Genomic DNA, 72,089 nt, shown 5'->3' with positions numbered 1-72,089 from the left:
CTGTTCTACGTTTCATGTTTGTTGTTGTGTGTTCACTGTTACCGAGGTACTCATATTTTATGTTCGTGGTTGCATATTTTAAGTAAGATGTTTCGTGTTTGTTGTTTAATGTTCCATGTACGTATTTTCGAAATGTACTCATTTTTTTTCATCTACTCTATAGTATATTTATTGTTGCATTTATAACTCACTCACTATTGAACCAATTAATGTCATTGTTCCTTCCTTCATAAATATACCTATATATATATATATATTTCGATTTTAAATGCCACTTACCTACCATAACTCACTCACCTTGGATCAACATTTTCTTTCGCCTGCATAGCTCTTGCAGGTGCAAATTTCAACCATTGCAAAATCTCAGTGTTGTTCCTCAAGTAAGTGTTTATGACTTAAATATTTGTTTTATCTTAATTTTGTTTTTATTTTTTTAATATATGAATGACATTAAAATGATGTTGGATGAATGTGGATTGATTTTTAAAAATATACCCAGTGTCATTGTATTTTGATCACTGTATTTTAATTTTTTTGTCAAATTTCGTGCTATTACCTTTCAAGATTTCCAGATGAGTAAATCCTCTGATAATCTTAAGTTACCTTGGACCAATGTACTTGGAGCTCAGTTTGATTCAGTAGAAGATGCAAATGCACGGTACATGAACTATTCAAGATTGGTTGGTTTTAGTGTTAGAAAAATGTGCTTCGTCGTTCCAAGTCTGGACGAACTACGATCCATCGGTGGGTTTGTAATTTGGAAGGATATAAAGCTGGAAAATATTTGGCAAATGATAATAGAGTGCGGGAACCACGACCAATAACGTGTAAGAGTTGTAAAGCATCGTTTCGAGTGAATTACGACAATTCCAGTGGCAAGTATACTGTGACAGAATTTAGAACTGAGGACAATCATCCGTTGACTTCTCCGAATGAAGTACATCTCCTTCATTCACATCGGCATGTTAGTGAAGGAGATCTTGCTCAAGCTAAGGCATTGAGGCATGTTGGCGTGAAGACATGCCAAGTTGTGGATTACATGGGTGATCAAGTTGGGGGTTCACATAATCTCAGGTTCAAGCGTAAAGATTTGTAAAATAGATTAGATGCAGATAGACGTGCTAAAATTGGTGATACTGATTCATCTTGAATTAACCGAAATGCATCTTGTATCAAACGAATGCATACGCCAAACTATCACACAAAGCTACCACACTCGAATGGCCAAGTCTAATTTTTTTTCATCATCGAATTATTATAAAAAAAATTAAAAACACGGCTACATCATTTTGTAAAAAAAAAAAAAAATTAACCTATTATCTTAAAAGATGACAAATAGTTCTATAGTTCTTTGTGGCATTTTGTCAAATATTATGTAAGCATTATATTTCTACACTATATCATTAATAAATCGTTTTCCCAAAATATAACAAATTACAGATCTAAATCACTTTAACAAATACAAGGCTAAGTTTAAAGTTGAGTAACCTTGACGAGAAGAGTAAAAGTCGGAGCCAGGAGCTAGAGCGAAAGTGAGAGCAAGTTTGGGCGTGAGTGTGAGTTGGAAGAAAGGCCAAGACCAACAGCAATAACAACGACGAGAATGGGAGCCTAAGTGTGAACAAGAGCGGGAGCAAGAGTGTGAGCCAGAGTGGGAGAGTGACCAAGAACGAGACCGTGACAGTGCGGGGAACGACAAAGATTTGCTCAATGTTCGGGGGGGGGGGGAGAAAGGAGAAAGAGAGGGAGAAAAAGAGGGAGGGAGGAGAAAATGCTTTTGATTCAACCGGTTGCCTTATTTTTTTCCTGTTTTTATTCATTTTTTCTCTTTTTTTTTTTTAAATTAAAACCACAACCGTTGGATTCAAACTGAATCCAACGGCTCAAGTTTAGCCCCTGCACCATACAAGGATTTTATGCCCTGCATGGTAGCCGTGTCCTTAAGTGGGATAACACGTTTGGCTAACAAACAAGAGGGATTCGTGTTAGCAGTGGGGGCATGGCCACAAAAGGTAGATGAAATAGGTGGTTTATTGATTAAATGAGAAGGCTGCAAATATGTTTTACATGAGGGGCAGTGGGTTGACTACATGTAGTGGGTTGATGAGGGGTGTGGTCAATATTGACATATAGAGGTTATTTGGTTCTCACAATATTTTATAAAACCATTAACACCTCCAACACAAATGTCGAAACTGAGACATTTTTAAAGAAAATAATGGAGAAACAACTCTTTTCCAAATGAATAAAGATTAAATAGAAAGATGTTACTATTCTAGAAGTTTGGAAATTACCAAACAACAAACCGATAGAGATTCTTCCATCTATTCATCCATCAATAATTACCAAATGAGAAGTTGGTACTATTAAAATCCAATTCAAATCAAGATCTATACGGATACAAGATACTACTTCTGCTAGAGTATTTGTAGCTTCCAGAACATTCCTGGATTATTGTCAGTCTTTCAATATTCCCCTCACTAACATAGATGTAATTGAAGGTATTTGAGGTTGTGCTAGTTCATCGTAGGTAATAAACATGTATACGAGGTGGAAGTTCCACCAAAATCATGCCTTATAAATGACCAACTAGTCAACACTTCCTAATATAGGCACTCCAATATAATGATGATCTAAGCTAAACCTAATAGCTTTAAGATCAATAGGAATATGTTTAAAAGGCATTTCAATTTAAAAAGGAATTTAGAAGCCAAATAATGGTTCCTAAGCTCTCATTTTGAAAAAGAAAAAGAGTAATGTCACGACCTATACATAACATTTATGTATAGAATGAAAGGGCACTACAACTTCTCTTAATTTTTACAGCGGATGTATTTATGCTGTTCAAGATTTGAGACCAGTTCGGTAAATGCTATTGAAGAAAAAACTAAGTATTGTATGACTAAAGGAAAGGTGATATTTGCCAATCATCGGCCACTAGTCTCTTTAAAGGTCTCGATAAAAGCAAAAAGCAATTCCATTCAAGACAATTACAAATAAAGGCACTCAAGCTACCATATGTGAAACAATTAACCATGTGATTGGACAAAACAACTATACAAATCTATAATCTCAATCTATTGGCAAATAAACTTCTAAGATAGAAGGAATGTTAAGCTCTAATAGTCTTTTATTGAAGACATAAGAATCAAAAGTAGTAATACTACCAACGAAGCATCAACATCACAGATGGTAAAGCAAGCTTTACTACAATCACCACCAAGACTGGTGGATGATCAGTTACTTGAGGGACTCCAAACAAAGCTAAAAAACTTAAATATGATAGTGATAAATCATCTTATGATAATAAGCCAGCTTAAATTATTTGATAAATACGTGCTTATAGCATATTTAAAGTAGAGATTCATGTAGTTAACAAGTTGAATAGGTAAATCTGAAACAACCATATTATCCTTGACCATCTTCAATCAATATGCAATTTGAAGATAAAGTCGATCTATATAAGGGTGCATTGTTTGGTGGCACCTGATGAGATTGAGGATAAAACTATCACAAGTACATAGGATGAGACATATTTAAATCCTATTCAAGTTCCTGTCGGATCTATTACAAGAGCTCGAGCAAAGAAACTCAAATAAGTGCTTAATGAATTAATTCAAGCAACTTGGGCTCAATCAAATTCGTGGAGGTCCGTTGAAGGAATCGCACATGTTAAATGCATGATTCAGGCTCTTGAAGTTTTCAAATAATCACTTACATGAAATAGGAAGTTGGCTTGCACATTATGGCGGGAAAATATATTATTTTCCTTTTTTGGATACTTTCCCGTTTCTTGAGGAGGCTATTAGAGAAACAAATCAATTATTTCTATTTTAATTGTCTAGTTTCCATTTTAATTGATGTAAGGCATTTAAGCCAATTAGGATTCTGATTTAATTTAGATTCTTTCTTATTTACTTAGTTAGGATTTTGATTTGATTTAGATTATTTCCTATTCGCTTAGAATCCTCAATATAGGGTTTTATGAACAACATTTTAGGGTTTCTTTTTTTTTTTTAAAATAAATTTTGCATCCTTGTTGTTTTAATTCTCCTTAAATCCACAAATTTTACATATTCTTTTTTCCTAAAAAAAGAGAGAGAGAAAGAGAGAGATTCCTCGACCTCCTCTTAAAATATTTCATTTTTCCACTATTAGTGTCTTGGAAGTCCAAAACTAGTTTTACCCCATAGGTGAAAATTTTTGCCCAAAATCAAAACCGGACTTTACATATACATTGCCTTCTTGCTCTTGAAATTTGAGTCTCTTTAGTGTAATCTTTGTGAATTGCTGCTGGAATCCTAATATTGATTAGATTAGTTTAATAAGAACCGAGTAAGAATTACTATGAGTGGAAAAAGGCAAGAGAGTGTGAGCGTATTAGAGGGTAAAAGCCAATTAATTTGAGTGGAACACAAGTGGAATTGAGTGAATTTTTTTTTTCAGAGTGAAACACGTAAGGGAGTGAGGTGAGGTCCTTTCAATATTATTTCTAACTTTCTTTTGTAGATGTTAGTCATGTCTCACAATTTAAAACAAAACACAAATGAAGAGGATCAGTCCGCAACTACTCAGAATTTGTAAATTCAAGCATAGATGGGAAGGATGATGGGGTTGAATTAGAGCTCATATACGAGCGTTTGGATCAAGTGGAGAACACACATGCAGGGCAACCACAAGATGGGTAGCTATAGGAAAGATGAACGAGGTAAGAGAGCTAGGAATATAGATGATGGATTAAGTGGCATAAAAATGAAGATTCCATCTTTTCAAGGACAATCCAACCCAGACATGGGATGAAATGAGAGTTCATATTTGACTGCCACCATTATTCAGAGGCAAGAAAGGTAAAGTTGGCTGTGATTGAGTTTTTTTACTATGCTATTACTTGGTGGGATCAGCTTGTTATAAGTAGAAGGCGAAATAGGGAATGTCCAGTTGAGACATTGGATTAAATGAAATCATTGATGAGAAGGCATTTTGTACCTAACCACTATTATCAAGACTTGTACCAAAAATTACAAAGTCTTACACAGTGTAGCCGAAGCGTGGAGGATTATTATAAAGAAATGGATATTGCCATGATTAGAGCAAATATGGAGGAAGATAGAGAAGCTACCATGGCACGATTCTTGAATGGTCTTAATCGGGAGATTGCAAATAAGGTTAAGTTGCAACATTATGTGGAGATTGAGGAGATAGTCCACAAAGCCATCAAGATTGAGCAGCAACAAGCTCGAGTTCCACTCCTTGGAAGCCGAGCATCTACTGCACCTAAGCCAAGATCCAAGCCCTCCAAGCACAAACTATTTATTTGTATTTAATAAATGCAATATCACTCTTGTTCCATTGACACCAAAGCAGGTTCATGGAGACCAAATGAGCCTAAAGAGAGAGAGTGAGCAAAATAAAAAGAGAGAAAAAGAGAGTGAAATTCAAAAAGAGGCTAAGAAAAAGTGAGAGAAAAACCAAAGAAAAATGTGGCTATTGGGAGAAAATCATAAGGAAAATAAAAGAATTTCTACGCGAGAGCAAGTGAGATAAAAAAAAAACGTTGTTTTCACATCAGCCGATGAATGTACTTTTGTACAATGAGGCATTTTTAAACACTAACGAATTTGACCCTACTATGCCTAGTTTTATTACTTCTCCTTTGTAGGAATATGAGGATGTCTTTCCCGAGGAAGCACCACATGGTTTACCTCCAATCTAAGGGATTGAGCATCAGATTGATTTTGTGCTCGGTGCAACCATTTTAAATGGACCATCCTATAGGAGTAACCTAAAGGAAACCAAAGAAATTTAAAGACATGTTAATAAATTGATGAAAAAAGGGTACATGAGAGAAAGCATGAGTCCATATGCAGTTCCAGTTTTATTAGTGCTTAAGAAGGATGGTACGTGGAGGATGTGTGTTGACTGTCGAGCTATCAACAACATAACGGTTGATGAGAAAAAGGTACGTGCAAACCAAGAGTGGCCGAGTCCCACAAGTGTAAGTAATGTGAGAAGCTTTCATTGGTTCGCTAGTTTCTACCGATGATTTGTGAAAGACTTTAACACATTAGCCGCACCACTTACTGAAGTAATAAAAAAATATGTTGGATTCAAGTAGGGAGAAGCGCAAGAGAAGACATTTCAAATGATCAAGCAAAAGCTAACCGATGCTCCCTTATTGTTTTTGCCTAACTTTAATAAAACGTTTGAAATTGAATGCAATGCCTCAGGTATTGGTATTGACGCAATTCTAATGCAGGAGAGACGACCAATTGCTTACTTTAGTGAGAAACTGAGTGGGGCAATGATGTGTGCAATTTCTACTGCTATTTGTGTCAATATGCAAGTGTACAAAATAAGTAATATACTGATGAGTATTCAGATCGTCTCCACATGGATTGATGTTATCAGATTTGCTACAACTATCTTAACAATGTAGTTTTGTTCTAAATTAAAATAAAACAATTTTATGAAACTAATAACTAATTAAAATAAAAATGCGATGAATAAAAATGCAATAAAGAAAATTCTCACATCAAACGCAAGGATGTAACCAAAAGGAATGGAGTAATTGAGTAAATAAACTCACTTAATGGCATTGATTATTATTTTTATTACAGTACCTTTGCTACAACATCTACTACAGTACTGAGCAGAAATTCACAAGGTAACACTGTGACTCCCACTATTAGGAATCGTGACATTAAGTGTTTTAAATGTCAAGGCAGGGGGCATATCGCAAGTGAATGTGTGAATAAAAGAGTTATGGTGTTGTGGGACAATAGTGAGATTGTAACTGAAGATGAAACATAAAAAAATAAGATGCCACCGTGGAGGATGTTGAAGATGAAGAGTATACAGCCCCTGGAGAATTGACTTTAGTAGTTAGGAGAGATTTGAGTGTGATGAGAACCATCAAGGGAATACCATTAAAACTTCAAGTGATCCTTTGCACATTCATAGAGGCCCAATCACAAGAGGTAGAGCCAAAAAGATGCAATCTATTTTAAATGGATTAATTGAAAAAATATGGATTGAAAATACAATTCAAGATGCAAGACATCATGAATTGGGCTTGAAGAAAAGACAAGGCATTGTGGGCATTATTCAAGTTATTGGGCAGCCAAATACACAATTTGTTTCAAATGCAAAAAGGTCAAATTCAGAATAACAACTGTATTGATTGAGCTAGAAGTAATGTGCAAGCTATATACCGTTGGAAAGATAATTAAGTTAGCTTTCCAATAAATTTTACAGAGCTGGATTTGGAGTTCTCTAAAAGGAGTTGTGACCAATTAATTACAGCTTATTCAGACTTGAGATTTTCAACGACTCCTTTGTTTTTCAACTTCATTTGTTGTTTTGTTTCAAGTTTGTCAATGTGTAAGGTAAGTCTACCATCAATGATGGTGGACTAAAATTAAGTTTATCAATGATAACATTAATTATAGTAGACTAGCATTAAGTTTGTCAATGATAGCATTAATTATAGTAGACTAGCATTAAGTTTGTCAAAGATAGCATTAATTATGGTGGGTTGGTGAAGACTTTTGAAGCATCCTTTGACAAACCTACTTGGAGGGTTGTTCCAATATTTCCATTTGTATTTTTAGGATCTTGAGTTTCTTTTAGCGTATTTAAACTCAGCAATCTTACTATGTAAGAAAATTAGAGATTAATGTTATTTGAATTTAAAAGATTATTCTTTCTTTGGTTCTTTAGAGAACTAGTGAACTTATCAAGAATTTGCATTCTTGTAGCGTTCCAAATTTAGACTTATCACTCACGTTCTCATCTATTTCGTGAGTGTGGTGTCAATATCATTCTCTATACCTTTGGTTCATGTTTTCTTAAGCATTGGGTCAAGGTTTTGTTTGTCTTAAATCTGTTTAGAACTTTCTTGGGAAGTTGAAACTTCAAATTAAGAGTGGGTTTCAAAGTTTCATAGTGGGATTCGCATCATTTGGTATCAGAACTAGTTTCTAATCAGGTTTGAATGTCTTATTTATTTTGATTATATAAAAAAAGAAAAAACGTAAAAAAAAGTACCCAAAAAAAAATCAGATTGCAAAATGAATCAAGTATTCCTACTTTCATCAAATTGAAATTTAGTTATTCATTTTCCTTGACATTGTTTACACAATATCAATTGTGTTCCTTTGCTTTCTTGCTTTCTTTTCATCAATTTCCTTTGTCGTTCTTTGTGTCCTCTTAATTCCTTTGTCATATTTGGTGTGCCACTTGGATTTTTCTTGATTTTGTTTATTTAGTTCAATAAAGAACTGAAAGAGAGAATTAAGTGTGGTAAATAAAAAAAAAAGGTTTGTGAGATCATTAGAGGGTAAAAGCCAATTTGTGTGTTAAACACGAGAGGTAAGTGACATCAAATTGAGTGAAACACGTGAGGGAGTGTTGTGAGGTAACATTCTTTTCAGATCACAAATATGTCAAAAGATCAAGAAGCTATAGACCAATCAATCATGCTCAAAGCCATGCAACAACAATTTGAGCACATGAATATGATGTAGGGGTGTTCGCGGATCGGATTTTACGGATTGGATATCAATCCATATCCGATCCATGATTTTGCGGATTATAATTTTTCAATCCAATCCAATCCACAGATTGATAAAATTCAATCCAAATCCAATCCATACATCTGCGGATCGGATCCAGATTTGACTCAATCCATATCCAATCCATACGTCTGCGGATCGGATGCGGATTTAACTCAATCCATATGCAATCCACCATTTTGCGCATTAGTTTTCGAATTAAAAATTTTTAGTTCTCTCCAACTAATGAAATAAAAAAATCTAATATAAAAATAATTTTGCTACCAATTAAATTTAAAATTGAATAAAATTTAAATAAATTAATTGTTTAAATAAAGCTAACATAATACATTTAAAGTTTTAAAATATAACACATCGAGACTAATTATTCAAATAAAGCTACAATAATACGTTCAAAGTTTCAAAATATAACATACCATGCTTAATTGTTCAAATAAAGTTACAATAATACGTTAATATAACACCGAAATTAATTGTTCAAATAAAGCCACAATTAATTGAAATGGCAAAGTTTCGGAAACCAAACACAATCTGATCCTTCACTAGGGCTATTGCGCCCGTCGAAAAGTGGTGATTACGGAGCCATCCACGATGGGAACCAGGAGAAGCCGTACGTGTGGCGATCTTGAAGGTTGTGATAGTGAAATTGTTCAGCTGGAACCAATGAATGTGAAGTGGCTCGATGGACTTGGGAAAGAAGATGGCTTGCTCTTGCCCGAATCGAGCAGCTGATGTCCTTTAAATCCGTGTCGAGAGTGTATCCAACCAGTATTGAATGTTGCTAGTGTGTGTGACGGCGAGGAAACTTAGAGTTTTTTGTTTGCAAATTGTTGGTGACTTGGCGTTATGTTACTTTGCTTTTGCTAGTGCATGTGACTTTGCTTTTATTTTGTTTTACAATTTTTACAAGTTATATTTGTATATTTGATTATTTAATCATTTTTCATTTTATATTATTATTGGGTAATGGTTAAGATATGTTATAGTGCTTGGTAACTATGCAATGTCACATTTATAATTTTTTTAATTAAATTTATAATAATTTTTTAATTATATATATATATATATATATATATTTTTTTTTTTGCGGATTCACGGATTTCTGTGGATTTACAGAAGTAAATCCATATCCAATCCATTGACTGCGGATTTTTAAATTTTCAATCCATATCCAATCCACCAATCCACGGATCAGATTTATACGGATCTGATTGAGCGGATCGGACGGATTGAGCGGATCGGATTGGATTCTGAACACCCCTAATATGATGTTTGGAGAGATCCAGGACAAATTGGAGAGGCAAGACACTGCCATAGCCAATCTACAAAGGGGACAACAACCAATAGCTCCTAATGTAAGAGGTAATCAAGGGCGTGCTGTCATGGGAGAGGAAGATGGCGATGACATAGATTATTTTGATGACCAAGCCACCGTTGACATGCGTGGAAGAGATAATAGAAGGGCAAGACGTATAGATCGTGATTTGGGGAGTATCAAACTGAAAATTTTTTCTTTTCAAGGTAAAAATGATCCGGAAGCTTATTTGGAGTTGGAAATAATCATGATTCGAGCCAACATTGAAGAACAACGAGAGGCCACTATGGCAAGATTTTTACATGGTTGAAATCAAGATATTGCTAATGTGGTTGACTTGCAGCACTATGTTGAGTTGGAAGACATGGTTCACATGGCCATGAAAGTGGAAGGACAACTGAAAAAGAAAGGTTCCACTAGAACCAATTTGGGTTCATCTTCCCCATGGAAGTCAAAATGGAGCAAAGATGAAAAGGTTGTTTCAAAGCCTAAGATTGAGCCAATCAAGGATCATAAAGAGGGAGGCAACCAAAGCAAACGTAAATCTGATTCCCAACACTCTAGAAATAAAGATATTAAGTGTTTTCAATGTTTAGGGACAGGTCATATTGCATCTCAATGCCCAAATAAGAGAGCAATGATCTTGAGAGTGAATCAGATGATGATCCTATGCCACCCTTGGAGGATGCTAATGATGGTGTAGAATATCCTGTTGATAGTAAATTGATGGTTGCTAGGCGTGCTCTCAAAATGTAAGTAAAAGAGGATGCGGAGGTACAACGTGATAACATCTTTCATACTAGATGCCACATCAAAGATAAGGTATGTAGTATGATAATTGATGGTGGAAGTTGTACTAATATAGCTAGCACTAGTTTAGTTGAAAAATTAAATTTGAAAACTTTGAAACATCCGAGGCCATATAAGCTACAATGGCTGAATGATTGTGGGGAAGTTAAAATAAATAAACAAGTGCTGGTTTCATTCTCTATTGGGAGATACAAGGATGAGGTTCTATGTGATATAGTACCCATGCATGCTGGACACATTCTTTTGGGTCGACCTTGGCAATATGATAGGCGTGTGACACATGATAGTTACTTAAATAGATATTTTTTTGTAATAAATAAAAGGCAAATCACTCTTGTACCATTAACACCTAGGCAAGTGTATGAGGATCAAATGTCAATACAAAAAGAGAGTGATACAAAAAAAAAAAGAGAGTTTAAAAGAAAGAGAGATTGAGAGAAAAGCAAGTGGAAAGATAGAAAAAAATATTGTTGAGAGAAAAGAGAGGCAGCAAGTGAACTTGTTTGCAAAAGAGAGCGAGGTTAAGAGGGCTTTCTTTTCAAAATAGCCTAACGTTGTACTTTTGTGCAAAGAGGCTTGTTTACATACTAATGAGCTTAATTTTTCTTTGCCTAGTGCTATTGTGACTCTTTTGTAGGACTATGATGATGTGTTTCCAAATGAAGTTCTTAATGGTTTGCCACCTATTGAGGGAATTGAGCATCAAATAGACTTTGTCCCTGGAGCTACCATTCTTAATAGACCTGCATATAGAAGTAACCCCGAGGAGACAAAGGAGCTTCAAAGGCAAGTTGAAGAACTCTTGGCAAGGGATATGTGAGGGAGAGCATGAGTCCATGTGCGGTACCAGTTTTATTAGTGCCCAAAAAGGATGGAACATGGAGAGTGTGCATTGACTGTCGTGCAATCAATAAAATCACTATAAAGTATAGACATCATATTCCTAGACTTGATGACATGCTTGATGAATTGCATAGTTCTTGTGTGTTTAGTAAAATTGATCTTAAAAGTGGATATCATCAAATTAGGTTTAGAGAGGGAGATGAGTGGAAAACTGCCTTTAAAACAAAATATCATTTATAAGAGTGGTTAGTGATGCCATTTGGGTTATCTAATGCACCCAGCACTTTTATGAGGTTAATGAACCATGTTTTGCATGCTTTTATTGGTAAATTGAACACATTGAACATTTGCAAAGTGTATTGACTATTTTAAGGAAGTAATAATTGTATGGTAATTTGAAGAAGTGTTCATTTTTTACAAATCAGATTGTTTTTCTTGGTTATGTTGTAAGTGCTAAAGGAATTGAGGTTGATGAAGAGAAGGTAAAGGCTATTAAAGAGTGGCCTATGCCTAAAAGTGTAAGTGAGGTAAGAGGTTTTCATGGTTTGGCTAGTTTTTATAGAAGATTTGTGAAAGATTTTAGCACCCTTGCTGCACCATTAACTGAAATTGTGAAGAAACATGTGAGATTTAATTGGGGTAGTGAACAAGAAAGGGCATTTAATCTAATTAAGGAGAAATTGGTTTCTACACCATTACTTGCTTTATCTGATTTTGTTAAAACTTTTGAAATTGAGTGTGATGCTTCAGGTATAGGTATTGGAGCTGTTTTGATGCAAGAAGGGCGTCCAATTACTTATTTTAGTGAGAAATTGAGTGGAGTAGCCCTAAACTATCCTATTTATGACAAGGAGATGTATGCATTGGTGAGAGCATTGGAAACTTGGCAACATTATCTTCTACCTAAAGAGTTTGTTATACACACTGATCATGAGTCCTTGAAGCATTTGAAAGGGCAAGGTAAGTTACATAAGAGACATGCCAAATGGGTTGAGTTTATTGAGCCATTTCCTTATGTGATCAAATATAAACAAGGTAAGGAAAATGTGGTGGTTGATGCATTATCTAGAAGGTTTTCAAAGATGGCACATTTCATTCCATGTCACAAAACTGATGATGCAACAAACATAGCTAATTTGTTTTTCAAGGAAATAGTCAGGTTGCATGGAGTACCAAGGAGCATAGTTGCAGATCGAGATGCTAAGTTCTTGAGCCATTTTTGGAAAACTTTGTGGGATAAGTTGGGTACTAAACTTTTGTTTTCTACTACTTGTCATCCACAAACTGATGGACAAACTGAGGTTATAAATAGAACTATATCTACTTTGTTGCGTGCCATTATTCAAAAGAACTTGAAAACTTAGGAAGAATGTTTGCCACATGTTGAATTTGCTTACAATAGAACTGTCCATTCAGCTACTAAATTTTCACCATTTGAGACTGTATATGGTTTTAATCCATTAACTCCTTTGGATTTATTACCTTTACCTATTGATGAGCGTGCTAGTATGGATGGTAAAATGAAAGCTGAATTTGTCAAGCCATGGCATGAGAGAACACAACAACACATAGAAAAGAGAACTAAACAATATGCTACTCAAGCCAACAAAGGACGTAAGCAAGTGGTTTTTCAGCCTGGAGATAATATGAGAAAGGAGAGGTTCCCAGTACAAAGGCGTTCCAAGTTTCTTCCAAGGGGAGATGGTCAATTTCAAGTGGTTGAACGAATCAATGACAATGTCTACAAATTGGATCTTCCTGGTGAGTATAATGTGAGTGCTACTTTTAATGTTTCTGATCTTTCTCCTTTCGATGTAGGTGAAGATTCGAGGATGAATCCTTTTAAGGAGAGGGAGAATGATGAGAACCATCAAGGGAATACCATTAAAACTTCAAGTGATCCTTTGTACATTCATAGAGGCCCAATTAAAAGAGCAAGAGCCAAAACGATGCAAGCTTCTTTAAATGGATTAATTGAGAAAATATGGATTGAAAATGCAATTTAAGATGCAAGACATCATGAATTGGGCTTGAAGAGAAGACAAGGCATTGTGGGCATTATTCAAGTTATTGGGCATCCAAATACACAATTTTTGTTAAATGCAGAAAGGTCAAATTCGAAATAATAATTGTATTGATTGAGCCAAAAGTAATGTGCAAACTATATACCGTTGGAAAGATAATTAAGTTAGCTTTCCAATAAATTTTACAGAGCTGGATTTGGAGTTCTCTAAAAGGAGTTGTGACCAATTAATTACAGCTTATTCAGACTTGGGATTTTCAACGACTCCTTTATTTTTCAACTTCATTTGTTGTTTTGTTTCAAGTTTGTCAATGTGCAAGGTAAGTCTACCATCAATGATGGTGGACTAACATTAAGTTTTTCAATGATAGCATTAATTATAGTAGACTAGCATTAAGTTTGTCAAAGATAGCATTAATTATGGTGGGTTGGTGAAGACTTTTGAAGCATCCTTTGACAAACCTACTTGGAGGGTTGTTCCAATATTTCCATTTGTATTTTTAGGATCTTGGGTTTCTTTTAGCCTATTTAAACTCAGTAACCTTGCTATGGAAGAAAATTAGAGATTAATTTTATTTGAATTTGAAAGATTATTCTTTCTTTGGTTCTTTAGAGAACTAGTGAACTTATCAAGAATTTGCATTCTTGTGGCGTTCCAAATTTAGACTTATCACTCACGTTCTCATCTATTCCTTGAGTGTGGCGTCAATATCATTCTCTATACCTTTGGTTCATGTTTTCTTAAGCATTAGGTCAAGGTTTTGTTTGTCTTAAATCTGTTTAAAACTTTCTTGGGAAGTTGAAACTTCAAATTAAGAGTGGGTTTCAAAGTTTCATTGTGGGATTCGCATCAGAGTGTGCAAATAAAAGAAGACGAAGCAGTGCAACGATAACACATACTGCGAAAAATGTTTTCCTGTTGCACTGCTTCGTCTTCTTTTACTTGCACACTCAAAGCTCTCCTAACTACTAAAGTCAATTCTCCAGGGGCTGTATACTCTTCATCCTCGACGTCCTCCATGGTGGCATCTCATTTTCTTACGTTTCATCTTCAGTTACAATCTCACTATTGTCCCGCTGCACCATAACTTTTTTTATTTACATATCCAGTCGCTATGTGTCCCTTACCTTGACATTTAAAATACTTAATGTCACGATTACTAGTAGTGGGAGTCATGGTGTTAACTTGTGAATTATGCTTCGAGGGCTCGGATCTTGGCTTAGGTGCAGTAGATGCGTATGGCCTCTCGTCTCGCTTTACATGGCTTAGCTTCCAAGGAGTAGAACTCGAGCTTGGGGCTGCACGGGTGTTAACCCTCTTCTTGAGTTGCTGTTCAATCTTGATGGCTTTATAGACCATCTCTTCAATCTCCACATAATGTTGCAACTCAACTATATTTGCAATCTCACGATTAAGGACATTCAAGAATCGTGCCATGGTAGCTTCTCTATCTTCCTCCACATTTGCTCTAATCATGGCAATCTCCATTTCTTTGGAATAATCCTCCATGCTTCAGCTACGCTCCGTAAGACTTTCCAATTTTTGGTTCAAGTCTCAATAATAGTGGTTAGGTACAAAACGCCTTCTCATCAACATTTTCATTTCATTCCATGTCTCAACTAAATATTCCCTATTCTGTCTCTTATTTATAACAAGTTGATCGCACCAAGTAATGGCATAGTTAGAAAACTCAATCACAACGAATTTTATTTTTTTGCCTTTGAATAATTGTGGCAATCGAACACGAACTCCATTTTTTTTCTCCCATTCAAGGTACGCTTTTAGGTCAGATTTACCTTAAGAAGAGAGGATCTTCATCTTTATGACATTCAAACCATCATCTCTATTCTTAGCTCTCTTCGTTCATCTTTTTTATAACTACCCACTGAGTCTTCCCCTTCATCATACTCATCCCTTTAATAGGCTTCAATCTCTCCTCTGGCCAGAGCTCTCTCCCTTCTACGTCTTTGGGGAACGGGTTGTGGCTTCCCCGCACGTTTGTTCTCTATTTAATCTAAACGCTCATGTGTGTGCATTAATTCAGCCCTCATCATCCTTCTCATCCCTCCTATCAAATATTTGAATTTGCAAATTTTGAGTAGTTGGTAATTGATCCTTTTCATTTGTGTTTCGTTATTGGTTGTGAGACGTGACTTACATTGGCAAAAAAAAAAAAAATAGTTAGACATGACTGACGCCACGCTCCCTTACATGTTTCACTGAAGAAAATGATTCTCTCAATTCCACTCGTGTTTTACTCAAATTTTGTTGGCTTTTACTCTCTAATACGCTCACACTCTTTTGCAATTTTCCACTTGTAGTAGTTCTCACTCAATTCTTATCAAACTAATCAAACCAATATCAAGATTGTAGCAACAATTCACAAAGATTACACTAAGGACACTCAAATTTCAAACGCAAGAATACAATGCGTATGTAGATAAGGTTTTGGAAGCACAAATTACGAAAATTTCGGACAAAAACTTTCACCTTTGGGGTAAAACTAATTTTGGACTCTCCAAGACATTAATAATGGAACGAACAAAAATTTTTAAGTGGAGGTTGGGGACTTTTTTTTCACCATCCTCTTATTTTTTCTATTGTTTCTTTGTTTCCCTCTTTTTTTTTAGTACACATCGGTATAACAGACTAATAAAACAAAAATTAAAGCAAGACTTACAACTGAATGAATTAAAACAAAGAGACGCAACAATTCTAGAAAGAGTGAAAATTTGGCCAAAAAGGTTTTAGGAATGTCAAAACTGAATTTGGGAGAATGGGAATTAAGACGTATGATTAATAGGAATAAAATACTATAGAAAGGATAAACAAAACTAATTGCGTCGTTGAAGTTAAAAAAAGGCAGCAAAATATCAAAGAGTAAAAAACTTAGATTTAAATCCAAATGTTAGTCAAAGACAGTCAATTCAACCCTGTTAAAAAGGATAGTTGCTGAGTCTCATAGTAAGGGAGCCGGGGATGACTTTGCAAGAAGCAAATCGATTAGTCAAAAAAAATCTGCATATAAAAATTGATAGAAAAGGGGCTCCAGATTGGGCATCATCGAACCATAAAGGAAAAAATTTTGCACTAGTGATTTCCAAGGGGAACGGAGAAGTGGCTAATGGAGATGGTGAAACAAATAAACTAAAGAAGGGTAGGAGCAAGAAGCGGCAAAAGGAGAAGGTGGAGCTAGATGAAGCTTCACGATTGCAGAGGAGAACAAGGTACCTGTTGATTAAAATGAAGTTGGAGCAGAACCTTATTGATGCTTATTCTGGTGAAGGTTGGAAATGTAATAGGTATGTGACGTTTTTCTAATCTGTAAATAAGAACATTATTGATTCTTGATTTTCTCATTGATCTTAGTGCAGGGGATTTGAACCTGTTGTTAGTTTTATGACATAGTTAAGCTTTAAATGACGAAGAGCTTCTTTGATGTTCTTAACATCTGAATTTCAATTGCAGCCGAGAAAGATAAGGCCAGAGAAGGAATTGCAGCGGGCAAAGAAGTAGATACTAAAGTGTAAAATTGGAATACGTGATGCAATCTGGCAGCTTGATTCCCTTAGCTCAGTTGGATGTATTAAAGGCTCTGTTATTGCTACAGATGGGTCTGTGCACCATGAACATGTAATACCATGTAACCTGTAACAATTAAGCTAAATTGTAGCGACTTAGCTAGAATTAAACTATATATAGGTTGGTTTTACAAATTTCTGGTTGCTGTTGAATGGGTTGGTTATTCTCTAACTTTCCCATGGAATAAACATTGGTCCATATGGTTGATTCATAGACTAAAGGGAAGAAGGCTTTTCTGTTGTCAGTTGGTCAAATTCTTGGTTTATTGAGTGTCCACAGATATCAGGTTATCGATATAAGTTGATAACTTATAACACTGCTAGGAAGACACTTAACTGTTTGATCATATCTTCCACTTGGATTACATAATTATACTTGTATTGTTTGCTTTTTCTGCATCTAAACATGATGGCTTCACCAACAAATACTCATTTGTATTTAATCAACGCAACATCACTCTTGTTCCATTGACACCAAAGCAGGTTTATGGAGACCAAGTGAGCCTACAGAGAGAGAGTGAGGAAAAGAAAAGGAGAGAAAACGAGAGTGAAATTCAAAAAGAGGCCGAGGAAAATGTGAGAGAAAAACCAAAGAAAAATACGGCCATTGAATGAAAATTTGAGGGAAAACAAAAGAATTTCTACGCAAGAGCGAGTGAGATAAAAAAAAATGTTGTTTTTACATCAACCGATGATTATACTTTAGTACTAAGAGGCATTTTAAACACTAACGAATTTGACCCTACTTTGCCTAGTTCTATTACTTCTCTTTTGCAGGAGTATGGGGATGTCTTTCCTAAGGAAACACCACATGGTTTACCTCCAATCCGAGGGATTGAGAATCAGATTGATTTTGTGCCTGGTGCAACCATTCCAAATAGACCAGCTTATAGGAGCAATTCGGAGGAGACCAAGGAACTTCAAAGGCAGGTTAATGAATTAATGGAAAAAGGGTACATGAGAGAAAGCATGAGTCCATGTGCAATTCTTGTTTTATTAGTTCCTAAGAAGGATGGGATGTAGAGGATGTGTGTTGACTGTCGAGCCATCAACAACATAATGGTAAAGTATCGACATCCCATTCCTAGGCTAGATGACATGCTTGATGAATTACATGGGTCTTGTGTATTTTCCAAAATTGATTTGAAAAGTGGATATCATCATATTTGAATGAAAGAATGAGATGAATAGAAAACTGCTTTTAAAACAAAATATGGTTTGTATGAATGGTTAGTCATGCCTTTTGGTCTAACTAATGCCTCGAGCACTTTTATGAGACTTATGAATCATGTCTTGCGAGCTTTTATTGGCAAGTTTGTTGTTGTTTATTTTGATGATATCCTCATTTATAGCAAAAATATAAACGATCATGTAGTACATTTGAAATATGTTTTAGATGTGCTTAGAAAAGAAAAGTTGTTTGCTAACCTAAAGAAGTGTAATTTTTGCACCGACAAACTTGTGTTCCTAGGATTTATTGTGATTGCACAGGGTATACAGGTTGATGAGGAAAAGGTACGTGCAATCCAAGAGTGGCCAAGTCCCACAAGTGTAAGTAATGTGAGAAGCTTTCATGGGCTTGCTAGTTTCTATCGATGATTTGTGAAAGACTTTAGCACATTAGCCGCACCGCTTATTGAAGTAATAAAAAAAGATGTTGGATTCAAGTGGGGAGAAGCGTAAGAGAAGGCATTTCAAATAATCAAGCAAAAGCTGATCAATGATCCTTTATTGTCTTTGCCTAACTTTAATAAAACATTTGAAATTGAATGCGATGCCTCAGGTATTGGTATTGGCGCAGTCCTAATGCAGGAAAGACGACCAATTGCTTACTTTAGTGAAAAGTTGAGTGGGGCAGCCTTAAACTACCCTACTTATGATAAGGAGTTGTATGCATTGGTTCGAGTGTTAGAAACGTGGCAACACTACTTGTGGCCTAAAGAGTTCGTGATTCACACCGATCATGAGTCATTGAAACACCTTAAAGGCCAACACAAGCTGAACAAGAGGCATGCTCGATGGGTAGAATTCATTTAGACATTTCCATATGTCATTCATTACAAGCAAGGTAAGGAAAACATTGTTGCAGATGCGCTTTCCCGCAGGTATGTCTTAATCTCAACACTTAATGCTAAACTACTTGGTTTTGAACATATTAAGGAATTGTATGCTGATGACCATGATTTTAGTGTTGAATACCAATCTTGTGAAAAGACTGTAGTCGGTAAATACTTTAGGCATGATGACTATTTATTTTGGGAGAAAAAACTGTGTTTGCCTAACTGTTCTTTGAGAGATTTGTTAGTGAGAGAATCCCATGGAGGAGGGTTAATGGGGCATTTTGGAGTTGTAAAGACTCTAGCAGTTTTATAGGAACACTTCTATTGGCCATATATGAAACAAGATGTTGAAAAACTTTGTGGTATATGTGTCACTTGTAGGCAAGCCAAATCGAAAGTGCAACCTTATGGCTTATACACCCCTTTGCCAATACCTAGTGTACCTTGGACTGATATTTCGATGGATTTTGTATTAGGTTTACCGAGGTCTAGATAAGGGAAAGACTCAATTTTCGTGGTTGTAGATAGATTTTCAAAGATGGCACATTTTATTCCATGTCACAAAACAGATGATGCTTCTAATGTTGCTGACCTATTCTTTAAGGAGATTGTGAGGTTGCATGGTATGCCCAGGACAATTGTTTCTGATAGGGATGCTAAGTTTTAAGTTACTTTTGGAAAATCTGGGCTAAGTTAGGAACTAAGTTGTTGTTTTCATCTACTTGTCACCCTCAAACTGATGGTCAAACAGAAGTTGTGAATAGAACTTTTTCTACTCTGTTGCGAGCTATCATTAAAAAGAACATCAAAACTTGGGAAGATTGTTTACCACTTGTTGAGTTTGCTTATAATCGTTCTGTTCATTCTGCTACTAAGTATTCACCTTTTGAAATTGTTTATGGTTTTAATCCTTTAACCCCATTGGATTTAACTCTAGGGAAATTATCAGCCATATACCCTTAAATGACACATGTATCAAACGTGTGTGAACACTTTTCAAGTGTATCACACGTATACCTTAAGTTGACAAAACACTTCTACCGTCCATTAATCCGTTAACTTCCGTTAGAAAGTTAACAGAATTGTGACAAATTGATTATTTTGCCATTGAAACTAAAAATGAGGTAAAAAAATAAATTTACCCCAAAAATTAACGTAATTTTCAATACGCAATTTTTTTTGTTTTGTTATTAACAATACATTTTTTTGATTAAAAAAATAAATTATTAATGGTACATATTATTAATAATTATCCATAAAAATATTCATATTATACCATAAAAAATTATTAACAACATATTATTTACAATTATACATATTATACCATAAAAATTTCTAGTTGGAGCTTGGAGAAGTAGATCTTTAAAAATTTAGGTTAAATTTTGGAGGAGTAAATTCAGTTGTAAAGTAGTTTTTTTTTAGCAATTATTAACAATTATCCAATAAATGGGATGACATGTCATTTTTATCAATATATATCTTAGGACGTGTTATTTTTACTAGGTAAATAGGATGAAATGTCTTTTTTTTAATCAAAGTTTAGTCAATCTTAAAAAACTAAATTACCCTTATGATGTCAGCGCTTGCAAACGGAAGTTAACGGATTAGTGGACGGTAGAAGTGTTTTGTCAACTTAGGGTATACGAGTGATACACTTGCAAAGTGTTCACACACGTTTGATATGGGTGTCATTTAAGGGTATATGGCTAATAATTTCCCTTAACTCTATTACCTATTTCTGAGCATGTTAACTTAGATGGCAAGAAAAAGGATGAAATTGTTAAACAAATACGTGAGAAGGCGAAGTTCAACATTGAGCGAAGAACTGAGCAATATGCTAAACAAGCCAACCAATGGCGACATAAGCTAGTCTTTGAACCCGGTGATTGGGTGTGGTTACACATGCGCAAGGAACGATTTCTGGAACGAAGGAAATCTAAGTTATTACCTTGAGGGGATGGCCCATTCCAAGTTTTGGAACGGATCAATGACAATGCATACAAACTGGATTTGCCTGGTGAGTACAATGTAAGTGTTACTTTTAATGTTTCTGATTTGAGTCCTTTTGACGTAGGTGATGATTTGAGGACAAATCCTCTTCAAGAGGAGGGGAATGATGAGATTAAGGATAAAACTATCACAAGCACATGGGATGAGGCATATTCAGATCCTATTCAAGTTCCCGTCGGACCCATTACAAGTGCTCGAGCAAAGAAATTCAAAGAAGCGCTTAATGTATTGATTTAAGCAACTTGGGCTCAATCAAATTCGTGGAGGCCCATTGAAGGAATCGCACATGATAAATGCATGATTCAGGCTCTTGAAGTTTATAAATAGTCACTTCCATTAAATAGGGAGTTGGCTTAAACATTATGGCGGGAAAATATATTATTTTCCTTTTTCAGATACTTTCCCATTTCTTGAGGAGGCTATTAGGGAATCAAATCAATTATTTCTATTTTAATTGCCCAGTTTCCATTTAATTGATGTAAGGCATTTAAGACAATTAGGATCCTGATTTAGTTTAAATTCTTTCCTATTTACTTAGATTAGGATTCTGATTTGATTTAGATTCTTTCCTATTAGGGAAGATTTAGATTTAGATTTGATTTTTGGGTTAGGATTTATTTCCAAAATTTCTTGTAACCAACCCTATATAAATCAATAAACAGAGAAGAAGTTTTTGACGCAATTGGTGAAAGAGTTAATTGTCTTTGTTTCTTTATGAACTCTTTGAACTTATCGGATTTCCGTGGCATTCAAATTCCTGACTTATCAATCAGACCATCCATAGCTGATTGTGGCGTCTTCATATACCAAGGTTCGTGCTTTCAATAAGCATTGGGTCGAGGTTCTATTCCATTCCTGATTTAGATTCGATCTTGGGAACTAAATTGATTAGGGTCGCGTTAGTTCTTGACGGGGTTCGTATGCATTAGTATCAAACTAAGTGGGGTAGTCTTAAACTACTCTACTTACAATAAGGAATTGTATGCATTAGTTCGGGCAATAGAAACATGGCAGCACCACCTATGGCCTAAGGAGTTTGTTATTCATACTGATCATAAGTCTTTTAAACACATTAAAAGCCAACACAAGCTGAACAAGAGGCATGTTTGATGAGTAGATTTCATAGACAAGTTTCTATACGTCATTCATTATAAGCAAGGTAAAAAAAAGGTTGTTGCAGATTCGCTTTCTTATAGGTATGACTTAATCTCGACACTTAATGCTAAACTGCTTGGTTCTTAACATATTAAAAATTGTATGTTGATGAGCATGATTTTAGTGTTGAATACCAAACTTGTGAAAGGACCGCAGTTAGTAAGTACTTTAGGCACGATGGCTACTTATTGCAGGAGAATAAATTGTGTGTGCCTAATTGTTCTTTGAGAGATTTTTTAGTGAGAGAATCCTATAGAGGAGGGTTAATGGGGGATTTTGGAGCTGTAAAGACCTTAACAGTTTTACAACAGCACTTCTATTGGCCACATATAAAATGAGATATTGAGAGACTTTGTGGTAGATGTGTCACGTGCAAGTAAGCAAAATCGAAAGTGCAGCCCTATGGCTTATACACCCCATTGCCAATACCTAGTGCGCCTTGGACTGATGTTTCGATGGATTTTGTACTAGGGTTACCTAGGCCTAAATAGGAGAGACTCAATTTTTGTGGTTGTGGATAGATTTTCTAAGATGGCACATTTTATTGCCACATGACAGATGATGCTTCTAACGTCGCTGACCTATTCTTTAGGCAGGTTGTGAGGTTGCGTGGTATGCTCAAGACAATTGTTTCTAACAGGGATGCTAAATTTTTAAGTTACTTATGGAAAACATTGTTGGCTAAGTTAGGAACTAAGTTGTTATTTTCAACTACTTATCACCCTCAAACTTATGGTCAAACAGAAGTTGTGAATAGAGCTTTATCTACTCTGTTTCGGGCTATCATTAAAAAGAACATCAAAACTTGGGAAGATTGTTTACCGCAAACTCAAGTCGTTCTATTTATTCTACTACTAAGTATTCACTGTTTGAAATTGTTAATGGTTTTAATCCTTGAACCCCATCTAATTTAACTCTAATACCTGTTGTCGATTGTGTTAACATAAATGGTAAGAATAAGGCTGAAACTATTAAACAGATACATGAGATGGCGAAGTTCAACATCGAGCGAAGAACAAAGCAATATGCTAAACAAGCCAACAAAGGGCGATATAAACTGGTCTTTGAACTTGGCGATTGGGTGTAGTTACACATGTGCAAGAAACGATTTCCAGAACAAAGGAAATCTAAGTTATTACCACGAGGGGATGGTCCTTTTCAAGTCTTGGAATAGATCAATGACAATGCATACGAGCTAGATTTTCCCAGTGAGCACAACGTAAGTGCTACTTTTATTGTGTCTGATTTGAGTCCCTTTAATGCAAGTGATGATTTAAGGAGTAGAATGATGAAATTGATGACAAAACTATAACAAGCACGTGGGATGAGGCATATTCAGATCCTATTAAGGTTTTCACAAGACTCGTGCAAAGAAATCCAAAGAAGCAGTTAATGGGCTGATTCAAGCAACTTGGGCTCAATCAAATTCGTGGAGGCCCGTTGAAGGAATGTGAACCATTAAATGCGTGATTCGACCTCTTGAAGTTTCAAAATAATCACTTCCGTGAAATCAGGATGTTGGCCTGCACATTATGGCAGGAAAATATATTACTTTCCTTTTCATATACTTTCTTGTTTGGAGAATACACTACTTTCCTTTTTAGATACTTTCCTATTTCTTGAGGAGGCTAGTGGCAAAACAAATCAGTTATTTTTCTTTTAGTTGCCTTATTTCCATCTTAATTGATGTAAGGCATTTAAACCGATTCCATCTGATTTGATTTAGATTCTTTCTTTTTTTTTTAAACTAGGATTCTGATTTTATTTATATTCTTTCCTATTTGCTTTAGGTTAAAATTCTAATTTGATTTAGATTCTTTCCTTATTTGCTTTAGATTAAGATTCCGATTTGATTTTTGTTTAGGAATTATGTTCGAAAATTCTTGTAACCAACCCTATATAATGTACTTGCTTCCAATAGACAGAGACAAATGAATTTTGATGAAATTGGTGAGAGAGTTAATTCTCTTTGCTTCTTAAACAAACTCTTTAGCATTCTCATCTTTTTCACTTTCATCTTTCCTATTCCTAGGTTTTAGAGCAAGGAAGAGAAGATAATTCAGTTTTTAGTTCGACCAACTGCTTTGTTACCTAGTTAATCTCGAACTTGAGCTCATAAATATTAGGCTCACGAAATGAATCCATTTGAACCTTATCAATAACAGACTGAAGAGAGGAGGATGATATTGTTGAGGTAGTTTACCTTGGTAATAGGGATGTAATCAACTTGCTTTCTTTACAGGATTCAATATATCATTTAAGGTATTGCCTTTTGACCTCAAGATCCATTATTTGGTCTATAATGTCATGGTGATGAGAGCTATGTTGATAAAGCTTCACAAGATCCATTGAGTATCTATGGAGGTCTAATGAGAAGGGCAAGAACCAATGAAAAGAAAATGAAGGAAGCATTTAATGGATCAATTGTCCAAGATACTAATCCATTGAATATAAGTACTCACGATAGTCAATGCTTTGTCAATATTATTCAAGCTTCTAAATTTGATTGAAAGTGACTTGCATGAAGAACAAACAAGGCCTTATCAAATTAGGAAGAAAAATCAGGCAAAATTTTTGTTTCCTAATCTGTTTTAGAAACCAAACCTTATTCCATTAGTAAAATTCAACCATATAACCTATGTAACCCTATCAAAAATTTCAGATCATAGTTTATAATAATAGTGAGAGCTTTTCGCTTTGATTTTTCAAAGAACTTTCATAACTTATCAATATTTTATCTTGTGACATTCTATCTTGACTTATCACTCACAATCTTCTCTTCTTTTTTGAGTGTGGCGTCAACCCAAATTGTTATACCATTGGTTCTTATCTTTGTAGATAAAGGGTCAAGGTCCTTATTTCATGGTTGTTTGAATCTGAGTCAGAATGATCCTTGGCAAAAGAACCTCAGTGATTGTAGGGTCTCACTTATCTTTGTGAGGTTCACATCAATTAATATAAGAGTTTATGTTCTAAATCATGTTTGATCTATTTTAAATTTATTTGGTATCTCTAATCCCGCAAACTCTTATTTCTTAATTTTTTTTATTATATCATATATTTATCTTCTTTAATTCTTATTTTTTCCAACTTTGCCATAATCCTTCAAGTTTTGTTCCTTCTCATTTGAAACTTAAAAATGAAAAAATTTCTACAAATTAATTGAATTTAAAGAATAGCTTGCTATTCAAGTCTATCCTATACCTATTTTTTGCAATTCAACTTAAAAAAAAATGGGGCAATTCTTATTGCATCAGTATTCATATTCTTCCTTCTTTCTTTATTTAAAATTATAATATGTTGAGTTTGGATTGTTGCAAGTGAATTTTGATTGAGTTCATTTAAGTTCAATAAAAGAATTAAAATAGAAAATTAAAGAGTGGAAAAAGTCAAGAGAGTGTGAATTGAGTAGACACGAGTGTGAGTGATACCAACTTGAGTAGACACACGTGAGGGAGTGTTCACAAGGATTTCTAACTTTGTTTTTTAAGGATATTAAATATATCTCATGACAAAAATCTGTCTACTTCAAACGATGCTCGGTTTGTCTTTTCGACTCCTTTGTAAGTCTTTAGAACAAAAATTTGAATGCTTGGAATTAAGGTTTAATGAGGTGAATGAGAGAATAGATAAAATTGAATCTAGTTCACAAAATGGGCGGCTACTTAAACCTTCTAATGTGAAATAAAGAGAGAGGAATCCATATAAATATGTTGATGAAGATGACTATGGGAAGACCTAAATGAAGAAGATCATGCTCCATATATTAATTTAAGTAGATTTGGGTGAAGGAATAAAAATAGAGAGGTTACATATGGAGATAGAGTTTTGCTAACAATTTAGGAAATATTAAGTTAAAGATTCCATCGTTTCAAGGCAAAAACAATCCTAAAGGTTATTTAGAATGGGAAAGAAAAAGTGAAATTGATATTTGATTGTCACAACTACTCTGAACTAAAAAAGGTAAAGTTGGCTACCATTGAATTTACTATTATGCTATTGTTTGGTGAGATTAACTTGTTTTGAATAGAAGACAAAATTGTGAATGGCCCATTGAGATATAGGAAGAGATGGAGGCTAATATGAGATAGAGATTTACTCTAAGTCACTACTAAGGGGACTTATTCCAGAAGCTATAAAACCTCACTCAAGGGTCTAAAACTGTTGAAGACTACTAAAAAGAGATGGAAATAGCCATGATTTGAGCCAACATGGAAGAGGATCGAGGAGCTACTTTGAGCAGGTTCTTAGTTGGCTTGAACCTTGAAATTACAAATGTGGTGGAATTACAACATTATGTTGAGTTGGATGACATGGTACATATGGCTATAAAAGTGAAGCAACAATCAAAGAGGAAGGGTATTGTACAAGTTGGGTAGAATTATGGGTCTTCTTCAGCAAGGAAATCGAATTAGATGAAAAAAGATCAAAAGTCTAATTTCAAGCCTCAGCTCAAAACCTCCAAAGACAACAAGAATGAAGGTGTTTCAAACCAAGGTAAATCAGATTCCCAAACTACTAAAAATAGAGATATTAAATGTTTTAATTGTTTGGGAACAAGCTATATTGCATCTTAATGCCCAAACAAAAGGGTGATGATTCTGAAAAATGTAGGAAAATTGAGACTGAAGATGAATCCGACGATGAGTCCATCCCACCTTTGGAGGATGCAAGTGATGTTGAACATTAGGTTGATGGAGAGCTTTTGGTTCCAAGAAGAGCTCTCTGTGCGCATATCAATGAAGATGAGAAGGTATAACATGAAAACGTCTTTCATACTAGATGCCATGTCAATAACAAGGTATGTAGCATGATTATTGATGGAATTATGCTAATATGGCTAGCACTAGTTTAGTTGAAAAATTGAATTTGACAACTTGGAAACATCCGAGGCAGTATAAGCTACAATAGATGAATGATTGTGGAAACGTTAAAGTAAACAAAGAAGTGCTTGTTTCATCTTAATTGGGAAGTACAAAGATGAGGTTATGTGTGATGTGGTGCCAAATGCATGCAGGGCATATTCTTTTGGACGACCATGGCAGTTTGATAGATATGTTATTCATGATGGTTATTCCAATAAATACTATTTTGTGCTTAATAGAAAACCCATTACTCTTGTACCCTTATCCCCAAGACAAGTATAAGATGATCAAGTGAGGTTGAAAAACGAGAGTGACTTGAAAAAGGAGAGGGAGAGTTCAAAATCAAGAGGGGTTGAAACTAAAAAGAGAGAAAAAAAGAGTGAAAAAGGAAAAAAAAGTTTCAATTAGTGAGGAAAAAAGGAAAGGAAAACAAGTAAATTTATTTGTGAAGAAGAGTGATATTAGAAGAGCTTTACTAGTACTTATGTACAAAGAGGCTTGTTTAAGTGCTAATGAACTTAATCCTTCTTTGCCTAGTGTTATTATTTCTCTTTTATAGGAATTTGAAGATGTACTTCCAGAAGAGATACTTAATAGTTACCACCAATAAGGATTGACTTTATATGTTGCAAATAGATTCCAAGAGTTCTCAGCCTGGATTGATGTTCAAATGATTAGACCCGGTGCAAACACTCAATCAGTCCTCCGAGAGTTCATGTCCAAAACTATCGAATCTTTGCGTGACTGGTTTGAAAGCATCAATTCCAATTAGGCTGGCCCATTGAAGCAATTTGGAGGAGACAAAAAACCTCAAAGTGAATGACTCATGGAGAAGGGGTATGTGCATGAAAGCATGAGTCCTTGTGCGGTTCTAGTGTTGCTTGTGCCTAAAAAGGATAAGATGTGTGTTGATGGCCGTAATGTCATTGTAAAGTATAAACATCCCATTCCTAGATTAGATGACATGCTTGGTGAATTATATGGTTCTTGTGTTTTTTTAAAAAATTGATTTTAATAGTAGATATTATCAAATTAGGATAAGAGAAGGTGATGAATGGAAAACTGCATTTAAAACAAAATATTACCTATATGAGTGGTTAGTCATATTGTTTGGATTAACCAATGCACCTAGTGATTTCATGATATTAATGAATCATGTTTTGCGTGCTTTTATTAGTAAATTAGCGGTTATATACTTTGATGATATTCTTATTAATAGCAAAAGTTTAGATGAATATGTTGAACGTTTTAATCTTGTTTTAGGTGTTTTAAGCAAAGAAAAGTTGTTTGCTAACCTTAGAAAGGCTCCTTTTACACAGAGAAGCTTGTATTTCTTGGTTTTGTCATTAGTGCTAAAGGAATTAAGGTAGATGAAGAAAAGGTAAAGGCAATTCAAGATTGGCCAAAGCCTACAAGTGTCGTAATGTTAGAATTTTTCATGGATTGGCTAATGTTGGTTAATTTTATAATCAAATGCTACTGATGCCAATGTGCAAGTATACACAACAAGTAATAAAGTGATGAATATTCAAGATCGTCTCCATAGGAATTGATATCACTTGAAATACTACAGCAATCACAATAGTGCAATATAACTTAAGTCCGAAGTTAACAAACGTAAAGTAGGTTCTATCGAAATTGATGATTGTAAGAGAATAAAGTAAAACAATACCGTAATGAAATAAACTAAATTAAATGTGTCTAAGATTCAATTGAGACTATGGTAGTTGAATGATCAAACTCTCCTTATGGGCTTATTGCTTTTCATCAAGTTAACACCAGTTGTTACGGCAATTGCTGCAGCACTAGGCAGAATTAATCTGCATCCTCAGCTGTCGCGTATTGGAACTCTCATACCCTTAAATATATTAGCAATGACCAGTTGCTAATCTACTTATGATATGGCCTTATGATCCCTTAGTCTCTCCACCCTACAAGGTGAGCACTTATATCTAGTGTGTCACAAATCTTAACTTCAAGTATAGCCCTTATGGGAATCAAGATAACTTAATCCAGAAAACTTAAATTAAGATTAAGTAATACTCTAATAATATCCGCTAAGACATGCCCTTTTACGGCTCTATCTTAACTTGAACCATTAAATGGGTAGTCAACCAAAATAATAGTTATATTAATAATAACTACTAGAGTAAAATGTTACAACATTGACATAACAACACATAAGAACAGTCAAGAACCCATTAGATTATTTGTCACTCAACTACAAGCAAATCTAGTTCATATTCTGAATGAGAAAAACAAACATTAATTTATTGTTCACGGGATACATCAGAACAGTCAAAGAAAGAAGAAAGGTATAAGTTGAGAACAACAAAAAGCAAATCCAAATAACTCTGTAGGATTTCTCAATGTTGCTGAAGCCGTCCTCTTCAATTCTGATCTTCTTCTTATTTTTTCTCTAATGTCTTGATGATAATTCCCCCCTACCGTCGTTTTATGTGGTGCGCACCCTCCTTTTATACTACAAACTAGGGTAAAATAAAAGTTTGTGGGCGTGCATGAGTTAAATTAGGAAACATGCAGATCGCAATTCTACAGCTGACCCGCGCTTAAGTTTTCTCCCTCAGTGCTCCCCGATTGCTACAGCAATGGTTACTCTAACAATAGCTACAACACTGTATTGTTCCCGATTGTGCTTTACTTCTTTTGCAGCCATCTTCTTTCCACCTCTTGTTAGTCTAATGTCTCGGCATCCCTTCATGAATTAAGAATTTCTGAAAACCTACAATTATGCACATGTTTTGAGCATAAATTACTTTAGTTCAAGCAAAACTTATTAAGACTCAACTAAAATGAACGTTTATGCAAAATATAACTCAAATGTAATAAAAACATCTCATTTGCTCTCTAACTGATCTTGATTTAAGTTTAGAATTGATGTAATAACTCTCATTTCATATAGTTATCAGCTAACTTTTATAAAAGATTTGTGAAAGATTTAGTGGCTTAGCAGCACCTTTGATTGAAGTAATTAAAAAGAATGTGGGTTTTAATTAAGGGAAGGACAATAAAAGGCATTTAATTTGAATAAAGAGAAATTAACTAATGCACCTCTACTTGCTTTACCTAACTTTTCCAAAACTTTTGAAATTGAATGTGATGCTTGAGGAATAGGTATTGGAACTGTTATAATGCAAAAAGGATGTCATGTTACACATTTAGTGAAAAGCTAAATGGGACAGCCTTAAATTATCATTCATATGACAAAGAAATGTATCTACTAATTAGGGCTTTAGAAACTTGGCAGCATTATCTTTAGCAAAACAAGTTTGTGATTTATATTGATCATGAGTCTTTGAAGCAATTAAAAGGTCAACACAAGCTAGACAAATGGCATGCCAAGTGGGTGGAATTCGTTGAAACTTTTCTTTATGTGATGAAGTGCAAGCAATGTAAGGATTATTGTTGATGCATTATCTCGAAGGGATGCCTTACTTTCTACCTTAGATGCAAAAGTATTAGGTTAGACTTGTATGTTGGTGATTTTGATTTTGGTAATGTATTTGATGCATGTAAAAAGGTGGCATTTGGTAAATTTTTTAGGCATAATGGTTTTTTTGTTTAGGGAAAATAAGTTATGGGTGCCTAAATGTTCATTGTGAGATTTGTTTGTCAGAGAAGCTCATGGGGCTAGTTTGATGGGGCATTTTGGTATGTCTAAGATTTTAGGTGTTTGTATGAACACTGTCTTTAATGGGATTTGTTTTGCTTTACTCGAGACTTCTAAAGAGATTGGTGGCAAATATATGGCGAATATCACCTTTCCTTTGATCATACAATACTTAATTTTTTCTTCAATAGCATTTACTAAATTGGTCTCAAATTTTGGATAACCTATATACATCCAGTGCAAGAACCAAAAGAAGTCATTGTGCTCTTTCAGTCTATCCATAAATTTTATGTATAGGTTGTGTTGATGTGAACCCCACAATGAAACTTTGAAACCCACACTTAATTTGAAGTTTTTTTTTTAAAGGACTTAATTTGAAGTTTTAACTTCCCAAGAAAGTTCTAAATAAATTTAAGTGAAACAAAAACCTTGACTCAATGTTTAAGAAAACAAGAACCAGAGGTATAGAGAAGGATATTGACACCACACTCAAGATTTAGATGAGAAGGTGACTGATAAGTCTATTTTGGAACGCCACAAGAATGCAAATTCTTTATAAGTTCACTACATCTCAAAAGAACCAAAGAAAGAATGATCTTTCAATTTAAAAAATAACATTAATCTCTCATTCATACATAGCAAGGTTGCTGAGTTTAAATAGGCTAATGAACACCCAAGATCCTAAAAATACAAATGAAAACATTGGAACAACCCTCCAAGTATAGGTTTGTCAAAGGATGCTTCAAAATTGTTCACCAACCCACCATTATTAATGCTAGTCATTGACAAACTTAATGCTAGCCCGCCACTAGTAATGCTAGTCATTGATAAACTTAATGCTAGCCTACCATAATTAATGCTAGTCATTGACAAAGTTAATGCTAGCCTATCATAATTAATGCTATAATTGACAAACTTAATGTTAGCCCACCATCATTGATGGTAGACTTACCTAACACATTGACAAGTTTTAAACAAAACAAACAAAAAAAGTTGAATAAACAAAGGAGTCGTTGAAATTCCCAAATCTGAACAAGCTGTAATAAATTGGTCATAACGCCTTCTAGAGAACTCCAAATCTAGCTCTGTAAATTGCATTGGAAAGTTAACTTAATTATCTTTCCAACAGTATATAGCTTGTACATTACTTCTAGCCCAATCAATACCAATTGTATTCTGAATTTTCCCTTTATGCATTTGATCCAAATTGTGTATTTGGTTGTCCAATAGCTTGAATAATGCCCACAATGCCTTGTCTTCTCTCCAAGCCCAATTCATGGTGTCTTGCATCTTGAATTGCATTTTTATTCCATATTTTCTGAATTAATCCATTTAAAGCGGCTTGCATCTTTTTTTCTCTAACTCTTGTAATTGAGCCTCCATGAATATGCAAAGGATCAGTTAAAGCTTTAACGACATTCTCTTGATACCCTTGATGGTTCTCATCATGTGCTGATACTCATTTTCTTCTTCAGAGTGAGAGCTTAGAAATCATTCTTCGGCTTTTTAATTATTTTCTAAATTGAAATGGCTTTTTGAAAGATCTTTGTTGATCACAAACCTATTAGGTTTAGCGTGGATTACCTTTACATTAGAGTAGCCTATATTAGAAAGAGTTGAACTAGTTGGTTATTCATACAGTACAGTTGTTAATGGAACTTCCACCTAGTATACAAGTTTATCTACCTACGATGAACTAGTACTACCTCAAATACTTCATTAAATCTCTATTTGACAGGGAAATGCTAAAAATCCAACAAAAATCCACGAATATTTTGGAGTCTGCTGATACTCTGGTGGAAATAGTATATGTATCCGTGTAGATCTTGATCCAAACTGGATTTCAATAGTATCATCTTTTCATTTGGTAACTATTGATGGATGAATAGATCGAGGAATCTTTGTTGATTTTTCGTTTGGCAATTTCCAAACTTCAGGAATGTAACATCTTTCTAGCTAATCTTCAATGGTACTAAAAGATCTGACTTCTCAACATTCGTTTGGAAAAGAGTTGTTTATCCTTTTTTTTCTTTTACAAATGTCTCAGTTTGGACATCTGGGTTAGACGCGTTCATGGTTTTATAGAATGTTCTGTAAATTACCTGCATATTGGTAGACCTTAGGTTCATATCATATATGTTTGATAGGATGTTAACAGTCAGGGCCTTCATTATCACTAGTCTTTTATGTACAATGAGAAGTTGCGGATAATAGTTGAAGTATACAACTCCATCACATAAAGAGCATGTAATGCACCTAAGTAGAGAATCTTCAGACCTGTTCATGCGCTTATCTTGAAGAGTAATGAAGATTGAAGTGTTTAATTATTCCATGTGAAGTAGTTTTATAGCTACTTGAACTAAACCCAGATCTATTAGGTGATATTTAGCCTTAGTTTTTTCAATAAACCTTTTAGGTAGTAGTTGGATCATTGCTATACCTTCGGTTAATAGCAAGGCTCCTTCAACGGTTTTCATGTAATATGACTTGGACTAAAATGATCCTTTGCAATATATTGTATAAAGGGGTGTCTCAAGGATGGTCCAAATTTCTAGATGAGTTTCTACATCAGAGATATACATTATCTCTTTTCTTTTCTTGGACATTGGGTGAGGAGTGAAGTATGAGGAGGAGGAAGAGATAAAGGCTTTTTTTTTTTGCAAGAGAATGATTTGTAAAGGTGAGTCATTTCTAATAGGATTAGAATCAGATGATATCAAATAGATTTGTCAAAGGTTCGTACTTTTATTGCCTTCCTTAGGACTTATAACTACTTCTAGTTACCTTAAAGTTCTAATTCCTGCTTCTTGACTTAGCTTACAAATGTCCTCTCAATTGTTGATCTTTCTAAATATCTTTTTTTTTTCTTTTTCTAAAAGCTTGATACGAGCCTCATATCCATATATTAACTCCTGCACATCTAGAGTTCTTTCGAAGAGAAGACAAACCCTTACAATGGACTTTATGAAATTCTTAATTTTGTAAAGTTTTGAATAAGTTGGTATCTAGATCTCCTAAGTGATTAATGTATAGTCAAGTTCATTCATTTAGTTTCTAATTTGCAAGATCCACTGTTAGTGGCATGCAAAATGCATACTAACTGATAAATACTGAACTAACTTGGCTCTGATACAGATTGAACCTAGGAAGATGGAAATGGCAAGTGAAATAATATATGAAAAGTACAAATGGCAAGTATAATAATAAATGAACTATAATAAGAGAATATTTAACTTGCTTAATAAAAGAGAAAATGAGAGAAGTATTACATGAGAGAATAAGTCTTCGTTTATTGATGGTACTTAAAGAGGAAGAAGATAAGAAGATATTACAACCGTAATTGCTAGATGCCCAACACACCAAAGGCACCCCTATTTATAGATACGAGCACGGATTTCAAATCCATATTTCAAATGCAATACACCAAGAGATGACATAGCATCTCTAAATTCATCAAGAAATGAGACACTTACTGTAGAGCATAGACTCACTAGAGCATACATTATCTCCCACATAAAAGGATAAGTGCTGAGTGATACGAACCCCATCAAGAACTGACGCGGCCCTAATCAATTTAGTCCCCAAGGTCAAATTTAAACCTGGAATTTAATGTAACCGGGAACCAATGCTTATTGAAAGCACAAACTTTGGTATGTGAACACGCCACAATCAGCTATGGATGATCTGATTGATAAGTCAAGAGTTTGAACGCCACAAAAATTTGATAAGTTCAAAGAGTTCGTATAAGAACCAAAGAGAACTAACTCTCTCACCAACTGCATCAAAACTAATGTATCTCTACTTATTAGCTGCGAGTACATTATATAGGATTGGTTAAAAGAATTTTTGGAAATAAATCCTAAACCAAAATCAAATTGGAATATGAATCTAAACAAATAGGAAAGAATTTAAATCAAATAAGAATCCCAAACTAAGCGAATAGCAAATGATCTAAATCAAATCAGAATCCTGATCTAAGTAAACATGAAAGAATCTAAATCAAATCATAATCCTGATCGGCTTAAATGCCTTACATCAATTCCACTTGTATTTCACTCAAATTTATTGGCTTATACCCCCTAATACGCTCACACTCTCTCACATTTTTTCACTCGTAGTAATTTTCACTCGGTTCTTATCAAACTAATCAAACCAATATCCAAATTCCAGCAGTAATTCACAAATATTACACTTTAGAGACTCGAATTTCAAGAGCAAGAAGGCAATGCATATGTAAGGTCGGGTTTCCATTTTGTGCAAAAATTTTCGCCTATGGGGTAAAACCAATTTTGGACTTCCAAGACACTAATAATGGAAAAATGAACAAAAGATTTTAAGCGGAGGTCGGGGACTTTTTTTTTGTTTTTAGCAAAAAAGAATAGGTAAAATTTGTGGTTTTGACGAGAATTAAACAACAAGGATGCAAATTTGATAAAAAAAAAACACCTAAAGTATTTGTTCCCGCAATACTATTCACCTGGCAGTGTTCACGCAGTACTGTTCACGACTTTTTTTTTTAATACTATAACAAGAATGAAAAATTCAAACAAGAATGAAAAACAATAAAGATAGATGAATTTGACCTTGGTGCCTAGGCTCTGATACCAAATGATACGAACCCTGTCAAGAACTGACGCGGTCCTAATCAATTTAGTCCCAAAGATCAAATCTAAACGGGGAATTTAATGGAACCGCGACCCAATACTTATTAAAATAATAGAAAAGAATCTAAATCAAATCAAAATCCTAATCGGCTTAAATGTCTTACATTAATTAAAATGGAAACTAGGTGACTAAAATAGAAATAAATTTTTTTCTCTAGTAGCCTCCTCAAGAAACGTGAAAGTATCTGAAAAAGAAAAATAATCTATTTTTCCGACGTAATGTGCAAGCTAATTTCCTATTTCAATGGGCTTCCACGAATTTGATTGAGCCCAAGTTGCTTGATTCAATCCATTAAGCACTTCTTTGAATTTATTTGCTTGAGCTCTTGTGACTGAATAGGATCTGAATATGCCTCATCCCACGTACTCGTGACAGTTTTGTCCTTAATCTCATCATTCCCCTCCTCTTGAAGATGATTTGTCGTCAAATCATCACCTGCATCAAAAGGACTCAAATAAAAAACATTAAAAGTAGCAGTTACATTGTACTTACCAGGCAAATCCAGCTTGTATGCATTGTCATTGATCCGTTCCAAGACTTGGAAAGGACCATCCCGTCGAGGTAATAACTTAGATTTCCTTCGTTCTAGAAATCGTTCCCTGCGCATATGTAACCACACCCAATTGCCGGGTTAAAAAACTAGCTTATGTCACCCTTATTGGCTTGTTTAGCATATTGCTCAGTTTTCTGCTCAATATTTAACTTCGCCATCTCGTGTATCCGTTAAACAATTTCAGTGTTTTTCTTACCATCTAAGTTAACATGCTCAGAAACAGGTAATGGAGTTAAATCTAATGGGATTAAAGGATTAAAAGGATAACAATTTCAAATGGTGAATACTTAGTAGCAGAATGAACAGGATGATTATAAGCAAACTCAACATGTGGAAAATAATCTTTCCAAGTTTTGATATTCTATTTAATGATAGTCCATAACAGAGTAGATAAAGTTCTATTAACAACTTATGTTTGACCATCAGTTTGAGGGTGACCAGTAGTTGAAAACAACAGCTTACTTCCTAACTTAGCCCATAATGTTTTCCAAAAGTAATTTAAAAACTTAGCATCCCCATCAAAAAAAATTGTCTTGGGCATATCATGCAACCTCACAATCTCCTTAAAGAATAGGTCAGCGACATTAGAAGCATCATTTATTTTGTGGCATGGAATAAAATGTGTCATCTATAAAAATCTACCCACAACCATAAAAATTGAGTCTTTTCCTTATTTAGACCTAGGTAATCCTAGTACAAAATCCATTGAAACATTAGTCTAAGGTGCACTAGGTATTGGTAACGGGGTGTATAAGCCATAGGGTTGCACTTTGGATTTGGCTTGTTTGCAGATGACGCATCTACCACAAAGTCTCTCGACATCTCGTTTCATATGTGGCCAATAAAAGTGTTCCCACAAAACTGATAGAGTCTTTACAACTCCAAAATGCCCCATCAACTCTCCTCCATGAGATTCTCTCACTAACATAGTTTATTTTCTCGAAATAAGTAGCCATCATACTTAAAGTACTTACCAACTGTTGTCTTTTCACAAGCTTGGTATTCAACACTAAAATCATGGTCATCAGCATACAATTCCTTAATATGTTCAAAACCAAGTAGTTTAGAATTAAGTGTTAAGATTAAGACATAAGTGCGGGCAAGCGCATCTGCAATAATGTTTTCCTTACCTTGCTTGTAACGAATGACATATGGAAACATCTCTATGAATTCTACCGATCGAGCATGCCTCTTGTTAAGCTTGTGTTGGCCTTTAAGGTGTTTCAAATCAGAATCCTAATATAAGTAAATAGGAAAGAATCTAAATCAAATTAGAATCCTAATCGACTTAAATGTCTTACATCAATTAAATGAAAACTAGGTCATTAAAATAGAAATAACTGATTTGTTTCTCTAATAGCCTCCTCAAGAAACGGGAAATATCCGAAAAAGGAAAATAATATATTTTTCCACCATAATGTGCAAGCCAACTTCCTATTTCATGGAAGTGATTATTTGGAAACTTCAAGAACCTGAATAATGTATTTATCATGTGCGATACTTTCAACGGACCTCCACAAATTTGATTGAGCTCAATTTGCTTGAATCAATCTATTAAGCACTTCTTTGAATTTTTTTGCTCGAGCTCTTGTGACGGGTCCGACATGAACTTGAATAGAATCTGAATATGCCTCATCCCACGTGCTTGTGACAGTTTTGTCCTTAATCTCATCACTCAGACACATAGACAAATATGGATCTATCTCCCACAATTAGGGGTGTTCACGGATTAGATTTTGCAAATTGGATATCAATCCATATCCGATCCATGATTTTGCGGATTATAAATTTTTAATCTAATCCAATCCATGAATTAGTGAAATTAAATTCAAATCCAATCCATACGTCTGCAGATCAGATGCGGATTTGACCCAATCCATATCCAATCCACCATTTTGCGGATTAATTTGCAGACTAAAAATTTTTAATCATGTCCTATCCATGAACTAAATAAAAAAATTAATATGAAAATTATTTTACTACCGATCAAATTCAAAATTAAATAAGATTTAAATAAGTTAATTGTTAAAAAAAAGTTAGAAAACATTCAAATTTTCAAAATATAACAAACCAAAATGAAAAAAAAATGTCATTTATTTAGATTAGTACATGAAAATTAACTGTTTAGGAAGCTATATTTTTTATTTAATTATTTTTATTTTATATTATTATCGATAAGACAATATGGTGTTAATGTAACTATATTTTACTTATTTATTTATTAGTAAGTATAATGTCATATTTACAAGTTTAATTTTTTTATTAAATAAATATTCTTTATTTTTTTGCAGATTCGCGGATTCACAGAAGTAAATTCATATTCAATCTACCGACTGCGGATTTTTATATTTTCAATCTAATCCAATCCACCAATCTACGAATCGAATTTTTACGGATCGAATTTGTGGATTAGACAGATTGAGCGGATCGGATTAGATTGTGAACACCCCTACCCACAATAGACAAGTTGATGAATACTAACATATATTCTTTTCCACACAGAAGCACCAAGTCTCGTCATTAATTACGGGCCTTTGAATAAAGTCTTTAGATGGATACACTATCCAATTCTAAACAAGAGAGGCTTAGACATGTTCTTATTCCATATCTGTTCAAATTATACATTTCATCTATTGTCTGACTCTTGATAGCATTCAAATCCATTAAGTGTACTGTGTTTATTTTCAAGTTTCTTTTTAGTACAAGGCTTTATATAGTGTTTTTGATTCTGTTCAAATAATCCATTAAAATCTCATATCAATACTAGTTAATTTTTTAGGTTTCTTTTTAGCACAAGGCTTCATAAATAGTGTACTTTTATTTCTTAATATAAGCTTTGCTTCAAGCTAAACTCCCACTTGTAGCTTACCACGCCTTTTGTCTTTTTCCGACAAAATCGTAGGATGCTTTCAAATTTAATCTAATAGCTGAAATTAATTATTGGATAATTTAAGCAACCGCTGGCAACCTTTACAACCGGTTATATTCTCTCATTACATTTCTCAGCTGCTAAACAATCCCCAAGAAAATGACGAAATGAGTAACCAACACACGCACCGCAGAGACAGATGACGGCAGGCCCCGCTGGCACAAAGGTTCTTCGATTGCTCTATTTCTTCGGCGTCGGATTTGTCTGTAGAACTGCAGTCGACAAGTGGCGGGAACTCATAAGAAGTCATTGTAGAAGAAATAGCAAGAGAGCGATCCATGGGCTGATGATAACTCGGCAACTGCAGTAGAGAAAACCGTCAAATGACCTTTTTATTTGACTTTTGATGGATTTTCAAAAATTTTGGTAATAAAATATCTCTTAATTTTTCATTTCAACGGCCTATTATTTGAGTTATTATTATGCATAATTGTTGGCAGAGTTAGGGTTTTAGCATTGGATTTTGGAATTTGTATTTTGGCTTTGATATGTTATTGTTGTGATGTCGATCAAGAAATTTATGACAACACTCTCCTCGAGTTTGATACTATAGCTATTGAATTTTAATGGCAGATACAGATTTTTCTTTGAAAAAAATACTTTACAACCGGTTATGCATTCATTTAGGAGCTGTAAGCTGAGCGTGAGTTTCATAATTTTCCAACCAGTCATTAGGCTTTCATGGAAAAATCTTGACATTGACCTTTAGGCAGCACTAAAGACTGAAATTGGTTGTAAAGGATCGAATTTGGGGAATTAAAATTTCCGATCATTAGTACATGAAAATGGCCTCACTTGTAGGCAATCGTTAGATGTAATGTATCCAGTTTCTGAAATCGAAAGTAGAGTGAGTTCTTTGGTTAGATGTACCCACATGCATTAAGGTTCGAAGATGTAGGATAAGCTAATCGTTTGCTGTCCGCTTTGCTGCACATGTTCTGAAATTGATCATTCAAGATGCCTTGGAACCATTCCGTGATGTGGCTGAGAAGATTTGAGGAAGTATTAAATATGTTGAAAGTTCACAATTAACACAAGGAAAGTTCAATGAGATCACCCAACAAGTTGAAATCAACAGTCAAAAGAGCCTAAAGTGTGATGTTTTTCTCTTAGATTATTTTTTTATTTTTCGTTTCAAAGCTGATAGTGTAAATGTTTTGTTTGCAAAAATTTCTAAACAGTACTTGAGTCAAGATGGTTAGGTATTTTATAACTTCCTTTTTACTCTTAACTGGATTCATAGAGAGTTATAACATTAACATAAATTTTTCTTTCAAAAGTGATCAACTAGACACTGATGAGATCTCACTTTTGAATCGTTCAACTCTTTGTAATTTCATTACTATTATATGCCACGAGGAATTGTTGAATTATATATATCTTGACATTTCTTCATTGATTGAATTATCTTTCATAATATTCCAGCTTCAAATGGGTACACTGCAGAGCCAATTGGATGCAGAATTCCTTCTGGCTCATATGTGGTCTGTAAGCTTCAAAGAGTGAAGAATGGTTCTAGCAACTCTTTTGACACTATCTAAGGTATAATGCCCCATTATTGCTTTTGCTTTATCTGTTTTACCTTACAGCATTTTGGAATTTATGAGAAGCCCAAAATTATTGAGTCAGAATTGAGGATCTGAACTTCTGTAAAGATATTTATATTTTTAAATCATAAAGTATTGCATCTGATGCTTAAGGTGGAACTTAGTTCACTGTAGAAAGGAAAATTATGTAGGGCAAAACTAGATGCTTTTCAAGAGAAAATTTCATTGATATTTTTCTGAGGATTTTTGCTTGGCCATCTAATTTCAAGCTGCTTGAATTTTTTCTTTATATCATCTTGGTTGTATAACTATAACTCGTTGAATTTGCTAGCACTTTTGCTGGTTGTTTATTTTATATGAGACTATGGTGGTAAAGTTTGAAAGCTCTAAAAGTAATGGAACCTAGGAAGAGTATGATATAGAATACTGTATCATTCTTCAGGCATCCAAAGATGATGTATTCAAAATAGCTAGTTTTGACTTTTGAGGTAGTATAAATAACTATTATCTCATATGGTTGCATCATGATAGGTAGGCATTAGTTTAATCACTCCAATTCCCCTGAAGTTGTTACCTGATTTATTATGACAATGTGCATCACGGTAAGTATCCTTGCATATTAAGATTTTCCTTCCGGCTCTTTGCAGGTACTTTTTGATCTTTTCCGGCATGATATGCGATTATGGGAAGCATATGCCATCACCTTACGGGCATTCTCTCAATGTTTTAGATAGTGCTCAAGATGAAATTCAAATTGGCTATTATTGGGTGCACAATTTACCATGCTCTTATTTTGCTTTTTCAGTCTTACCGGACATTTGCTGAATACCATGATATGCTTCAAGCCTTGGATGAAAAACTTTCATTTTTTTGTGGATTCTGCAATGATATGAGGGTGGTTTTTCTGACGATATTTGGCAACAAATCGGGACCAACAAAAGTAATTTTCTTAATGGCATGTCTACTTCTCAGATGAATGACTGTCTTGACTGTCTCTTCAGACTCCCAATTGATGAATTAACACTTGCCTCCCTTTTGTTACAATAATATTGCGTCCATCAGACGCACACAGTTAATTAGTGCAGATAAACGAAGTCTATGCATCATATACTGTTTTAAGAGTTCTCTCTCTTTTTTTTTTCTTTCCATTGTCCGATCTTTTGAAATTCTGTACAATGGTTATATTGTCTGATTATTACAGATTTATTATGGAAGTATCCTAAGTTTATCGAATATTTATAAATAAGAACTTTAAAGTTTTAGTTGAAAGAAGTCAGGTGAAGAGGGAGAGAACAGAAGCTAGAGGGAGAGAACAGAAGCTAGAGTAGTAAGCATTTGTTATACTTCATTCGATTATATCTAAATTACAAAGGTTGGTGGCCTTCTTTATGGTGAAGTTCCCACAGGCCATTTGCCCTCAAAACATTCGAAATATGCAAACATATTGACATATAAACATGCAGAATTAATATTTTGGATCTTTGTAAGTAATGCAAATAAAAGTGAGGTTGGGGGCAGACTATATTTACGTCATGTATTAATAGAAATGAAAACAATTATTCCCAAATAAAGTCACTTAGTTCAATGGATAGGCGTAAGTTGAACAAGCCATTTTTTGTTGTTACTTAATGATTGTAGTAAGCTGATGGCAGTAGATCATGCTCCCTGTAAAAGACAAACAGAAGCATAAGTTTCTCTTAATTAAGGCACCTGAAATGTATTTCCATGTCTACTAACCTGATTATTCCTCCATGAACTAAACCTTTCTGAGGATCTTGAATAGATTTATAGAGATCTCAGATAATTTCCTCATGGTGCGCCTGAGCAGAGACAACTCCTCTGTACTTGATTACTTCTAGCCAATACATCGAGGCCACCACCTGTTTTAATCAATTCAATCTTTTAACAGAGTGAATTACTAGAATAAAATTTATTAAAGTTGATCCAAAATCTAAATTAAAAAACCATATAAGCGAATGATTCAAAATCCAAAATCCAAAAACTCATATGCTTAAGGTGTGGACTTGTGACCCTCTACAGAATCCATGGAGGAGTAACTAAGGTAAAAACATTAGAGGTACTTTTGTCCATACTACTAGTATTCCTATGCTAAACATAATCTTGGGGGTAGATGTAGACTAATTAGCTATTCATTGAACATCTCATTTCTTTGCAATTAAATGCAAAAATGCACTTCACAACTGCAGCCTAGACCATAGAAGTATAGAATTCCAATTATCAACACGTAAAGCTACTGCAATGACTTGCAATCATAAGAAGATATATACATATGCTGAAATTCAAATATTTGAAGAGCTTAAACATCCTGGTAAAAAATAGACTAGTTCGTGGCTACTTTGGGGAAGTTAATTCCTAATAGCAGCAGAAAATTTAAACATACCAACTCCAGTAAACTCAATTAACCAAAACCAAACTCAAAGCAAGAAAAAACGTGATTTTAACTAACCTAATCATTATCATTGATATTTTAACACACTGATCTTCACATGGAGTTAACAAACATAAGAGTTACTGCCTAATACATATGTCTGGGGATACTCAAACTTGATACTTATACAGCCTCCCTATCAAAATCCCCTTCAAGATGTAAATGAATTATTAAATCCTAAACTCAGGGCAGAAAAAAGAGCCTGGTTTTCTTTTAACATAGAATAGTTTTTGAGATAAATATAGGAAAGAAAGAAATGTGCTTCGAGGTCTTGAGCTGCACACCAAGGTTTTTAATACCTCGGTTTAGCCCAGCACTTTCAACAGCTTCATTAAACTATTCACTTGAGCCTTTGCAGTTGTTCCCATTTCGTTTGAAAAGACTGCCACCATTTTGTGCATTTCTTTTTCCAACTTTTGATATAAATTGCTCATGAAGTCATCTTCCTCTTAATACTGTATGACAATGAACTACCACCATCCAAAGAGTTCAAAAAACAAATGAATAAGCAAAAGAATTTAAGAAATATTAACCACTGAACAGTTGCCTTAGATTATAGTCTGTACCAGACAGATAAATCTTCGTCTTAGCCGAGACCAACCTCTTATATCATATTTAAGCATGACTCATTAGGATTTAGACAATAGCTTATTTACAACTCAGCCAACCTCTTATAGCATATTTAAGCATGACTCATTAAGATTTAGACAATAGCTTATTTAGAACTCAATTAACTCTCCAGCATGAAATCCTCTACCCACATTTCCATCAAGGAGGTTGTCCACGGTTAAGGAAATTCCTTTGCCACATTTAGGCTAATGCTCCATAATTCAGATTTGAAAGAACTTTGGACAATATGCACTCATTCTCTGAAGACAATACCATACAAGTAACACCATACTAATTAGCTATATAACCAAATGATCCTTAGAAAAATTAAGCAACTTCCACCTGCACAGTTCGTTGGACGATTTATAGAAACTATATGTTTGCTCCTTCTTCAATTTCTTCTCCAATAAATAAATATCCTCTTGCTTCTTCCATCCTGCACTTGTTACAAAGAAATTAAATAATGCTTCCTGGAATGCATTCTTCCCTTCTCTAATTCTTCTATAAAAAACATAACCGACAATCTTAACCTAATTACCACCATTAAATCTTTCAAACAAAATTTACAATCTCTTATCAGTAGTTACCTGTTGCGTCCGATCGAACGGCTCATCAACAGATCAAACAGACTTTTTCCACCCCTTTTCCATAAATTACATTTGACTAATTCCTAAAGTTTTGGCTCTGCCCAATGTCGGCCGTAGTTGGCTGCCACAGAGATGTATTCGACTTCAATTTCTCTACAGCGATTTCAAATTTACTTCAGCCTCATACGACCGCACTCCCATTGGCAATTAATTTCATGATCCAATTTTACTATATGTGGAACAGATTTGGGCAATTTATGGGATTTTGCGATGATTTCGACGATATCCTCCCAACACTGATTCAATCACCTAATTTTAATTATTTTGGATTTTTTTATTATATTTACCTACAGTCTCTGCATACAACCGACTACTTTACTTACGTGTGGGACACATATGATCCGTTAGATGGAAGCCCTCCAAATCCTACGGTAATTATAGCTGAGGACAAAAAGTGTTGTACGTTGCAACTGTTGCAACGTAGGTGGATAGTTTATGTTGATAATAAAGTTCAATTTTGTTCCATTTTTATTCAAATTATCAATTTCATCTAATATCTGACTTTTAGCATTCAAATCTAATGACTAATCCAAGTTTGGTTTTCATAACTCAATAATTAGGAATCTGTCAAATTAAAACAAGAAGGCTTACCAGCTCGCCATCCTGAAGTGTATGCAGTTAATAGTGACCTCTCTCTAGATTTAACGCAAAAGAAATTTTGAATTATCAAACCTCGGGGATGTCGATACAAGATGAAGTGGATCTTTTAAACAAAAGTGCTAGATGAACTTTGTTGAGCACTAGAAGGATACACATGTCGTTGTGTGCGTCACAAGTTGGTGTTTACGACAAAACAAAATTCAAATAACTCGACCTTTGAGGAAACACAAGTTTGATTTTCAAAGCTCAAAATTTGAATTGTTAGTAATCAGTCAAATCCACACAAGAAGGCTCAACAGCTTTCCCATTGTTAAAAGTTTCAGATCTAGAGTGTAAGCAGCTAACAGTAACCTACTAACCTCTCCCCAGATTTAATGTAGAAGAAACATTGAATTATCGAAATTGGGGGAAGCCGAAACAAGATAAAGTGGATACTTTTGAACAGAAATTGTACAAGAACTTGGTTGAATATATATTAGCAACATATGAATTTGGTACGAAACAAGTTGGTGTGTATTTGATGAGAAAAACTCAATACAGCTCAATTAAGAAACAGAAGCACTCTTTGAAGCCTTTGTAGCAATATACCTACCAAAATTTGTAAGTATAAATGTTATCAATAACTCAGACCTTATAATCTTTCACAAGTTTGATTTTCATAGCTCGAAAAGTGTATTGTTAATTTGTTAGGAATCAGTCAAATTCACACAAGAAGCCTTTTCACATCACCCATTGTTACAGAATCCAGATGGACATTTTAATCCTGTTTGCAATTAACAGTAAACTGTGAACTCTGTAGATATAATGTTTAAGAAGCCATGAATAAGTATTAAGTTTGCGAAGCCAATGCAAAATGAAGCGGATACTTTTAAATAAAAAGGGTGCATAAAGGTTAAATAATAACAAATGTTGATGTGAAACAAAACTCTGGATAGCTCGGCAAGAAATACTCTTTGAGGCTTCATAAAAAGGAAAAGACCTAACAATACACTGATTTAAATATTTAAATGTCAATATTATCATCACACAAGAATTTTAGACATCTCATCCATTATTACATCATCTAAATCACTGCTCTTAGACAATTGTAATATATAGATATTCTTGTTTTTTTTTACCCCTTAAAACTCTCTCTATTATCGCGATAGAAGTGCTTGCTTTAATCTTTTCATAACAAGTTGTGTGAATGTCACAGCGAGAATCCATCTAAACTAAAAATTGAAATAATCCAAGTATCCAACAGTCATTAAAAACAATACGAAATCAAAACAAGTGACTAACAAAAGAAACTTGATCTACTATTAAGAAACCAAAATAAAACAGTAGAAACTGAATTAGACTCGCATTAAAAACCAGAGAAGATAGCAAGGACGAGGCCAATAAACAAAGATCCAAGTGAATTGAAGGTCATTGAAGAACCCGATATCCCTGGAGCCGGTGCCGGAGCCTGCTCATTTGCTGCAACACTATCAGTCGGTGCAGCGGCAGCAGTCGGAGACAAGCCTACAAGAATTCGACATTGGTTATTACTCTTGAATTCAACAGCACATTTTAAAATTTAATGCAAGAATCTACTTGATTTATACCACTACCAATAGTTGGGGCACCAGCAGGAGAAAGAGACACTGCAAAAAGAACAAATTAGATCCGAAATTAATAATTAGTTTCGAATGAATGCGATAATACCCAAAAAAAAGAGTTCAGAGTCCAGCAAATAGCCAGGCATATAAATTCGTCAAATCATATACTCACAAGCACAGTTGGTAGCAGAAGGCGCAGAGACTTTGCAAAGCGAAGGGAGCGTTTGGGCTTTTGTGACATTCAAAGTGACACCAAGAGAAGCACTGCTCCTAAAAGCCTCGCATAGACACTCAGCGTCAGCCTTCAACACTGTCTTGAGTGCGGAACAGCAAGATCCTTGTGGCTTTGTCACTGTGCTTCCGGCTTGCACAAACGAGAGACAGTCAGCCATGTTCAACACCAAAGTCGAACAGTCAACGGACGCCGCCGGTGATGGGACAGCCGCGTGGTGGTGAGCACAGTCGCCATGATTGGTGGCGTAGATTGAGAGAACCAACAGAAAAACGAGGTTTGCTTTTGATGCCATTTGATTTGAAGCAAGAATTGAGATGAGGAAAGTTGGGCTTGCTGTTTGAATAAATAAAAGGAAAAGTGTCTTTCAAAAGTGTTGCCACTTTTAAAAAAGGAAAAGTGACATGACATGTGAGCACGCTAGTCGGTGCAATGTAAATGCTTTCAAGTATGTTAGCGAACGTGTCATGCATCTTTTTTTTTTCCCGAGTTTGATCATATGAGTTGACGGTCCAGATGGCCCCAACTGAGTGTCCAATTTGAGATCTATTACTGACGTACCTTATCAAGTTATCGTGCCCATCAATGAGTTTTAGGCAAAAAAAATACTAAATAAGTAAATAATTTTTACTTTTAATAAAATTTACAAATAGGTATATAAGCACATAAAAATGTATTGCAAAATTCAAAGCAAATAAGTTTTGGCCACTCAAAATCTTCCACCATGGTATTAATAGATAAGGTGTCAATTAACCCATCTAAAATTTTTTGTAAGTAAATAATTTTACTTATAATTTTATTAATTTGATGGTTCATAATTTACGAATTGCTTACCAAAATTAAAGATTTAGCTCACTTTTGTATGTTAAGAAATTGAATCTGTTTTAAATTACATCGGCAAATTAAAATCTTAAAAAATAAATTAAACTAAATTAATTATCTAAATTTAAAGTGCACATATCATATGATCTCCATGAAGCGATCATAGCGAATGTTCAAGATACTTTCACAATATACATTTATCAATGTAGATCGCATGTCTTTATCAATACAGTGGATTGTTAATGATACAGAATCTTAGGTAGCGTTTACTTTTTGGATTGGATTGGGAATCCTGAGGAGTGGGAATCCTAGGATTGGGAGTGTGGAGTGGGAGTGGGAGTAGGTTGTTTACTTACACTGGAATGGAAGTATGGATTAGAGATCATAATCCAATTTATGTGTTTACTTTGTCTTGGATTGGGAGTAAATAGTTCAAATTACAATTTTATCCTTATTTAAAGAATTATAGTTTTTAATTACAAAACTAATAAAAAATATATTTAATGAATAATATTTATTTTATTATATTTGTAAATTTATTATAATTATTAATATTCTTAATTATGAACAATAAATTATTAATTTTAATACAAAATGAAACCTTATTTTATTTTATTTAATATAATTATATTAAATTTATTATTATATAAAATAATAATATAATATTATTTAGTACAAAATTAATATTTTCTTAGAATAAACTATTTATTATTATTAATATTAAATAAATATAATACTATTATTTTTAAAATAAATATAATAATATTACATTTATTAATTCTCTATTAATATAATAATATTATTTTAAAATAATTTTAACTTAGAATCAATGCAAATTATTATTTAGTTAAATATAATATTATTATTCAAATAAATATAATAATATTATTCAAATAAATATAATAATATTATTCAAATAAATATAATAATATTTATTTTATTTTATTAATTATAAATATTAAATTAAATTAAATTAAAAAAAATAAAAAGATAAAAAAGGGAGAGGTGGGAGTGGATTCCCACTCCCACTCCCCACTCCAAAAATGGGTGGGGCCCACGGAGTGGGATTCCCACTCTCTTCCCATTTAGAGCAAGTAAACGCTGGAGTGGGAGGAATCCACACTCCTCACTCCCACTCCAACAAGTAAACACAACATTAGTGTTTACCGCATTAGTGAACATTCACTATTACCAATATAATTACACATGTTAGAAGTTGAAAATTGTAGAAAGTAAAGGAAACGGAGGGTTTTTATGTAGTTCGAATATATTACAAAACATTTGACTATTACACAATTTCAAACTCTCTCTTATTTTTACCACCATCTAATTGAATCTAACCTAGTTGACCTTACTTAGCAACATCATTCATCTTCAATTTATTTGCTACTATCTTGAGATACCCTCAATACAATAAACGACCCTTCATTCTAAAAGTACTAAAGTAATTTTCAAATAATTATTATTAAATGATCATATGTATTAAGACACAAAAACTAAAGCTCCATGAGTATATGAAAAAACATATGCGGCCAAGGAAGAATTCTTCAAATTTTTTTTCTTTGGCTGCCTCTCTAATATGAAATATGATATATCTTCTTTAGTTTTCAATGTATGAAATACTTTTCCTTATATAAGTGTAATATTTCACCCAAACCCTAGTAGAGGAGTATTAGAATATACTATCCTAAGAGTTTTCATAACTACTTGATATACTTATTAAGGATGCACCGGGTCGAGTATTGCACGGTGATGTTAATACATGTACTAATACCCATCTGTAGAGGACATTCTTATCACCAACCTTTACTTGTTGTGGGCTTGAACAGGTACAAGTCGGGGATTCCTTGATAAAAATTAGAGATACCCATCCCCATTCACAATCCCCTATATCCTATTTTATTTTTTAACATTTGCATATATTTAAAAAAAAATTGATCACTAACTATTTAGCCCTAGATGAACGTGTAACAATTTATTCTAAAATATATTAAAAAATCATTTTTAATTTTATCTAAATATTAATTAAAATTGATGATTATTAAGTTCAATTTTAACCAATGCAGTACTAAACATTTGGATCGAAAATAAAAGTCTCCACCTTAGCATTTTTTTGCCCATCCTTCACGCCTTTCAACTGATCCCGATTTAAACATTGCTATATTATCATTTATTTCCAATTAGGACAAGATTCTAGATGGTCAATTAAATGTCTAGTCCATTAAACGACTAAAATCTTCAAGTAGATGTCTGGGATAATATCAGATTAGGTGGTCGTTCTGATAACTAAGCTACTAAGTTCTAACGTTTACATTTTAAGGTTTTAATTCTTTTACTTTAATATTTATTTGAATTCGCTATTAATTTTAAATTTTAAAACATTAAGAATAAATAAATAATCAATAGTTAAATAGGTTTAGTGAATGGATTGGGTATTAGTGTTTTATACACATACTCGACCTGTCTAATCAATGGGTATAAAAAGTTATACTCGTATCTGATCTTTTTCTATAAAATAAGGGTAGAATTATCCCAAATACCCGACTGTAACATTACGGGGCTCCATGGGCCCTCGTACTCATGGGAATTTCTTGTCATCCCTAAAACTTGCCAATATAATAATCACTTTTTTCGAATTCTTTAATACGTAATTCCACATACATGCCACTTCACTTCTTTGTCTTCAAAAATATTCTCAATTAAGCCATATAATCTAATCTAATAATTATTCAAGACTAAATAAATCTCAATACAAAGAATAAAAATATTATAATATTATTACCACAATAATACCAATAATAAAATCTCTAATAATGTGACTTTTTTTTCATATATTTGGGCCAAATCATTCTCCCTCCATCATTAGATTAGTCATTCAAATTAATTTTTTTTAAGATTAACTTGAAGATAATATGGGCAGATCTTATCATCATGATCTTTTTGAAACTTTTAAACTAATTTATTTTTTAGTATAATTTTAATAAATTTTATGATAAATTATTTCATCAATAAATTAGTTATATACTATTATATTCTTATTCCTTCAATATGTGTTTATTTAATTATTAACATTATACTCATTGTTAATTGAAAATTAAACAAGGTAAAAGAATTAAAACTTTGGGGTAATTCTTCTTCTCAATCTCATCACCAGTCCTTATTTTTTCTTTTTTTGTTTCTTCATTTTTCTCATTCTTCTTATTGCAAATACTTCCAAAATGATGTTATTGTAGATCATCTCCTTCTTTTGTATTCAAATGTCATTTAATCTCTGCATCATCAATGACTGTAATGTCTTTATTTCCTTGCCTTATTGAAATGTCCATGATGCATTACAAAATAACAAACTATGCAACCTATTAATCTTGGGGACTCTTAATAATCTTAATTTGATATGAGGTCATAAATTATGAATGTTTCATGGTAATTTGATTTAAAAATATATATTAATAATTGATAAAAGCCAGTAAATAAAACCATGGATCTTTTAAGAACGACCTATATAAATTGAAGAGTTAGGCAAATTAGATGAATGTTGGCGGATTACTTTTATGGTCTTATAAACATATCCATCATATCATTCACTGTAATGCACTTGCATACTTATAAGCCAAATGTGGTTGATTATCAAAAGCGACAACACCCTATTTGCTTTAATTAAAGTACATGCATGCTTCACCTCTGTGCCATCATGCGTGCTTCGAGGCACTGGGCATATATCAAGAGCAAAGAAATCCTCAAGTTAAAGAGTAATAGAGAAATCAAGGTTAAAAGGTAAGTAACACTTAAACTGCAATGTAAGGACAAAATTCTTTTCATACTTAACTTCAACTTTAACTAATCCTTTATCTAGTGATGGCTACTATGATGTGATTGGTTATAATCTAAATTTTTATATATATTATGATATTTTATTATTTACTCCTTGTATAGTCACCTATACTGCCTATCCTGTGACACTTTTACTTAACTATGCTATGGTCGACTTTGCCACCTATATTATAATCCCATTTTGTTTTATCTCTATATGGACAACATTGCTGCCTGTATTAAAGATTGTTGTCCCTATATACCGTTGTGTGTTGATTCTGTTGTACCTCTAGAATTTCACGTGTTATGATATAAGTTGCATTGAACGCATGCATTTCATGGATTACTTCATAAAATGATGTTTTAGACAATGAATTTCTGAAAAATTGGTTGTTCTGTTACAAGGTGGTAAAGTTGCCAAAGAGTTGCATTAAGGATAAGTAAGAAAATGATATAAGTTGCATTGAATGCATGCATTTCATGGATTACTTTATAAAAAGATGTTTTAGAAAATGGATTTTTTGAAAAATGATTGTTATATTACAAGGTGGTAAAGTTCCCAAAGAGTTGCATTAAGGATAAGTAAGAAAATGATATAAGTTGCATTGAACGCATGCATTTCATGGATTACTTTTTCTTGGGTTATTTTATAAGAAGACGTTTTAGAAAATGAATTTCTGAAAAATGGTTGTTATACTACAAGGTGGTAAAGTTTCCAAAGAGTTGCATTAAGGATAAGTAAGAAAATGATATAAGTTGCATTTAACGCATGCATTGCATGGATTACTTTATAAGAAGACGTTTTAGAAAATGAATTACCAAAAAATGGGTTGTCGTACTACAAGGTGGTAAAGTTCCCAAAGAGTTACATTAAGGATAAGTAAGAAAATGATATAAGTTGCATTCAACGCATGCATTTCATGGATAAGTAAGAAGACGTTTTAGAACATTAATTTCCAAAAAATGGGTTGTACTACAAGGTGGTAAAGTTCCCAAAGAGTTGCATTAAGGATAAATAAGAAAATGATATAAGCTTCATTCAACGCATGCATTTCATGGATTACTTTACAAGTTTAGAAAATGAATTTCTGAAAAATGGGTTGTTGTACTATAAGGATAAGTAAGAAAATGATATAAGTTGTATAGAATGCATGCATTTCATGGATTACTTTATAAGAAGTCGTTTTAGAAAATGAATTTTTGAAAAATGGGTTGTACTATATATGGTGGTAAAATTCCCAAAGAGGGCAAGCCCTCCAAACTCAGTAAAAGGTAATCTTTTGGGGATGGCGATACGTAACGCCTAAAAGATCAACGAATTAGGCCCAAGGGCAAGTTGTTTTAAAGAGTAAAATTGATAGCCTTGTAGTGCAATATACCCAGGGCCCTAATAAAGTTGTTTTGTATTTTCTAAGTTTTTTTAAAAAACTTAATATGATCATTTATATGCATAATAATTTATACATGCATCAAATTGTTATCTTACTGAGCATTAGCTCATAAAGTCCTTACATTGCAGGTAACAATGAGTAGGGCAAGCTGACGCTAAGTGCCAACCGAGGTGAAGTGCATATGAGCATAACAAACCTTGGGTTTTATGATGGGCTCAGCTTTATTTTTATCAAAAAAATAAATATCTTAACTTTATGTAGTAATAAAGTTTTTGAGATATTACTAAAGAATCTCTGCATGTCTCCTACATTTTGTAAGAAAGTTTTGCTTGGTATGTAAAAATTTTTTTAGAATTTGCATTTATATTAAAAAAAAATGTAACACCCTAGGCGAATCCCACATCGTCAAAGCGATGGAGAGATATTGGGTTTATAAGGGGTGATCCACACTTTAATTGGCAAGACACATTTTGGGGTGTATGGGTGCCCCAAGAACAAAACCGTGCTAGTCTTATTAAGATCCAAAGTAGATAATATCTTGCTAAGTCTTGGTTGGGTTATGACAGTTTCACTTGACCAAGGCCAAAACATTCTTATTAGTCTAGACCACAACCCATTTATTAAAATCCACAAGGCCCGCACGAGTTTGTTTCTGGGGTGCCCATACACCCCAAAACACGTCTTGCTAATTAATGTGTGGATCACCCCTTATAAATCCAGCATCTCTCTCGTGCTTTGCCAATGTAGGATTCGCCTAGGGTGTTACATACACCCCCTTAGGGACTCAGCGTCCTTACTGAGGTTTGCCCACTATCGCCCAAGAGGACACGCAGAGCCGCTCTGATACCATCTGTCATGACCCAACTCAGACCTGGCAAGATATTGTCCACTTTGGGCCTTAACAAGGTCCGCACGGATTTGTTTATGGGGTCACCCCTTATAAACCCAGCATCTCTCCCGTGCTTTGCCGATGTGGGATTCGCCTAGGGTGTTACAAATCCCACCAAAGAATTGACGCAACTCTAACAAATTAGTCTCCAAGATTAAATTCTAAACCTAGAATTAAATGGAATCGCGACTTGATGCTCAATGGAAGCATGAATCTTGGTATGTGAGGATGCCATAATTAGCTATGGATGGTCTGATTGATAAGTCAAGGGTCTAAACACCACAAAAATCTGACAAGTTCAAAGAGTTCATTTAAGAACCAAAGAGAAATAAACTCTCAAGAAAATTGCATGAAAAAAACTGATTTTTTTTTTTATTGGATTCCAGTACATTATATAAGGTTGTTTTACATGAATTTCCAACTCATAATTATCCTTGAAATTTCATAAACAAACCCCAAACCATGTAAGGAAAGTTTGAACAAATCAAATTATAATTAACACCCAAAGAAAACGCCTAATCTGAAACAAATAAGAAAATTTTCCTAAATGACTTAAATGTCTTACATCATTTATAAAAATATTGATGTATCTTGGAGTCTCTTGAGGATTTCTCTGTGCCAATACCATTAAATAAGGCATCACATTCAATTTCAATGTGTTACCTTGTGAATTTTTGTTCAATGCCGTAGTAGATACTGTAGCAACGGCACTGTAATGGAAATAATAGTCAATGTCATTAAGTGAGTTTATTCACTCAATTACTCCGTTCCCTTTGGTTCCATCCTTGTGTTTGACGTGAGAATTTTCTTTATTGCATTTCATAAAATTATTTTATTTTAATTTAGAACAAAACTACACTGTTAAAATTGCTGTACCAAATCTGATAACATCAATCCTTGTGAAGACGATCTGAATACTCATCAGTATATTACTTGTTGTGTACACTTGTACATTGACACAAATAGCATTAGAGATTGCACACACCACTGCCCCACTCAGTTTCTCACTAAAGTAAGCAATTGGTCGTCTCTCCTGCATTAGGACTGTGTCAATACCAATACCTGAGACATCACATTCAATTTCAAACGTATTATTAAAGTTAGATAAAGACAATAAGGGAGCATTAGTTAGCTTTTGCTTGATCATTTGAAATGTCTTCTCTTGCGCTTCTCCCTACTTGAATCCAACATCTTTTTTTATTACTTGAGTAAGCAGTGCGGCTAATGTGCTAAAGTCTTTAACAATTGTCGGCAGAAACTAGCAAACCCATGAAAGCTTCTCACATTACTTACACTTGTGGGACTCAGCCACTTTTGGATTGCACATACCTTTTCCTCATCAACCTATATACCTTGTGCACTCACAATAAATCTTAGAAACACAAGTTTATCAGTGCAAAAGGTACACTTCTTCATATTAGCAAACAAATTTTATTTTCTAAGCATATCTAAAACATATTTCAAATGTACTACATGATCGTCTATGTTTTTGCTATAAATGAGGATATCATCCAAATATGCAACAACAAACTTGCCAATAAAAGTTCGTAAAACATGATTCATAAGTCTCATAAAACTGCTCGGGGAATTAGTTAGACCAAAAGGTATGACTAACCATTCATAGAAACCATATTTTGTTTTAAAGGCAATTTTCCATTCATCTCCTTCTTTCATTCTAATCTAATCATATCCGCTTTTCAGATCAATTTTAGAAAATACACAAGACCTATATAATTCATCAAGCATATCATCTAGCCTAAGAATAGGATGTCGACACTTTACCGTTATGTTGTTGATGGCTCGACAGTCCCATTCTTCTTAGGAACTAATAAAACCGGACTGCACAATGGACTCATGCTTTCTCTCACCTACCCTTTTTCCATCAATTCATTAACCCGCCTTTGAAGTTCCTTGGTCTCCTCCGGGCTGCTCCTATAGGCTGGTCTATTTAGAATGGTTGCACTGGGCATAAAATCAATCTGGTGCTCAATCTATCGGATTGGAGGTAAACCATGCGGGCAAAGTAAGGTCAAATTCGTTAGTATTTAAAAATGCCTATTTGTACATAAGTACAATCATTGGGTGATGTGAAAAAAAGTTTTTTATCTCACCCGCTCTCGCGTAGAAATTCTTTTGTTTTTCTTCTGATTTTCTCTTAATGGCCTCATTTTTCTTTGTTTTTTTTCTCACATTTTCCACGGACTCTTTTTGAATTTCCCTCTCTTTTTCTCTCTTTTTCTTTTGTTCATTCTTTCTCTGTAGGCTCATTGGGTCTTTGTAACGCTCACTTTTATTTTTGTTTCCTCTTTTACCCTTATTAAATTGGGCAGGATAGTTATTATTGAGTGTTTGTGTGTGAGTAAAATTTATCAAATTGTTTTAAATAAGTTACGTAAATTATTAGTTTTTATAAAAAAAAGAGAATTTTCTTAAAACTCACGTTTTCTTGCTTTTTATTTTTTTAAAAAAGTATTTATTGATTACCAAGTATTTAAGAGGAAGCCGTCTTTTATTTTCTACGCCGTTACAAACGCTAGAAAAAAAAAGAAACATATAAGCCTTTGGAGAAGAAAAAAAAAATTTACAACTTCTTTGCTTGGTGTTTGCCTTAAAGTATTAAGTATTTCTTTGACTGATGTGATTTATTTTTACTAGTTGTTTGCGTTTAATTACTTGTAGTATGATTTAGGTAATATGTGTGTGTTTGTAATGTTGTGATGATATGAACAATCTAAATTGTTTTCTTTAATTAGAATCACGTGAATAAGTTTACATATCATGGAACTAGACATCCTAAGCTTTCCATTGATAGGATTTGTGTTAAAATCCTCTGAGTATGCAAATAGTTATAGTTTTTCGAATTTGGGTTACTGGTGCTGGAAAATTTTGATTTTCAGTAACAGTTCTCAATTCTGGAAATTTTTCTGTAAGGTTAAACATCCTTAAAAATTATGGTGATTTTTTTATCAATAGATCTATGTCTCATATGCTTTCATGTTTAATGTCGTAGTTTTATTCTTCATGGTTAAATTATTAAAAATCATAACATGTGGTTGTTGCAGATTTGGAAATTATTTTCCAAAATTGCAGAAGCTGAAACTTGTAATAGTTTGGGCTAATTTATGGATATTGCATGCCATGTTAGGATTTTATAATGAAATTTCAATCTTTTCTATGTCTTTGAAAGATAGAATCACGATTTTTGGGCATGTAAAACAAAAGATATGAATTTTTGAAATTCTATTTTCAAATCTATAATTTTCTGGACAAGTTAGATGTTCTCGGAAATAAAATGCTTTTAAAATAGTTTCAAGCATCCAAAAATTATGAATTTTAATTATATGCTTTCTGATTTGTCTTCTATAATTATAAAAAAAAGAAACATATTATTTCGAGTACTAAAGAATATTATATGAATTTCCTAAGTGGTAAAGGTCTGTTTTGGTCAATGTTGGGCAGTTTTGTTACTTTGGTGAAAGGTCAATATTCTGACTCAATTTTTACTTGTGCTGATTTTTGTGAAATATTGTATGGAATGCTATGCATGTTTACATTGTCTCTGTAAATTTTCATGGTTTTCTGACATCTGTATAGGTTATTAAAAGTCAGTATGTTTAGGATACTCATACTTACGTCTAGAATATGTATAAGTATTGAGCTAGTATAAGTGCCTATGATTTAAGGATGATTGGGATTACGTTTAAGGTTAGAGATAATATTGATAAGGATATTTTTATGATGATTATAGGACGTGGGTGAGCTCATTGGTTTGTTCTTGAGGTATTGAGTTGATTGCTGCAAATCGAGGTAAGTAGATTCATGCATGATGTGCTTTATAATAAATGCAATTTATGTTATAAGAATTATGTTTAAATGGAAACTTTTACAAAACTGATTTCTAAAATATTTAAATGATTTTTTTAAAAAATAAAAACACTTTTAAATGAATTTATATAAATGTATTTTAAAATGAGTTTTTCTTAAGAAATTAGTTTTCTTAAACAAAATGTTTTCTTAAAGAATTTTCTAAAAAAATTAAATGTTCAAAGAAAGGTTATTAAATATTTTAAAAGACTTGAAATTCTATTTATGAAAGGATGTATGGTGGATTAAAAAATGGTTTGGCTCATAGTTCGTAGTAATGAATATGATGCAAATGTTATAATATTATGTAATGTTATGGCCAGTTTGTTGGTATGATGATGATCTTGTGCACAAGGATGTTATGAACATTGCGGGGTATAGTACCCTGAATGATGAATGATGAATGATGATGACTGCGAGGCATGAGCTACCGATGTTTATGTTTTAATGCTTTTATGAATGTTTTAATGTTTTTAATACTTTTACATGAATCCACCCTTATACTAAATGAAGATGTTATTATAAAATGTTTAAAGGTATAATGACAAAGGTTTTTTAAATATTATGCATGAATTTTCTTACCGAGTTGACGGCACACCCCTTGTCTCTAATATTTTGCAGATTGATTATAGATGTGGCTTGGGTTCTTAGATGGGTATTTTTTCTTAGTGGATATTTGGAGTTGCTTTAAAGATTAAATTTGGCTAGACTTTTTATTTTGGATTAGAGATTTTTTCTTTGGAGAATTTATTTCAGATGTTTTATGTAAGGATTCAGTTAGAATATGATTAATGATTGTTTATCTTGAGGTTTTTTTTATATAAAATAAACGATGTGAGGTTTCATTCCAATTTTACTCTTGTGTTTTCATGGGTAATTTTTGGGGTGTTACAGTCTCTATAAACCTGCTTTGGTGCCATGATAGCTTCTCTATCTTCCTCCACATTTGCTCTAATCATGGCAGTCTCCATTTCTTTATAACAATCCCCCACACTTCGGCTACCTTGTGTAGGACTTTGTAATTTTTGGTTAGGTACAAAATTCCTTCTTATCAATGATTTCATTTCATCCCATGTCTTAACTGGACGTTCCCTATTTCACCTCCTACTAATAACAAGCTGATCCCACCAAGTAAGCATAGTAAAAAAACTCAATCACAACCAATTTTACCTTTTTTGTTTTTGGGTAATTGTGGCAGTTAAATATGAACTTCATTTTCTTCTCTCATTCAAGGTATGCTTCTGGGTCGGATTTTCCTTGAAAAGATGAAATCTTCATCTTTATGACACTTAATCCATCATCTCTATTCCTAACTCTCCTACCTCGTCCATCTCTCCTATAGCTACCCACTGAGTAGTTTGTGAGATTGATCCTCTTCATTTGTGTTTTGTTCTAGGTTGTGGGACATGGCTAACATTTGCAAAAGAAAGTTAGAAATAATGTGGTACATGTTTCAGTAAAAAAAAAAAAAAACGGATTCACTCAATTCCACTCGTGTTTCACTCAAATTAATTGGCTTTTACCCTCTAATATGCTCACACACTTTTGCCTTTTTCCACTTGTAGTAATTCTCACTCGGTTCTTATCAAACTAATCAAACCAATATCAAGATTCCAGCAGCAATTCACAAAGAGTACACTAAAGAGACTCAAATTTCAAGAGCAAGAAGGCTATGCGTACGTAAAGTCAGGTTTTGATTTTGGGCAAAAATCAAAACCTATAGGGTAAAACTAGTTTTGGACTCCCAAGACACTAATAATGGCAAAATAAAAGATTTTAAGAGGAGGTCGGGGACTCTCTCTCTCTATTTTTTTAAGGAAAATGAATAGGTAAAATTTATGGATTTAAGGAGAATTAAACTATAAGGATGCAATATTGATTTAAAAAAAAAAAGAAACCCTAAGATACGAAATGTCTGGTATCTCGTAACCACATCATTCTCGTTACCCCCAGTTGGTATCAGAGCCATACACATTATTCACCGATATTGGTATAGGCTATAAGAGTTCAATGACTTAGGAATCAAAGCATTAAGGAATAGAAACTCGTAATCTCATGGCTTCATCATCATCCTCAGCTACTCCTACTTCTTCATCTTCTCCAGTTACTCTTTCTTCTACTCTCTCTTTACCTCAATCCTGTACTAAGCAAACAACCAGTAAAATAGTGAATCTAGTTGAATACTCCTATGTTCCTGAATCTGTTCAAATCAATGAATCTTCTTTACCTCTCATCAGTCCTTATCACGTGTATAAAAAACCTTCTTTTACTAGAAGTATCAAAACCCTGATTTCCACCAAACGACCTCATCCTAAAGAATACATCTAGTCGTCCCAACTCGATCAGTGTGCTTTGCAAGCTACTACAGTTGAACAATATGTCACTCTTGAGATACCCTCAGAACTGATCTCTACATGGAAACGTGAAGGCTATACACATCTTCACCTTGGAGGTGTTCGCCTAATCCTCACTCTTCATGGGAGAAAACGCTTACCTGTCACAACCAGAATTGCTCTACTTGACACCAGGTTGAAACAATATCAGTATGCCATCATTGGCACAGTTCTCACTGCCCTCCATGCTGAAAGTGCTTTGCTTACCTTTTATCCCAATTTTAATCTTTCACTTCTTGATTCCAATCTTGCCACCACCTTAAAAGTTCAGATTCAACTTCAAGGAGCTGAATAAATAACCTTAGCTAAAATAGCTACCTTGCACCATCAGCTTGTTTATAGGCTGCAAAATCATGCTTTGGATTTGCCAACTCTACAAACTACAAATTCAGAAGCTCTTATGATTCTTGTAGAATCTAAAGAGATCCCAACCATTTTTCAAATACCACGGTAAATTCCTCGACAAGAATTGATCAAACTCATGCCTTTAGAATGGTTGTCCAATTATGAACAATTTCATCAAAATTCTGAACCCATACAAATTTCTGAAAGTCATTTTCAGAAAAATTCAGATGGAACTGTTCGTCTTACTTTACCACCACCCAGTTCGTCCTCAGAACCACCCTGATTATCTTTTACCTATTCTTCAATGATCACTTCTGTTCACACATAACAAGAAAACCTACCCATTCAAGCCTTTAATGATCAAGGTTTTCCCATATACCCAGCAAAATTCCATGGACATTTCTTATGGGATGTCCCAGCCTCTGGCAAATGTGATGCAGGCTGTCATTGTTGGGAAGATTTTGAAGACGATGCTGACGAACCCAAAAGACGCAAGCACAAGTCTAAAAAGATTATTTATCTAGCTTGCTGATACCATGCTGCTCATCCTAAAGATCCACCTGAGCCTGATTCTCAATCACTTTTACCTATTTATGACAAAGGTCTTGCCTGGATCCAAAAACATGAAATCGCTTTGCTCAACTGCCGAATACAATCAACCCATGACACCACCCATGTAAATCGCACTCCTAAAATACAGTCATGTATGATGTTTTTCCCATCAACATCTACAGAATACCAATCCTAGTTCCCACCTTTGGAAAAATAAACTGACCAACAAAAGAGTTTCATCTCCAAACCATTTGTCATATCTGCTTATACGAATCCCACAATGAAACGAGAAGGGTATACACACCTCCATCTAGGTGGTATCAGAGCCTACCGAAATTGCTAGAGGTGGTATCATGGTTTAATTCTCAAGTATTCTTATTCAAGACCTAGAAGAAACTCTATAAAAAATGGCATCTTCCTCTTCTTCATCATACATAACTTCATCAAAATCCTCTCCTATTTCTCTCTCTTCTACCCTTTTCTTACCTCGTTCTTGTAAAAAACATGTAGCCTTAAAAATAGAAAATCTTGTGGAATGCTCATATATTCCTAAATCTGCTCAGATTAATGAATCTCAGTTCCAGTTATAAGTCCTTACCATCTTTACAAACAAAAAACTTCTTTTACTCAAAGTATTAGAACCCTAATTTCCACAAAAGACCTCTTCCTAAAGAATACATCCAGTCTTCACGACTTGATCAGTGTGCTCTTCAAGCCTCTCAAAGTGAACAATATGTCACTATGGATATACCAACAGATCTCGCAACTAATTGGAAATGAGAAAGGTATACACACCTCCATCTAGGTGGTGTCAAGCTTATCCTCACCTTACATGGCAGAAAAGGCTTACTCGTCACAGCCCGAATTGCTCTCCTTGACAGAAGGTTCAAATAGTATCAACATGCTGTAATTGGAACTGTTCTAACCACTCTCCATCTTGGAAGTCTCTTGCTAACCTTCTACCCTAATTTCAACATGTCTCTAGAAGATCCCAACCTTCCAACAACACTGAAAGTCCAAATCCAACTCCAAGGAGCTGAACAAACATCTAATTCCAAAATAGCCACACTCCATAATCAAATAGTGTATCGATTGCAAAATCATGCGCTAGACCTCCCTACTACCCAAACAACTAGTGATGCACTGATGATCCTTGCAAACACAGATACAATTCCAACCATAATCCAAATTCCCAAACAAATTCAAAAGCAAGAGTTGCTCAAACTTATGCCTTTAGAATGGCTTACCAACTGTGAACAATTCCACCAGAATTCAGAACCTGTCCAGACTTCTCAAGCTATCTTCGAAAGGAGACCAGACGGACAAGTCAAGTTGTCTTTCCAGACTCCAGAAAAACTAAGTCCAGATCCTCCACGGCTCTCCTATACTGCTATGATTACAGCAGTTTCTACTGGCCAAGAGTCAAATATTCCAATCTATGGATTTTCCTTAGAAGGGTATTCAGTATACCCTGACAAAGTCAACGGTCATTTTTTATGGGATGTTCCAGAAGCCCATATGTGTAATCCCGATTGTCCCTGCCTGGATGACACAGATGATGATGAAGACTTTAAAGTATTGAGAAGACGAAGAAGAAGAAGAAAGAAAAAGTCTTCTAAAACTCCGTGCCGGCTCTATCCTTCCGGACCACCGGATGATCTAGAGTCAGATCAACCTTTATCCATCTACAGAAAAGCACTCAACCAAATAGAAAAAGAGTCCTCATCTAAGCCTATCCCTGTCCAACCACAAATCAAGTCATGCTTAATGTTCTCATCTTCTAGCCAATCATATCAAGAATCCTTTCCTCTACTCGAAAGACACACAGACCCCCAAACCAAAGTTGTTTCTCAACCCTATGTCCAATTACCAATCACAACCACTGGAGCAGGCAGTGCTAAATTGGCAAACCCAAAATGCCAGTGCTCAGAATCAAGCTCTCCACCATTTTGGTAAAAAAATTGACAGAGTGACATCACAGGTGTCACAGACAGAAACAAAGGTGGACACAATTAATGCTCGGCTTGAACAAATTTATTCAAATCTGCAGAACCGAATCTCTGAATTGGATATCGATATCAGAACTATGATTAACAATTGTATTTGGGGTCCAGAATTCAATAAGAAAGAAGCAGAGATCAGACAGCTAAAAACAGAATTAGCCAGAATTGATGCTGACAAAGCACAACCTTCACTTTTGCACCAAAAGACAGTCCATACTTATACCCGCACCATTATTTACATCATATCAGCCTTTTTACAACCCTCATAGGCAGTCAACTTATGACCACTTCTTTGGTCTTTCTCATCTCCATTCCATAAACCCAAATATTCCTCCCGTTCCACCACCAAAGCCTACCTCACCAAGAAAGCCCAAAACAAAAGTCAAAATCGCAAAACCTCCACCAAAGGAAGATCTTCAAATTCTAAACGACTCTCCAAAAGCAACTCTTGAGCCTCCAAAGAAAGACAAAGCTCCAGCTTATCAATACCACTACCAATAGATTGAGTACCAAAACAATGACTCAAGTTCACCCTCAGATGATAGTTTATCTTCTACAGATACTCTCAGCTCATCTGAACAAGCTTCTTCAGACTCAAAGTCTCAATATGCATGCATTTCTAGTCTTCTAATGGCCACAAAAATAGAAGATCCTAGTACATCTACTCCAGTTGTCGATGAATCTTTTGATGATAATAATGCAGACCAAGGCTCCCAAATAGAACCGGTTCCACCAGTTTCCCCAGTTTCTGAAAATTCTTCCAAACCATCTTCTTGACCATGGTTTACATTTGATGACATCCCTCGTCACAAATGGCAGGCCCGACATCAAGAATTTGCTGCATGGATTGATGTGCAAATGACAAGGCCTCATGCAGAATCTCAGAACATTCTTCGTGAATTTTGTTCCAGATTCACTGGATTATTACGAAATTGGTTTGAAAGTCTAGGCGAATACAGAAAACTCCAATTGATTCAAACCACCATTTCTATAGCTCTTGCAGTCATTTATGAGCAGTTTATTGAAGAACCAACGGCATCAATTGAAGCATCTCGCAAAGAATATCACCAGATGAAGTGTTGTTCTCTTAAAAGACATCACCTGGAAATGCATTACAAAATGATGAGCATGCTTTATTACAAATTGAATGGCTTCAATGATCCATCTTTAAAACATGTCTTTGGTGCATCTTTACCACCAGAACTTTAGCTAGAGCTTCAACGACAATTGACAGCCTTTAACCTTGACATAGCAAATGTCTTACTTGGAAAAATCTTTCAATTAACCATGCCATGTCTTGATAAGATCTGTGAGTAAAAAGATTTCTTCAAAGATCTTATTGTCCACAAAGAACCCTTTGCCTCAGCTTGTAAAAAACCCTACCTCAAAATCCAGTGCAAAAATGACAAAAAATGCACTTGTCCAACCAATAAAAAGAAGCACTTCTAGAAACATTTCCACAAATCCTCTTCCAAAAAACCAAAGAAGCCTTACAGATACTTCAGGAAAAAGGATCCTTCCCAGTTCAGAAAGAAGAAATACAATCGCTATTTTATTTGCAAAAAGCGCGGACATTTTGCCCATAATTACCCAAATAAGTCAGCAAAAACTGTTCGTCTCATTCACCACCTGCAGCACTCTTCCATACTTTCTGACAATGAAGATGTTGAATCCATCTTCTCAGAACAGTCAGAGAAAGATGATCATACAGCCTTTATTCTTGCTAAATCAATAGATTCAGAAACAGATGACATTTCTGTGATCTCTACTATTCAAGAAATTAACCAGATTCATTCCAAACTTACTGGTCCTTCGGTAAAAATTTCAGTCATCCCTTTTAAATTCCATAAACCTGTCTCAGTTATTGGTTTTCTTGATACTGGCGCATAGCGCAGTATGCTCAACCCTACAATCCTTTCTCCTGATTATTGGGAAAACCATACTGAATACTTCAGAGCTGCAAATGGAAAAATTTTTGAAACCTCACTCATTACCAAAAAACCCATTGGTATCCAGTTCTTTCCAAACTGTATCATCTGGCAAAAAATCATTGGTTCAGATTTACCAGACAAAGATCTCCTTATAGGATTTGATATCCTCCAACTGGTAAAAAATCTCTTCATTACGCCAACAAGAATTAAATTCAAACAAATGTTTATGCCTTATACAGATGTTCTCCGTCTGTATACATTGTCAGATACAATTCCCCCTTATACCTCTATTTCTCAAAAGTTCCTTGAACTTTGTCCTGAAAATCACTCACAATTTACTCATCCATCACCACTTTGGAAAAATGAACAGTTTTTCATCCATCTCCCTTTCAAACTTAATAAAGATGTTAATCCCACAAAAGCTACACATCCAGGAATGCCTCCATCTGATCTCTCTCTCGCCAAGCAAGAATGCACTTAATTGCTTCGGCAAGGTCTCATAGAACCTACTACTCAGATTGGGCTTGTCAAGCTTTCTATGTTGAAAAACGATCTGAATTGGTTCGTGGAAAAAAGAGATTAGTTATTGATTACCAGCCACTCAATGCTTTCCTTAAAGATGATAAATTTCCTCTTCCAAAGATCCAATCCCTGTTCATTCATCTTCAAAGTGCAAAGGTATTTTCAAAGTTCGATCTTAAAGCTGGTTTTTGGCAACTTGGCATTTCTTCAGAAGACCGTCCCAAAATAGCCTTCTGTATCCTTGATGCTCATTATCAGTGGACAATCCTACTCTTTGGTCTCAAAGTTGCTCCCTCATTATTTCAAAAAGCAATGGTTAAGATCTTCTCTCTGATTCTCCATCATGCTTTAATCTACATTGATGATATCTTGTTGTTTTCCCATAACCACCAAACCCATCAACAACTCCTTTCAGATTTCTTGGAAATCGTGCAGACACATGACATTATGCTTTCTGAAAAGAAAAGAAACATAGGAAATGGATCTATTGATTTTCTTGGCATGGTCTTAAAAGATAGTCACTACCATCCAGGATCACACATTGCAGCAGAATTATTAAAGTTTCCAGACATTGATCTCACCAAAAAGTAAATTCAACAGTTCCTTGGAATTGTTAATTATGTCAGAGACTTTATTCCAAAAGTTACGGTCCACACCAGTCAACTATCATGTATGCTTAAAAAGCACACTCCACTATGGGGTCCGGTTCAAACAGAAGCTGTCAAGTAGCTAAAAAAAGATAGCTCAGTCACTTCCTCCACGCACTGAAACTATTGACACTGATGAAGAAAATCACAAAACTGGTGAATCTTCTCAGTCCATTCCACCTCAGCCAAAAGTCTCCAAACCTTCAAATGGACCATGGTTTACTTTTGATGATATCCCTCCAACAAAATGGAGAGAAAGATTACAAGAGTTGTCTGCTTGGATTGATCTCCAAATGTTAGCTCCAGATGCAACAACCTAATCTGTTCTACGAGAATTCAGTACACAGTTTACGGGTTCTCTTCAAGATTGGTTTGACAGTCTTGGACAATATAGACAACTTCAGTTTATTCAGATTCCCGATGTCTCTCAGGCTTTAGCCCTTCTCCATGATCAATTTATTAGAGAACCAAGTGCTACTTTTGAAGCCGCAAGACGTGATTATCTCAACATGAAATGTTGTTCTCTCAACACAAAATATCTTCATTACCACTACAAGCGGATGTCTTTGCTTTATTATAAGCTAAATGGATTCAATGATGCTACACTTAGACATGTATTTCTGGCTTCTCTTCCAAAAGAATTACAACCAGAGATCCAACGTCAGTTAGTTGCTCACAAGCTCAACATTGACACATTATCATTGGGAAAATTATTCCAGATTGCTATGGGATGTCTTGACAAATTGTGTGAACAAAAGAAATTCTTCCAGGAACTTATCAAAGACAAAGAGCCTTTCAGATCTACTTGCAAAAAGCCTTACTTGACTATCAAATGTAAAGATCCAAAACAGTGTGATTGTTCATCAAATAAAAAGTCTCATTTCAAGAAATTCATATTCTCATTTCCATCCAGGAAACGGCGTACTAAACAATTTTGCTTTTTCAGGAAAAGGCAATCTCACTCAAAAGATTTTTCTAACAGAAAGAAAAGCAGATGTTTCATTTGCAAAAAGAAAGGCCATTTTGCCAAAGACTACCCTGTCAAACCTCAGAAGGCGGTAAAACTTATCCAACACCTGGAATCCACTACAGAATTTTCCCCAACCACAAATCAAGTTGAACACTTTTTCTCTAAACAAGAAGAGCCAAATGATGATACAATCTTTGCTTTACCAACAGAATCCAGTGATTCAGACAATTATGAATTTGAACCAACCTACACAGTCCAACCTTCCTCCATTCTAATCCATGACCATACCATACCCATACCTTTTGTCAAAATCCAAATTGTCCCTTCCAGATATCATAAACCTATCACAGCCATTGGTTTTTTCGACACTGGTGCTCAGCAAAGTATGTTCAATCCTGCTATTCTTCATACTGAGTATTGGAAAACTCAGGAGGAACACTTTAAAGCAGCTGACGGAAAGATCTTGACAACTAAATTAGTTACTAAACATCCAATAGGAATCCAGTTATTTCCTAATTGTATTGTTTTGATAAAACTAATTGGTTCATTTTTGCCAAACAAAGATCTCCTTGTAGGTTTTGACATCCTACATTAGGCAAAAAATGTCCAGATTACTTCCTCTAGTCTCTGTTACAAATCCATGATTAAACCCTTCACCAACACTCTAAAGATCTACTCTTTAGCCAATTCACCACCCATATACCAGGCTATTACAGACCAAATCCTCAAATTGTCCAGAAAATCATAGCTTTTTTACCCATCCAAAACCCTTGTGGAAAAACCTGAATTTCTTCATTTCCTTACCTTTTAAATTAAATGAAGATAGCAACCCAACCAAAGCCACCCACACAGGAATGACTCCCCAAGACCTTCTCTTGGCCCAACAAGAATGTGCCCAATTGCTAAAACAAGGCCTCATTGAGCCCATAAATTCTCAATGTGCTTTCTAAGCCTTTTATGTTGAAAAAATGTCTGAAATCCTTCGTGGAAAAAAATGACTAGTCATTGACTATCAACCACTCAATAATTTTCTCCAAGACCAAAAGTTCCCTTTACCCAACAGACACACCCTCTTCATTCACCTCAAAAATGCTCAAATCTTTTCAAAATTCGATTTGAAATCTGGATTTTGGCAACTTGGCATTCATCCATCTGAAAGATACAAAACTGCCTTTTGTATCCCAAATGGCTATTATCAATAGACTATCCTCCATTTTGGCCTCAAAACTGCCCTTTCTATCTTCTAAAAGGCCATGACCACCATTTTTCAACCTATTCTTCACAATACCCTTGTTTACATTGATGATTTGCTTCTTTTTTCAGGTACTCATGATGAACATCACAAGTTACTCTAACAGTTTTTTCAAATCATTCAAGAACATGGAATCATGATCTCTGACAAGAAAAGTATGATTGCGACAACCTCTGTTGACTTTCTTGGCATGAAAATCCAAAACGGTTATTATCAGCCTGGACCCCATATTGCACAAGAGTTACTCCACTTTCCCAAAAGTAACTTTACCAAAAAGCAAGTCCAACAATTCCTTGGAATTATCAATTATATTCAAGATTTCCTGCCACATGTCAATCACCATACAAGCAAGTTGTCTTCACTTCTCAAAAAGAATCCACCATCCTGGTCAGATATCCACACAAATGCTGTAAAGCAATTAAAGCAGATTGCCCAGAATCTGCCACCTTTAAAGCTTATCACAGATGGCAAAAGGATTCTACAAACAGATGCAAGTGATGAATCATGGGGGGTCATTCTCCTTGAAGACTGTAATGGAAAAGAGCACTTTATTGCCTATGCTAATGGACAATTCCCTGATGCACAAAAGCATTATCACACAGTCTACAAAGAAATCTTAGCCGTAAAAAATAGCATCAAGAAATTTGAATTCCATTTAAGTGGCCATAGATTCTTGATCTGACTGGATAATTCAGCTTTTCCCAATATCTTGAACTTTAAACAGAAGACTGTTCTAGAGAAAACCTTACTTCGGCTTAAAGAGTGGTTCTCAAGATATGATTACCATGTCCAGCATATAAAAAGAGATCATAACCTCATCCCAGACTTACTATCCATACCTCTAAAGCCAAAACCTCCCCAGTTCTTTTGTATCACTTCTCAGATTTCCTTCTCAATTATCGCAATGGCTAGTTCACTACCTAAAATAGCCCTCACCCAGAAGTCTTTCCCACTCAACATGACTTTTCAATCACCTCACCAGATCCAAAACTTTGCCAGAAAATTTATTTTTAGGTTTTTTATGAACATCTACATGTCGAGTAAAGAACCTATGTTTTTTCCCAGTTTTCATCGTGATCACCTTTTCCTCACAAGATTAGTAATCACACCACATCGAGATATTATTAAAGATGAACTTTGGTATATCTGGTGTCTTACTGTTCTGTATGCCACAAAACCGGTTTTCCTAGTTTTACCCCTCCTCAATAAGCTCAATCATCCAGAGCTCTCCACTTCTCTTACCTGGACTCTCTTTGAGTGGTTTTCGTCATTACCATGGTGGCGCAAAAAACTACAACAGATTGCTGACACACATCGTCTTCTAGAGCTTCTAGACCAAGAAGGAAAATAATTCACTATTGTTTTTATTATCCACCGTCCATACTTCCAGCATCCTCAAACCAAAGATTTTTGGACACAAAATCAGAGTTATGAATGGATCACTGTTCCTCACATTGCCTGTCTTGAATAAGATTTTCAAATCAAGACTTCCTTAAAGAACTTCCTCATGGAACTTAACCATATTCCTCCTGATCAACCAGATATTCTCTACATATCTCTTGGAACAAAACATAAAATGTTCATGATCCCCACACCATCCTTACATTCTCAGCCACCCAACCGATGAATCATTATAAAAGAAGAAAAGCCAGACTACACTGACTTTTTATTCCAAGATTCTCAAGATCCTTATAAGAATTTTACCCCGATACCTTCACCATCACCATATGAATTCCCTGGATCATCCTCTTCTCCATATCCACCATTTTCCTCTCAACCTGATCATTTTCCTCAGCTAGATCCTCAATCACCAAAAGGTCAATATTGCCTTTGGCCATGTGTTTCAAGATGTTCTCATGCAGAAAATATCTTCGAGAAAGACAAAGACCCTAATCGTCCTAACGAGACATATTCCTCCTCATCCGAAGACGCGTCAATATCTCTTTAAAGAGATTTGTCACTTTGTAATAATGTAAAATAAAGTACTGTGTGCTTTATGCTTTAACTTTTTAAAGTTGTTTGTCCTTATGTAATTATGCACTTTACTTTTGTCAGCCACTACTGTTCCAGTGAGCCCTACCTACTTTTGTAAAATATGTGTGCCAGCTGGAATGATCTTGATCCAACTTTTGTCTTTTCTTCTCCTTATCTTTATATAAGGAGAGTTATTTTTAATAAGGAAGAAGGACAGTTTTAGATAACATTTCAAAGTTTCAATATTCCACCCTATGGATAACTAAAACTTTAGTTTCTATTCTTTAATCCTAAGATTCTTTAGGTTTAGAACTCTTACCCTTGTTCAATATCTATCTTATACAAGTTTATTGCACTTGCCTTGAAAAAGGATCCTGTGCACCAGAAAGCTAGTTAGGCTGTCATTCTTTCTTTGTTCTAAGACAATAAATGAAAACCTGTCTTTAGACTAAGTGACCAAGGAGAGTCTGTGTCTTTTTGGGTTGTCTATGCTCTTAGGTCATCATGAGATATGAAATGTCTGGTATTTTATAACCACATCATTTTCGTTACCCCCAGTTGGTAACACAAAAAGACACAGACTCTCTTTGGTCACTTAGTCTAAAGACAAGGTTTCGTCTATTGTCTTAGAACAAAGAAAGAATGACAGCCTGACTAGCTTTCTGGTGCACAGGATCCTTTTTTAAGGCAAGTACAGCATACTTGCAGAAGATAGATATTGAACAAGGGTAAGAGTTCTAAACCTAAAGAATCTTAGGATTAAAGAATAGAAACTAAAGTACAAGAATGAAAAACAATAAAAATAGATGGATCTAACCTTGGTGCTTAGGCTCTGATACCAAATGATACAAACGTCGTCAAAAAATGACGCGACCCTAACCAATTTAGTCCCCAAGATCGAATCTAAACTATGAATTGAATGGAACCTCAACCCAATGCTTAATGAAAGCACGAACCTTGGTATGTGAAGATGCCACAATCAGCTATGGATGGTCTGATTGATAAGTCAAGAGTTTGAACGCCATAGAAATCTAATAACTTCAAAGAGTTTGTATAAGAACCAAAGAGAATTAACTCTCTCACCAATTTCATCAAAACCGATCTCTATTTATTGGATACGAGTACATTATATAGGGTTGATTACAAGAATTTTTGGAAATAGATCCTAAACCAAAATCAAATCGAAATATGAATTTAAACAAATAGAAAAGAATATAAATCAAATCAGAATCCTAATCTAAGCGAATAGGAAAGAATCTAAATCAAATCAAAATCCTAAACTAAGTAAATAGAAAATAATCTAAATCAAATTGGAATCCTAATTAGCTTAAATGCCTTACATAAATTAAAGTGGAAACTAGGTGATTAAAATAGAAATAACTAGTTTGTTTCTCTAATAGCCTCCTCAAGAAACGGGAAAGTATAAAAAAAGGAAAATAATATATTTTCCCACCATAATGTGCAACCCAACTTCTTGTTTCATGGAAGTGATTATTGAAGTCCTGAATCATGCATTTATCATGTGCGATTCCTTCAACGGTCCTCCACGAATTTGATTGAGCTCAAGTTGCTTAAATCAATCCATTAAGTGCTTCTTTAAATTTCTTTACTCGAGCTCTTGTAATGGGTCCGATGAGAACTTGAATATCTGAATATACCTCATGCCACGTGCTTGTGATAGTTTCATCCTCAATCTCATCAATGAGTCTAAGTGCTATCGATCTTGAATGGAAACACATAAGAGAGTATTCGTGAGGTTTTCCAACTTTATTTTGCAGGTTATCCAATATGTCTCAAGATAAAAATCATTTTATTTCCAGTGATGCTTAGGAAAAGATAGACTTTAGACTCTTTTTTAGGTCCTTAGAACTTTAATTTGAATGCTTGGAATTGACGTTTTATGAGGTGAATGAGAGGATAGATAAAGTTGAATTTAGTTAACTAAAAGGGCATCCACCTAAAGCTCCTAATGTGCAACAAAGAGAGAGAAATCCATGTGAGTATGTTGATGAAGATGACTGTAGGGAAGACCTAGATAAAGAAGAT

The 72,089-nt window shown here is 34.4% G+C and overlaps 1 protein-coding gene and 3 long non-coding RNA genes across 6 annotated transcripts; 1 reads left to right on the top strand and 3 right to left on the bottom strand.

Annotated features, from left to right (window-relative positions):
• Positions 1-39,007: 39,007 nt before the first annotated feature.
• LOC112096159 lies at positions 39,008-41,218 on the bottom strand. The gene is made up of 3 exons (XR_002904271.1): positions 41,136-41,218; positions 39,889-39,998; positions 39,008-39,315 (listed from the first exon to the last, which is right to left on the bottom strand). It is a non-coding gene; the product is annotated as an uncharacterized LOC112096159 (long non-coding RNA).
• On the top strand, positions 39,291-41,952 carry LOC112096158. The gene is made up of 3 exons (XR_002904270.1): positions 39,291-39,380; positions 40,440-40,556; positions 41,209-41,952. It is a non-coding gene; the product is annotated as an uncharacterized LOC112096158 (long non-coding RNA).
• A 102-nt stretch (positions 41,953-42,054) lies between these two features.
• On the bottom strand, positions 42,055-44,740 carry LOC18034574. 2 transcript variants are annotated; one of them, XR_002904269.1, is made up of 5 exons: positions 44,207-44,740; positions 43,962-44,055; positions 43,310-43,480; positions 42,299-42,441; positions 42,055-42,226 (listed from the first exon to the last, which is right to left on the bottom strand). It is a non-coding gene; the product is annotated as an uncharacterized LOC18034574 (long non-coding RNA). The 2 variants fall into 2 exon arrangements; XR_002904268.1 differs by having other exon boundaries at positions 43,310-44,055.
• Positions 44,741-45,832: 1,092 nt separating this feature from the next.
• Positions 45,833-47,093, bottom strand: LOC18034837 (non-specific lipid-transfer protein-like protein At5g64080). 2 transcript variants are annotated; one of them, XM_006423798.2, is made up of 3 exons: positions 46,619-47,093; positions 46,459-46,491; positions 45,833-46,369 (listed from the first exon to the last, which is right to left on the bottom strand). In XM_006423798.2, the coding sequence occupies exons 1-3, from the start codon at positions 46,971-46,973 to the stop codon at positions 46,212-46,214; spliced, it is 546 nt and encodes a 181-aa protein (XP_006423861.1). In that variant the 5' UTR covers positions 46,974-47,093; the 3' UTR covers positions 45,833-46,211. The 2 variants fall into 2 exon arrangements, with proteins under 2 accessions (XP_006423861.1, XP_006423862.1); XM_006423799.2 differs by having other exon boundaries at positions 45,974-46,369; positions 46,453-46,491.
• Between the last annotated feature and the right edge of the window lie 24,996 nt (positions 47,094-72,089).

The sequence above is a fragment of the Citrus clementina genome, unplaced genomic scaffold (assembly GCF_000493195.1).
Source record: "Citrus clementina cultivar Clemenules unplaced genomic scaffold, Citrus_clementina_v1.0 scaffold_8, whole genome shotgun sequence".
Taxonomy (NCBI): Eukaryota; Viridiplantae; Streptophyta; class Magnoliopsida; order Sapindales; family Rutaceae; genus Citrus; species Citrus x clementina.
Note: the sequence above shows the minus strand (reverse complement) of the source record. Positions and strands in the feature narration are given on the sequence as shown.

Bases quoted from the DNA above. Each gene is read 5' to 3' on its own strand.
- LOC18034837 (XM_006423799.2), bottom strand. From the start codon at position 46,973: ATGGCATCAAAAGCAAACCTCGTTTTTCTGTTGGTTCTCTCAATCTAC. The intron at 46,492-46,618 runs GTGAGTATATGA...TTCTTTTTGCAG, and splicing joins TTCTGCTACCAACTGTGCTT to TGTCTCTTTCTCCTGCTGGT. The intron at 46,370-46,452 runs GTATAAATCAAG...GAATTCTTGTAG, and splicing joins TGCCCCAACTATTGGTAGTG to GCTTGTCTCCGACTGCTGCC.